We start from the raw sequence: 72,089 nt of genomic DNA, 5'->3' as shown, positions 1-72,089 counted from the left end.
AGCATGTGGGACTACGACTCCCAACATCCCCTGCTGAAGTGGTTGGGATTGATGGGAGTTGTTGTCCAACAGCATCTGAGGACCAAAGTTTGAGAACCCTCAGTATAGATGGAAGTTTGCTTTGATCCATGAAAGCAAATTCTTAGGTTCTTATCATTCAACAGGGGATGTACTCTGGTTTGAAATACATGCAATTCAGTTTTACATCCCCTAATGGGTAACTCCCCACCCCCACTCCTTCACCTTTCAAAAACACCACCCAGCTTTTTTTTTTTTTTTTTGGTAGGTACTGTGTTCAAGACAACATAAAGTAACTTTGCTTTGATTTATATTGCAGCCAGCCTCAGGTTGGGTGTTTAAAATTTGCTGTTAACGTGAAAGCCAAGTGGCCGTATCCAGTGACAGAGAAGCTTGTATGCTGCATGTTTCCTACAAGGGGAAAAGTCAGCTCTTGGGGAGGGGAAGGGGATGAAAAACATGCACCCAACAAGCAGCATATCCAAACCCAGCCTAGCTCTTGGGGTGCAATCTCTCAGCCCCCCATTCCATTTCATTCAGTCCCACTCAGCCGAATTCAGGAATGAGAGTTTTCCTCAGTGCTGGCTTACCTTTATACAGTGTGGGAGCAGGGAGAATTGGACGGAATGGCTGGACACCTGGCCTTTGCCTTGCCACTTGGTTCTCTTCATTTCAAGATACAAAGTCAGGATTTTGCACCAAAGTAAACAATGTTCTGCTGCAAATAGGAGCGGGACGTCACAACCCAGATACACTCTGCAAATTCAGGGGGAAAGTGCAGCATTGCCCTTGCTTTTGCTTAATTCATTTTGCTTTTCTTAAACGGGTGGGCATAATTAAGGGCTGCATGCTCTACATGCAGACGGGTGACCTGTGGCCACCACCCAGGGAAGCACAGGGTGGCCTTCTTCACTTGTCCAGAGGAAATCATATTGATCTGCTCCAAGAGGCTGTGTGAGTTAGTGCAGCCAGAAGTTGCCAAGCACATGAAACGAGTTATGTAAACAGCAAATCCTGTCAACAAGCGCACACATCTCCTTCGTGTGTCTTTTCTGCTCTGTCTCTTCTATTTGAAGCATTCCTGTAAGAGCCTCTCTCACTGATGACACAGTTCCTTTCAAGTGCCCAGTGGGGAAATGCCAGACGACTTCTTGTTTTAAGTTCCCCATCAGCTTGTTTTAGGGAGGTTCATATCTCTGCACCACCTTTATTGGGGGCAAACCCTCCCAGGGCAAGGGGAGTTTTTCGGTTTTGACTAAGAACCTGCCTTGCTGTACTTAACTTCCTGGTCTTGCTATTCAGATGCTATCAAGCATGCATGCATAATACTTAATGCTTCAATGAGGGGGTGTGCAAGTGGGATTCCTCTTTCATTGTGGTTTCCTTTCCTTCCTTTTCAGAGAGAAGACTTGTTTCCCTTCCTTTTTCTAATCTCCCACCCAACAACACAAGAACAGTTCGACGAGGATCGTGTGTGGTTTTTTAAAAGTCTCCTCCCATTCTGGTTATGACCTTTGCTTTCCTTATAAAGTGCACATGCAAATTAGCCCCTGCCCTGGGTGTGGTGTGCGACTGCAGCCTGGAATTCCGGTTCTGTCATTCGGAGTGTGAGTCCTCCCTTTGCTCTTCGGTACAGTCACGGCTCAGATCCTCAAGTGCATCTTGCAGGCGTGTGTATCATTTCGCCAAAAACTCAGGTAACTTGTTTGGTTGCTGTGCTTTTTCTTTCGCTCTCCCTCTTCCTCTCTTTTCAGAAATAAGCTTAGAATCCTGTTGTGGGCGATGCCCGTTAATTTATCAGAGCCTGTACCTTATTTTAACTCTTCTAAAAATACTATGCGCACACCTCGGAGGCACTCAGAGGAGGATTTTTAAATAGCTGCGTTCCTTTTCTGCAATCATTTCTGCTTCTTCCCCCACGGCCCTCCACCCGCCTCACTGCAGGCCCTTGTGAGCCGAATTCCCGTGATGTTTGCTGCGTGAAAAGCTGGAGAAAATTGGTGTCCATGGAGGTCCTTCCAGGCTGGATTGGTGGACTTCGTTTCTCGCAAGCATTAAACCATTCATGGTTTAATCAGTATCGTGGCAGAGATTGTGTGTCTTGGCATTTGGGTCTCACTAGTGCTTTCTGCGTTGGGAGGGAGTACGTGGCTGTACGATGATAAATTTGGTACACTGTGGCCAATTTCTCTGTGGAGGAGAGCCATTTGTGGTAAGTTGGTTGAAGCATACAAAGATTTTAGCTTTCTGTTTTAGCCTGTTGATTTATCTTCTCCTGAAGTACATGAAGGAATTGCTTAAAGATACCTGTGCTCCCCTGATGGGGGAACTGTTTGACCTTGAAACACATCATGACTTTTTGGATAGCTTTGTAATTAAAAAAATGGTTTTCTGGCACCTTCTTGCATTTTTCTGTGCCATATCAGGATTTTATCTGGAAAGACAAAATCTTGCAAATTGGGAAAACAGTTGCCAGGCCTTTGCTTTCAAGTGTTAGCTGCTTTGGTTGTGTACAGAATGGTATCCTGGTTTGCAAATGTTTGCACACTCTGGTTTGGAAGGAAACTTTGAGTCTGGGGGAGCTGGATGGAGAAGCTTTAACGGTGTCTTCGGTGTATGTGTTTTTGTTTATTTAATAGATTTCTACCCCACTTTTTCTGACTGAAGTTTCCCCAGACTGGCTTACAACTTATACAAAAGTATAGCACCTTCCATCCATTTCTGAAAGAGCTGCAAATGTTATAATGGGTGGGAGCAGCTGCTGAGGGCAGGTGGGAGGTTCCGGCAGATTAGAGTGACCCACCGATATGTCAGGTTCACAAAAATCGGAGAAAAACCTATGACAGTGAAAAAACCTCTTAGGCTTCTTAAAAACCTAAGGAAAAAAACTATGTCATTAACTTAACGTGTGGGCAAAGCTAATGGAACTCACTGGCTAGGAGTGGGAAAGGAGGGCTTCAGCAAAAAGAGTAGGAAAAATTTCAACTTGAAAAATACTCCCTTAAGACAGCCACCCCTCTTGCTTCTGAGCGGGGAAGCTGTCTAATCCTGGTGGCCCTCATTATCTGAGGTCCCAGCACCCACAGTTTTGCATATCTGTGATCAGGCAATATAGACCCAACCTCATTATTCGTTGTTTTAAAAATAGGCAAAATTTTCCTATCCATGGTTCCTGGGTGGCCAGAAATGACTTCCAATGTCATTTCCGGTCACCATTTTGCAGTACGGAGCCATTTTGTGGCTCTTTTTAAAAAACAAATTCAAGAAATTTTGAAAAACTCAAAAATTTGGCGGGTTTGGGGGTGGAGGCTTTCTGGAGAGCCAGAGGCCTGGAGAACAAGGCACTGTGCTTCATCCCCTTTATTTCTGCTTTTTTGGACCTATTTTAGGCTCAAGGAACCTAAACTCCGAATTCTCATAGACTCAAAGTCTTGTTATTCGCGGTTTCGTTATCAGTTGTAGGGGTCGTAGGCTGTCACTGAACCTTGCAAATAACGAGGGCCACCTATATACTGAAACTGTTTCTGAAGGGGAAGGAGTTTGATGCAGTTTAATCTCTTGGTGTCATGAAATAGAGTTGCTGGTGGGCAGGTTTTGAGGGAATTTCCTCATAACTTCCCAGCTTTATGGGAACACTCTGGAATTTCAGACAACCACAATATGACTTAGTAGAAGAATCATGCCGTAGCACATTCTGTAGCAGCTACACAAAACTGAAGAGCCCTGGTTATTAACTTTAACTCTTGAAGCTTTAGGGCTGGATGTAAAGGAGGTGGGACTGAGCACCACTGCCCCCTCGGCCTTCTCCGTCCAAGAAAACAGGGGAAAATAAAAGTTGCAGACCCAAGTTAAAGCAGGGACTCCTGTCTTTGTTGCTAACTTTTTTCCCCTCACCATGCTCATCACAGACTCTGGTAACACTTTTTGCACACCGTAGATACCGTGTTCTCTCTAATTTTTTTCATCTGTGTGCAGAATGAATTTTGTTCTGGGCGGCAGTATCAAGACAGTGTGTGCGAATGTATATTCAGAGTGGGACCGTCCTGATTCTGTCTGAGCGGAATCTAAAATTAACTGAGTGGACATCAAAAAAACTTGTGTGCACACATGTGCGCACATGCCTTAGAGGGAACACTGCACAGATATACTGCAGCATTTTGCTGCAGATCCATGTTTGTTTAAGTCATAGAAACAAACCAAAAATCACTGAAAACGCACTATAATCACTAAAACAGCAGCTAGTAGCGCAGCAGATAAAACACATTTAAAAGGCCAAATGGAATAAAAATGTTTTTAGCTTCTATTTGAAAATGGTGAAAGATGGAGCCAGGCAAATCTCTCTGGGCAGACACTTCCAAAGTTGTGCAGCTGTTACTGGAAAGGCCTTGCCTGTAGTACCTATCTAGAAAGTAGATCGGTTGGAACTTGTATGGAATGGTGGTTGAGAGTGTGAACAGAGGAGTTCCTGCTTCATATGTCACTTCTACCACAAACTTGTTGTGTTGCTGCCACTGTTCATACTGCCCCAGCCCACCTGCTGTATATACATCTGAAAGCCATTTCCCAACATCCCATTCCACTCTGATGTGACCACGAAGCAGAATCCAGGGCAGGGCTGCTATGAAGACAGTAATAATAATAGGAAGACAGTTATAAAAATAGGAAAACAAAGGCAATAATAATTGGAGCCAGCTGCATTTTCAGTGGCTTGAGTTCAATAGGGCAAATTAGGTGGGCTGCATTCTGGGACACAGTTGAGAGAGGGGGCAAGGCCAGATCATTGGATTTAGCCCCCAACCCAGTGGTGGTCCTGAATGTATGCCTTACTTTCTTTCATATGTAGATAGCTCTTGTTCACTCCTATGGGGAGAGGTGAGTGCTGTAGTTGGGATCTAGATTCTGAGCCCTTTGGGGACTGGGATCCATCTTATTTATTTATTATTTCTCTGTGTAAACTACCCTGAACCATTCTTGGAAGGGTGGTATAGAAATCAATCAGTCAATCAATCAATCAATCAAATAAATAAATAAAAATTTTGTGTTGGAGGGGGAGAGGAGAGGAGAGTTGGAAAAAGAACTGGAACTTTCCACCTCTCCTGTTACCTGCCCAGCAAACCTGATGATAATATTGAATTACAGGTTCATTGTTAAGGAATATATCATGTAAGAATTACCAAGATATGTGAAGTGCTTTGAAAGCACCATAGAAATGCTGCTTATAGGGCTAGAAGCTACTTGAAAGATCCTCTCGTATTTTGGAAAGTAGTTTGGATGCTCCCACTTCAAAGGGCTCATTCGGATGGTACTTCCACACCATCTCTAGCACACTTGATAAGGATTTGTTCACCATGAATATGCATGTCCTTTCCTCCTTCAAGTGTACCTGGCACCTTTCCTTATTTGCAGGGGGGGCAGGAGCGGGTTGTCTGAATTGCCTCTCTACACATGCTGCAAATACTAGTTTAAATTCTAGTTTTTGTAGTGGCCAGATTTTGGCCAAATTTTGTTTTACTGTATGTAAGCTTCGTAAAGCCTGCATTACTTAATCGAATGTTTTGTAAAATGTAAAGATTAACTGGTCTATGACCGTAATAAACTCTATCTATCTATCTAGTTTTTGTAATGTATGTAGAGGAGCAGTTCAGATGAAGCACTCCCTCACATGACTAGGGAAAGGTGCACTGGGAGTGAGCCGGATGTGCATGTTCCTGGTGTGCACGCAATCTTATAATGTGTGCTCAGACCAGTGAACAATGTACATCCAAACCATCCCCAAGTAGGAGAGATGAACTCCCCAACTACCGCCACTGCTGCTGTGCGGGAGTTTCTGTCACAGGCAATACCAACCTTAAGTTGCAGCTTCATTTCTGCCACCACTGTGTATTGATACCCACAAGCCTCAAGCCAGCTCCATTGTTTATTCTGAGAAGGGATGGGGGAGTGGGGAGGAAGCATCCAGAGTGCATCTCTCCTGTCTCCTTCTCTGCAAGTAGAGCCACTGGGTTGGTTAGGAGCAGTTCTATAGCAGTGCAAGGAATGTTAGAAGGCTAGGTCTAGGGGAGAATTGATCAGGCTAGTCACTTGAGGCAGGGATGTTGTGGGTTGCGTGCTGTAGCTGCCAATAACATGTTTGGGACTGGGAATGATGTGAGTTGGAGGTGCTCATATGAAGGCCAGACCATCGGAGCCTGAGAGAATTTGTAATTGTAAAGAAAGCTGGGAAACAAAGTGTGCACGAACCATTCGATTGCAAACCCATTTGCCTCAAACCAGGGCGATTCGATCACGAACCGGACCAGAGGCATCCTGCTCCCCGATAGAACCGATCAGAGCCTGGTCCGCGGTGGACCAGTTTGGCTCGGTTCAGTGTTTTGAGGGGCTATTCTTGTAAAGGGGAATCCTGTGAGAAGTAGAAGCAATCTTGGTGCTAACGACAACAATGCAAAAATATGTTAGCTTTGTGCCAGTTTAGCTGCCATGGCTTCCTCTAAAAGGATTCCGGGAACTGTATTTTAAAGAGGGTGTTCTCTGTTAGACATCCTTAGCCCCATGACAGAACTTCTCTCTCTAGAGAGACTGAGAGTCTGTAGTGTAGATACCAGAGTTTCTGGTAAACATGTGAGGAATTCCACACCTTTTAATAAACAAAATCCTTCAAGGCCAAAATATTAACATTCCAACATTGTGTCCTGTAGACTGGATTTTGAAAAGCCTCTGTACTTATAGAAGCGTAATTGGCTAAGAAATGGAGAGGTGTTGTCAAACAGGCGATCAAGAATTTTGGGTGTTTGAGTTAGTTTAGTTTAGAATTTGGGGGGTTTAGTCATGGAATTTAAAGGCTTCTTGTTCGTGCCTAGCCACACATGGTTGTGTTTTGTGGGAGTGGGCATCGGGTCCAGCAAGCTACCCACTTGGTAGGAATTGTTGTTCACCCCGGCTAACTGCATAGCTAGACTAAGCAATTAAAATAAACATTACAGTGTATAGTTTAACAGGGACATTTTGAAGAGAACGCAAGGACTGGTTTTTGGTACCAAAGCATCCACTGTGGCGAAAAGACTCTTAAGCATGTTACCTGAATCAGAAATAGCGAATAAATTGTTAGCAACATGGCCCACAAGAAATACATTTCTACAGGAATGTCTGTCATTCAAATCCAATTACAAATCTACTGTTTAAATCAGTGTGTTTATAGATTATTCAGCAGTAGCTGCTGAGTGGCTGCTAGCTACTCACTAGCGTTTTTATGGCTTCCTCTATCTTTTAAGGTTTACAGCATCTTGGACACACAGCTAACCCCAGGGGTCCACAAATTTAGGAGTAGCTCACTAGCCAGTCATCATTTTTGCTAGCCACCAACTTTCTCTCTTCCCCAAAATTCTTTCTGACATGTAGCCAGAGGGCTTAGGAGAGAAGCAGATCTCTTCTCATGTGGACTGGGATATGAACAACTACTACAAATATTTATATACCGCTCTTCAACCAAAGTTCACAAAGTGGTTTACATAGAAAAATAAATAATACGTAAATAAGATGGTCCCCTACCCCCAAAGGGCTGACAGTCTAAAAAGAAACATAAGGCAGATAGCCAGCAACAGCCACTGGAGGGATGCTCTGCTGGGGCTGGATAGGGCCAGCTGCTCTCCCTCTGCTAAATATAAGAGAATCACCACTTTGAAAGGTGTCTCTTTGCTCAGTTAACAAGTTGCTAATATGAAGAAGGTAAGGAAGAGTAGGAGCCCTCTCCTACTGCTCAAAAGGGAATCCTGCTGCTTACCTTCTCAAAAATAGCCCTGGAAATGAGACCTTTGGGTAGGAGATCTGTGTGGTGGTGGGTGTCCTGCTCGCCAGTGGACCAGGAGCACTTGCCACTGGTGAGCTGGCAAGTGAATTTATGGATGCTTGACTATCCCCCTCTATGTCTCCCACCCAGTTTAAAAAAACTTACTTGATTAATTGTATGAGTTCCAATTGATTAATCAGTTGGATCTGCATACATTTGGAGATCGTTTTCATTAATAATTTGGGCGGTCGGGTGGGAAGGCATACTTCCTTTATCCTGATTGATTGATTGGTTGGTTGGTTGATTAAGTGCCGTCCAGTCAGTGTTGACTCTTAGCGACCACCTAGATAGATTCTCTCCAGGATGATCTGTCTTCAGCTTGGCCTTTGAGGTCTCTCTCAGTGGTGCATTCATTGCTGTCATAATCAAGTCCATCCACCTTGCTGCTGGTCGTCCTCTTCTTCTCTTTGAAGCACTAACTTTGATGAAAGATTCCGTCCTGTGCATGAGAGAAGAAAGATTGTAATTTTAAAGCAACGGCATTAAAATTAATTGGCCAGCGTCCAGACTAACGCGGTACTAGTCCACTAACCACGATGCACCCACGCAAGGAGGTCATGTAGCTGAGTGGATGCTCAGAGTTGCCCACTCTCTTGTGCTCTGGGTCCGCATGCACAGTAAGGATAGTGGTTAGCTTTGCATCGTTCCCAGCAACAGATAGGGACGGAGGAAGGGGGTTTCGCAGCAGGCGGTTTTGCAAGCACAGTTTGTCGCACCAGTGCAACGCTAGTCTGGAACGCAAGCTCCCCCCCTTAGCGGAATTAGCTAGTGCAGCACACTTGAGCAACATTCTCACACTAGTGCAGCATTAGTCTGTATGGCAACCATTTAATTTTTAATTTAGAAAAAAAATAAATCTGCTGTAAAACGGGCGCTTTTTTAAATTAGGTAAAGGTTTTTTAATCAATTTGTTGAACTTATTAATTGATTCAACCTTTGGCACTACCCCATCCCTTACAGCCTTCCTCAGGGCCGAGTTGGGTCCTTATGCGTCACACACAGCCAAGCTGGAGTGAGGTGGGACAAAGCAAAGGTGAAGCAATGGTCTGTATCAGGGAACCCATTGGCAGGGTCCCCTTGCTGCTCTGTGAACTGGCTGATTTGGAACCTGTAGAGGAGGGTCAGCCGGTGTCACATGATCTGCCCTGGCCTATGGGTGTCAAGAAAGTTCCTTGGCCAACTTCCCTGCAGTGTGAGGTCATAGCTTTTTTATTAGTACAAGAATGGACTCGCAACAAAATGTTGCCATATATCACCAGAATGCAAGTGTTATCTGAGCCTATGCCTGAGCATGGTGAAAGTTATAAATACCCTTCCTCCTCAGAAGCAGAAAGTAATATGAATGTCTTGAGGGAGTGTTTGTCAAGCTGAGGAATTCCCTGCTGCTTTTGTTCAAGCTCTTCTTCCCCCACTTTGCCACTGAATTCCATTAGCTCTGCCTACTTGGTTGTCTGTTAAGCACCCCTGAGTCCACAAACATTCCACTCCATTGAGTTACACTGGGGCAGTTGGTGGGGGGGTGGGGGTTGTCTCCTTGGGTTTTATCTTCAGATCTTTGTGAAACCAACTTATCTGCTGGTACCTCCCTCTCACCTGCAGTAGCTCCAGTTATGTATCCATGAGGTCCATAACATTTCCGGCTCTTTCAAAATAGATGTAAGATTATTTTGACTCATATTTCTGTTCTGTCCAGCCTCAAAGTCAGCACACAAGGTTTTCCCTGTCCCTTGTTTGCCTCGCAACAGCCCTGAGAGTGACTGGCGCAAGGTTACCCAGTGTGTTTCGTGGCCGGGTAGGATTTGAACTTTGGTCTCCCTAGCCCTTTAGTGACACTTTAACCTTTATAACCCACTGTCCCTCATTTAGGATTCCTGCAGGCTTGATTCCATACACCAAGAGGATAAGGCTTACCCTTGGGATGAGACTTACCCTTCACTCCTGTGAGTCTGTGGTGCCTGCTAAAACTGGAGAAAACATCTGAAACGAGTCGGGGAGATCTGGGCTAGCAGGGGGCAATTGTACAGTATCTGTGACATCTAGAAACCTACATGTTCTCAGCCATGGCTCGGAAATTTCAGAGCCTTTTAATTTAATTTCCTTTCAGGACTGGGGCCTATTCTGTAGTGCTTAAAGCTGCAGAAATGGATGTGTGTCTGAGGCCTAGGGGAATTAGAGCAGGGGTTCTCAAAGCTGATTCCCCAGAGGTTTTTGGACTACAACCCCCATCATCCACAGCCAACCATGTGGTTGTGGATGATGGGGATTGTAGTCCAGCAACCTCTGGGGAACCAACTTTGATAACCTCTGAATTAGTTGCTCTTCTTGCCCAATAAAAATTGAGATTCAAATTTCCCCTTTTCAGTGCAGTGGGGCATAATAAAGATATGCCAGGACACCTGAACCCGTCGTGTACATGCAAAGTCAACCTGTGAAATTATTTTTATTTTATTTTACATTTTTTATATCCCGCTCTTCCTCCAAGGAGCCCAGAGCGGTGTACTACATACTTAAGTTCCTCCTCACAACCACCCTGTGAAGTAGGTTAGGCTGAGAGAGACGTGATTGGCCCAGAGTCACCCAGCAAGTCTCATGGCTGAATGAGGATTTGAACTCAGATCTCCCCAGTCCTAGTCCAGCACTCTAACCACTACACCACGCTGGCTCTCCGGTGCCGTTCCTGGGTAATCATTAACTGCATTCAACGAAGGGAGGGGAGCGGGGAGGGTTTATGCTCCCCATGGGGCTATTCCTATCGGCTCTGGGAAGCCCAGTGCTGGAAAAGAATGCTGGTTGCCCTCTGCAAGAGGAGGCAGTGTGCCTAAGAACAATGACTCAGGGACGGTAAGCAGGGTCAGGTTGTTCCTGCCTGCTTTGGGAAGGGAGGTTTTGTGAGCAATATACTGATTAGGCAATTCTTTTGAAAAAACCAGAAAACAAATAAAGGCTGGAAAGGGTGCCACCTGTGTGAGAAATAGCAGCAAAGGTTGTAAAACCTCATTGGGTGCACCTGAGTGGCTGCCATTGGAGCTGGCAGGCTGCAGGTCATCCCGCCCATCTCCGTATCAGTCGGGACCAAAGTGAGTAGTCCTATTGCAAGCATTGTGCAGCCATAGGCACCAGGCCCATTAAAATTGATTGCCTGGGGTGTGGACATGATCCTTTGACTTTTAGGGGAGGAGCCACAACTCAGTGGCAGAGCACACAGAAAGTCCTAGGGCAGGGGTGGGCAAACGCCACCATGCTGGGGTGATCATGGGAGTTGTAGTTTAGCAACAGCTGGAGGGCCAGGTTTGTCCACCCCTCTTTGGAGAGGAGAGGCCTTGTGGTGGCAAGCATGACTTGTCCCCTTAGCTAAGCAGGGTCCGCCCTGGTTGCATATGGATGGGAGACTAGAAGTGTGAGCACTGCAAGATATTCCCCTCAGGATGGATCCGCTGCTCTGGGAAGAGCATCTAGATTTAAAGTTCCCTCCCTGGCAGCATCTCCAAGATAGGGCTGAGAGAGACTCCTGCCTGCAACCTTGGAGAAGCCGCTGCCAGTCTGTGAAGACAATACTGAGCTAGATAGACCAAGGGTCTGACTCAGTATACGGCAGCTTCCTATGTTCCTAGGGCCAATCATTGGCATCTCTGGCTAAAAGGAGACCCCTGCCTGAGTTCATGGAGTCTGGAGAGCCTTTGCCAATCAGAATGGACAGCCAGGCTAGGTGTGCCGATGTTCTTACTTAGAACAAGGCAGCTATATGTATTCATACGTGATACATAGATAGTTGCCTTATCCTGAGACAAGACTGGTGGTCCATCTAGCTCAGCATTGCCTGCTCTGACTGGCAGCAGCACTCCATGGTTCCAGGCAGGAGGATTTCCCAGCCCTACCTGGAGATGCTGCCCAGACTGAAGCTGGGACCTCCTTCATGCGCGACAGATGCTTTGCCACTGAGCTAGCTGTGTTCCCATCACCAAGTATCCCTGTATGGTCCCATCCCCTTATTCCTATGAATAAGAATCCCGACAGCTTGTTGTGAAACTCTTCTACTGTTCAACTTCTAAGCATTGGATTAAAAATAATTCCGTTTCACTGAAATGACCTGGTTAGGGGTGATGTAGATGGCACTGTGTTGAGGGTGGATATATCAATTTACTAGTCAAAATGGTGGATATCATTATTTTAGTTACTTTAAGATTTGTATCCTGCTAGCTAGTCGGACAATACAAGTTCTTGTAGCTACCAACAATTTAGCCCCACCTGCAGTTCATCAGTCATGTGAAATGGACTGTTGTCTGTCGGGATTTTCTTTCCTTTGAAAAATGACTCAACGGCAACAATGGTAATGAAATGGATGTGGTCCATTGTTAAGAAGCCCTTGACTTGTTATGAACGGAAGGAAATTATTATTATTATTTTATAAAGCACCTAAATTTGCTAGTTTAGTTTGAATCCCCGCTGGTGTGTTTCCCAGAATATGGAAACTCCTATATCGGGCAGCAGCAATATGGGAAGGTGCTGAAAGGCATCATCTCATACCGCATGAGAGAAGGCAAGTTCACTCCCTGGCAGCATCTTCAGGGAGCTCTGGGAGAGACTCCTGCCTGCAGCCTTGGAGAAGCCGCTGCCAGTCAGTGTAGACAAAACTGAGCTAGATGGACCAAGGGTCTGACTCGATATATGGCCACTTATGGCAATATGTATGTTTCTGTAGAATGGAATGACAGGACAAATTAAAAAAGCTGTGCACCTCCCAGAGCCATTTGGATGGGGCGGTATAAATTAATGTATTTGGATGGGGCAGTATAAATTAATTAATGTATTAAAGTCCTTTGGGGGCTACAAAGGAAAATGCATGCTGGTTTTGTTGTCTTATTTATTTTTGCTGGTGTTCTAAAATATTTTCAGTGAATGTACAGTCTGAATCCTGACTAACAATACATGTGTGTAAAGAACAAAGTTGCAGCAGCACAAGAAACATAGGAACATAGCCTTATACTTAGTCAGACAATTGGTCCTTCTAGCTCAGTTTTGTCTACACTGACTGGCAGCAGCTTCTCCAAGGTTACTGGCAGGGGTCTCTCCCAGCCCTCTCTGAAGATGCTGCCAGGGAATGAACTTGGGACCTTCTCCATGCAAGCATAGGAACATAGGAAGCTGCCATATATTGAGTGAGACCATAGGTCCATCTAGCTCTGTATCAGCTACACAGACTGGCAGTGGCTTCTCCAAGGTTGTAGGCAGGAATCTCTCTCAGCCCTACCTTGGAGATGCCAGGGAAGGAACTTGGAACCTAGATGCTCTTCCCAGAGCGGCTCCATCCCCTGAGGGGAATCTTTTCCAGTGCTCACACTTCTAGTCTCCCCTTTATATGTAACTAGGGTGGACCCTGCTTAGCTTAAGGGAACAAGTCATGCTTGCTACCAAAAGACCAGCTCTCCTCTCCTCTGCATGAAGCATGCAGGTGCTCTTCCACTGAGCTAAGCCCCATCACCTAAGGTGAATATCTAATAATGCTCACATGGTTACCCATCCAAATGCAAATCAAGGTGGGCCCTGCTTAGCAAAGTAGATAATTCATGCTCGCTACCACAAGTTCTTCTCCAGACTAAGCTCAAGCAGCTCGCGCAACCACTTTATGCTGGTGCAGTATCCTTCCACAAGAATGTCAGACACTGTTTTTAGTAATGTTTTGATTGCATTTTAAAATCGTGCTGGTTTATTGTTCCTTCTGTTTTTGGACTTTGCAAGTTCCTCCAAAGAGCAGGCTGAGTTGGGATATCGCTCTTTGAAATACATACATAGAAAGCTGACTGTGCAGACTTCATGGGCAATACTGAAACTTGACTGATCTTCCTCTGGCTGTACCTAGACCATTCTTCTTTTTGCGCACAGAGGGCAGGGTGCCTTCTTCATCTTTTGCTTGCAGGAAACAGAGATGCCTTCCTTTGAATTCCCTTCTCTATTGCTGTTTTCCAAGCACTCACTCTGTAATTAGAGATGGTTGGCTAAATCTGATTTTCCCCCTTAGCTGAGAGCTGTACAATGAATAGGATTGGTCTGTGTGTAAGATGGTTGTGTGATGGCCGCAGGCACCTATTGGACAATGCCGGTGACATTATTCAAGACAAGAAACATTTTCGCTTCCTCCCTGCCAATCTCCATTTTATATACTATCCTTGCATCCTAAAATCTGAATGTACTCTGTGTTCTGCTTAGTTTTTGTGTGTGTGTTTGTTTGAGCTCTGGTTGAAATATTAATTCAGTACAGAGATATACTGACAAGTGTATATTCAAGGAAGCAAGTTAGTACATATTGTAATAGCAACTAGCAAGAGGTCACATTGATCCGTAGCAGATTCAGGTGCTACAAAAATCTCTGCTGAGGTCAGTCATGAACTCAAACAACCTCTCCTGCACTTGTTTTTCTGTTAAGGCTGCCAGCACGGAACAACCTCCGGGAGGTTTCAGAGAAACTCATTGTCCAGTTAAAGCCTCTGAGACAGTTTTTTCTTCTTCTCTTGACTCGGAACTGCTCATTATTCTCTCTAAACTCCTCTTTGCTTTAATAGTACTCTTGACCTCTCTGCGAGATTTTTCTTGTCCTTCCTAAATCTTCCATTTTCTTTTATTGTCGGTGCTCAGATGTGCAGTCATGAGTGGTCAGTGCTCAGATGCCATGCGCATGCTGGCCTTGTGCGGGGCAGCTGGGAGATGCGTGCATAGCTGGGTAGGGGGAGCGCCACGGTTATGGAAGTGGCGGTGAGCAGAGGAGGAAAGGTATGGCCCTGCTCTCCTCTGTGTTAAAGGGGATGTGTAATCCCCCCATTTGGAGGGAATGTGTCGCGATTCAGTTTCCAAATCGTGTTTCGTGCACATCCTTAGTATGTTGTGCCTATTTCCAGAACTGTTCTTGTTGCCTTCGTGAATTGGGTAGCCCTGGTCTGTTGGCTCGCAAACCTTTGTGAAAGGAACCTGCCATCAGAGTGTTGTCACTGTTTAGGGCTAGAATTGGTAGTTCTGATCTCTGGATGTCAACATGTACCGTATTTACCCGGATCAAAGATGTGTACCGTATTTACCTGAATTGAAGACTCTGAATTTAAGATGACCCCCTCAAAAAGTAAATACGGGTTATACCTTTATTTACTTGAAAAGCACAGGACTCTGAATTTAAGATGACCTCCTGATATCTAATATCAAAAAACTTGGGGGCGGGAACTAGTCTTGGATTCAGGCAGATACAGTAATGTCTGAGCTGCCACTCCCATGTGAACCTGCCCAAATTTGGAAATAATTCTCCCCCCCCCTTCATCTATTTGTGGAATAAGTTTTGTTCTGGGCAGGACTTTTGTTCAACTTTTGTTCAAGGCATTGTGTGAGCACGTACATTCAGAGTGGGGCCTTCCTGATTCAATCTGAGTGGGATCTAGAATTAACTGAGCGGACATTAAAAAAAAAAATTGTGAGTGCACACACATGTGCATGCCTTAGAGGGAACACTGCCTATGACCCCTTCAAGTGCCCCTGCTGCATTTGGAGGCAAGGTGAGGGGTGATTGGGGGAAGAACCTTTTCAGTGGTGGCCCCATTTGCTCACCAGCATTGCATGTAATCCCTGACATCTTGACTAACGCGGCGCTAGCACAAGGCTGTTTTACGAACTGCTTGTGCAACATCTGGAGCTTGCATTCCAGACTCCTACTGCACTAGCGGAAACATGTTCGCACTTCCGCGACAAGCTGTACAACCTGTGGCACACCTCATCTATTTTTCAGGAAACCTTTGCACCATCACGCAAGGGTGCAGTAGCACCATTGTAAAATCCCTGTGATTCCATGTAGCTACACAGGCTTCTTGGGCTAGCGCAATTTTCTATGTTGCGCAAGTGCAGCATTAGAATGTCCGTCTGTGCCTTCCCACTGCGGGCTCATTTTAGTTCACCTTTTCCAAGTCGTCTTAATAAATCTTTTCGCTATCATTGTCGCTGCTATTGGTTTTAGGCCCTGCCGCCCTTTAGCTGCTATTTTGTAATTAGCTGCAGTTTGGAATTTCTCTATTTGCAGTGGTTTCCATATAGATTGGAAGCTGCCCAGTAAACGTTTGAAACCAAAGGGTGTGATATTAAGTATTTGAAATGAAATGAAATAAATTCATGGGGTGAGGCCTAGAAGCCAAAGAATGCTTCTTGGTGGCCAGGGGGTTGCCACTTTAGGGGACAATGTGGCAGACCCCTTCCTCATTACTAGCAGAAGCACAGGAAATTATGCCAAAATAAGGAAGCATGGACCATTTGGCCCCATTTTCACAGAATTCCATTTTCCCTTGGAATAGACTCCTGATTTTATTTGCATCCTTTAACCCAGAATATACCTTATGGCAGGGGCTCCAAACTTCTGGTATTCCAGATGCTGCTGAACTACAACTCACATCATTCCCAGCTGCAATTGATTGTGGCAGGGGATGATGGGAGTTGTAGTTCAGCAAGGTTGAAGGGAAGGGCAATAATTGGATTTCATATTATTTCTTGTTTACACAGTCAGACAGGTGTTATTGACTGGTTTGTTTTATCCAGACATCAAGTCCTTCCCAAGGACCTGGGATGGCTGAATTTTATCATCAACACTGTTGTTTATTATAGATATCGTAGCAGAATATAGGCTGTTCCCAGTAAAGTTGCTTTTTGTAATTGGCTGCTGGTGATTTCTGTGGCCCCTATGGTGTTGAGGTGCTCTTCAAGTTGTTTTGGAATTGCGTTGTTGTGGTTGTTGTGGTTGTGGTTGTTGTGGTTGTTGTTGTTATTATGAAGGATTTCATATGAAGGGACCTGTGGATTGTGAAATAAACCAACCACTTGGTCAAGACCAGAGAACTGTGCTAGAGGCAGCAATGAAGAAGCAGTGTTGATCATGGCATGCCAAGATTGAGCCAGTGAGAAGAAAACTGAACGGCCGGGAGAATAATTTTCTGAGAGTTGGCGGGAGAGCCAGGAATAGCACCCGCACCTTGTGACTCCAGGTCAGATGCACAGAAGGTCCCACCACGTGTGTCCTTTCAGATGGAAATCTTAATGATGATTCATCTTCTGAAAACCGAGTGCCACAGGGAACAGAGCATGAGACGCTAGTGAAAGAGCAGGAGTTCAATCTTGGGAGTTCCAAAATGAGCTAGTTTTATACGGTCAGCGAGAAAAAGACTAAGATTTAGAAAGATTGGAAAGTGAGAAAAATTCAAATGTAATTCCAGATCATCGCTAGAATGCTTTGTTTTCCACCCTTTAGGTTATCTTAAGTGTAAAGGTAAAGTGTGCCGTCGAGTCGGCGTCGACTCCTTGCGACCACAGAGCCCTGTGGTTGTCTTGGGTAGAATACAGGAGGGGTTGACCATTGCCTCCTCCCGCGCAGTGTGAGATGATGCCTTTCAGCATCTTCCTATATCACTGCTGTCCGATAGAGGTGTTTCCCATAGTCTGGGAAACACGTTGCCTTGCTGTATCAGGCAGATGTTCATCCAGGGTAGTTGGAGGACTATAGACCACCTCCAGCCTCAAAGGCAGGATGCCTCTGAGTACCACTTGCAGGGGAGTAACAGCAGGGAGTAACCACTATGTGAAACAGGATGCTGGACTAGATGGGCCTTCTTGGGCCTGATCCAGCAGCAGGGCTGTTCTTATGTTGACCTTCAGGAAGCACACATGGGGGCGGGGGCATAAAAGCAATGACCCCTCCTTGTTGTTTGTCACCAGTGTCTCGTACTCTGAAATCTGCTCCCACTACACATTTATTTATTTTTCATGGCTGATGGCTTGCTGGGTTCCTCAAAGCTGCGGGATACAGGTCACAAAGCGGGTGTGGTCATCTTGCTGGATGCTCCAGAAAATGAGAATGCAGCATCATGATGATGGCTTTAAAAGGGGCTTGGACAAATTCATGGAAGACAGACCGGTCTCTCCATGGCTGCTAGTTTGGTGGCTATAATGCACCTCCAGCCGCAGAGGCGAGATGCCCCTGAAGACCCGTTGCAGGGGAACCACAGCAAGAGAGGAGGCATGCCCTCACCAATTGCCTGTGGGCGTCTCAGTGGCATCTGGTGGGCCACTGTGAGAAACAGGATGCTGGACTAGATAGGCCTTGGATCTTAACCAGATGATTTAGGAATCGTTTAGTGGAGGAATGCTGGTCTTGTGGTAGCAAGCAGGAATTGCCCCATTTGCTAAGCTGGGTCTGCCTTGGTTTGCATTTGAATGAGAGACTACTTGTGAGCACTGTAAGATATTCCCCTCAGGGGGTGGGGCCATAGAAGAGCCTCTGCTTTGCATGCAGAACGTCCCAGTTTCAATCACTCATAGTATCTTCAAGTAGGACTGGGAGAGACTCCTGCCTGAAATCTTGAGAGTTGCTGCCAATCAGTATTAGACAATACTGAGCTAGATGGACCAATGGTCTGACTCGGTATAAGGCAGCTTCTTCCTATGATGCTATGAATTCAGGGTGTGGTGTTGATGCTAGTTGTTGTTGTTGTTGTTTCTTGTTTACACAGTCAGACAGGTGTTATTGACTGGTTTGTTTTATCCAGACATTGAGTCCTTCCCAAGGACCTGGGATGCCAGAATTTTATTGTCAATACTCCTGGTTATTATAGATATCGTTGCAGAATATAGGCTGTTCCCAGTAAAGCTGCTTTTTGTAATTGGCTGATGGTGATTTCTGTGGCCCCTATGGTGTTGAGATGCTCTTCAAGGCATTTTGGAATTGCACCTAGGGCGCCAATTACCACTGGGATCATTTTGGTCTTTTTCTGCCACAGCCTTACAATTTCAATTTGTAGATCTTTGTATTTTGTGATTTTTTCTATTTCTTTTTCTTCTATTCTGCTATCCCCTGGTATTGATAGGTCAATTATTTTGACTTGTTTTTCTTTCTTCTCGACTACAGTTATATCTGGTGTATTGTGTGGAAGATGTTTATCTGTTTGTAGTCGGAAGTCCCATAATATTTTGGCATCTTCATTTTCTACCACTTTTTCAATGTTATGGTCCCACCAATTTTTGGCTACAGGTAGCTTGTATTTTTTGCAGATGTTCCAGTGTACCATCCCTGCTACCTTGTCATGCCTTTGTTTGTAGTCAGTCTGTGCGATCTTCTTACAACAGCTGATCAGGTGGTCCACGGTTTCATCTGCTTCTTTACAAAGGCGGCACTTGCTGTTTGTGGTGGATTTTTCTACTTTTGCTTCTTATTGCATTTGTTCTTAGTGCCTGTTCTTGTGCAGCCAGTATTAAACCCTCTGTTTCTTTCTTCAAGTTGCCATTCTTAAGCCATTGCCAGGTCTTGGTAATGTCTGGTTTTGCAGTTAATAATAATAATAATAATTATTATTATTATTATTATTATTATTATTATTATTATAACATATTTTTATACTGCCCAAAACTTAAGTCTCTGAGCAGTAAGTTGCTTGAATGGAAGCTCAGGTTGGTGCTTCCCAGTCCTGGATGCCTCCCCCAACAGAGGAGGCTCGTCGTGTCCTGTGGGCTGTTGTCACCAATATCTCTTGAGCACCGTTTGGCTGCATAACTTGGGAAGAAGGGCACTGCTAAGAAACGTAGAGCATGCAAAAGATGTCAGGTTTTGTTCCTAAGATCTCAAGATAAAAAGGGATCTCGGGGATGGGGAAAGCATGTGCTGGAAACCTTGGTGAGAGCTGCTGCCAGTCAGGGAAGACAGTACTGGGTTAACTGGACCAGTGGTCTGACTCAGTATAGAGCATTTTCATATGGATCGGAGTGACTGTTGGGTGCTCTGCTGGTCCACCACACCTGTCTGCACCAACATAACCTGACAATTTCTTGGTCTCCATCCCCAGTGTACTTTACAGCCCAGGGTATGGCATGACTTGAGTGATGGAGATGAGTTTGCAGGTGGGCACAAAAGAAGGTTAATTACTAGTGTGCCTGGATTTTCTATTAGCCTAGCTGAGTGGGTAACCGAACACATGCATTTACTTTTGATAGTTTTGCTAGGGAAGGAACGTCACAGGAATGCATGAGAAGACCTCACAGTCATTGATAATAGGGTCTTCTTTGTTGGCTGCATGTAAACCACTTGTTAGGATGCCAGCTCATTACTGAGACTCAATAAGGTTCGTTGTGCAACAGTCACCCCAGCATATCATCTGTCTTAAGATATACGAGTTGTGTTGTGGGTTGTAACGAAGCCCATCCACACACCGACTTTCTTCAGCCTACCCAGGGCCACTGTTCCCTGTAACAGGGATCTCCAGATGTTGTTGACTACAAATCCCAGCTTCCCCTGCTGCAATGGCCTTTGGCTGGCGATGATGGGAGTTGTAGTTAACATCTGGGAAACCTTGTTACGGAGAATACTGCTTGGGGCCATGTTGCTTATGGAAAACATTCCTCATCAGGATCCCTTTCCAAAAACATTGCAGTTTTATACCAAATGGAGAGGCCCTTTGGTCCTTTTCACCTTTTAGTGAAGCAGCAAGATCACATGGACAGCTATTTTTCCTAGAATTGCAATCATACCTTGGGATATGGAGACTCCCTCTGTCTTGCATTTCCTTTTGATGTTACCGAGCATGCTCACAAAGGCAAACCAATCAACTCTCAAAAACATGTCGACAGGGGATGGGGCCAGAGCTCGTTGATAGAGTCTCTGCTTTCCATGTGGAAGGTTCCAGTTTCAATCTCTAGTAGCATCTCCAAGTAGGACTGGGCAAGATTCCTGCCTGAAGCCCTGGGAAACTGCTGCCTGTCGGAGTAGACAATACTGAGCTAGATGGACCAATGGTTGGACTCAGTAGACAGCAGCAACCTTTTTGAAGTGACGTGCATTCATTCGTGTACTCCCCCTCCTCTTTGCAGACTGAAGTAGTATTTATTTATTGACATTTATATCCCGCTCTTCCTCCAAGGAGCCCAGAGCGGTGTACATAGTTAGGTTTCTCCTCACAACAACCCTGTGAAGTAGGCTAGGCTGAGCGAGGAGTGACTGGCCCAGAGCCACCCAGCAAGTATCATGGCTGAATGGAGATTTGAATTCGGGTCTCCCCGGTCCTAGTCCAGACCAGGCACCAGTTTCACTGAATGAGCTATTTCACTAGAGCGGTAACTCTCAAATTGTGTGCTTGGGTACACTGTGGTGCTTCGCTAGTGTGCCTCAAGAAATTAATCAATTAGTCAAAGCCTCTTAGGAACAGGAAGTTCTCTCCTACAGAGAAGGCGGCCAGGTGCTTCTCTGCATGAGTCAGAGCTCTGACCGTGCCTGCTTCTGGTCAGTCTCTTCTGGGGATGGATAATTCTTCTCTGTCTTTGTGTCTGGGGCACAGGACACAAGCACAGGGATTCCCACATGTTGTTGACTACAACTCCCACAACCCCCAGCCAAAGGCCATTGCAGCTAGGGATGCTGGGAGTTGTAGTCAACAACATCTGGGAATCCCTGTTAGAGGAAACACTGGTCTGGGGTGGTTGGGTCAATATGTTACAGAGACAGCTGAATTACTGCACTCAGAGGAGGCTGCCTGTTGGGTCTCTGCATGAGTAATGGTCCTGAGTTTGCCTCTATCCAATGAAGAGAATGCCCAGATCTGTCTGTCTATCTATCTATCTATCTATCTATCTATCTATCTATCTATCTATCTATGGTCTTCCTAAGAGCAAACAGAGAAGGAGATGCTCTTACTTCTACAGGGAGCATATTCCAGAGCCCCGGGGCAGCCACAGAAAAGACCTGGTCCCGAGTCGCCACCAAACGAGCCGGTGGCAAGCATAACCGGACCTCTCCAGACGATCTTAATAGGTCACAGGGCTCATGACAAAGAAGGTGCTCTCTTAAGTGTCCTCAACCATTGCCTATAAAGCCCTCAGTGGCTTGGGTCCAGGGTACTTAAGAGAGCGCCTTCTCTGTCATGAACCCTATTGTCTATTAAGATCATCTAGAGAGCACTTTGTATTTCGTTCAGAAACATATCGGCAGCCAGTGCAGTTCTTTCAAAACCGGTGTTATATGGTCCCTTTATGAAGGTATAGAGGGAGGGCTTGCAGGCCTCTGAAAGTGGGTCATGTAGACACCCTACAGGCCAAACTAGATTCTACAAGACTGAAAGATCAGAGCCTGCATTTTTTGTTTTCTTAACATGTAAACCTGGGGCCCTACTCAGATCAGAACATGCCCTCACCACAGCCTCGGTCTGGATTGAGCCCCTTGCAGCTCCTGTTTGGTCTAAGAGGCAAGCTTTCAAATTAAATTCAGAAAAATGTGTCTTTCAGTTGTCAGACATTTGGGAAACTCTGGTCTAGGCTAGAGAAACTGAAACGCCTCTCCTAGCAGCACCCCCAGATTTACCATATCCCAGCCTGCTTTGCAGAGAGAAGACTAGCATGGTCTCCCGGGAGCGGTGAGCAATGTTCCCTCTAATTTTTTCATCTGTGTGTGGAATGAGTTTTGTTCTGAGCAGCAGTACCCTGGCAGTGTGTGCACACATGCAGTCAGAATGAGGTGTTCTTGATTCAACCTGAGCGGGTTCTAAAATTAACTGAGCGGACATCAAAAAAACTTGTGTGCATGCGCACATGCGCATGCCTTAGAGGGAGCACTGGCAGTGAGATAGAGATTCAGTTGAAGGCCAGCATTTCCTCTATCCAGTAAAATCTCACAAGGGTCTGCGGTTCATGTAGGATGCTTGAACACTTTGTAGCGGACCCAATCAAGGTGGAACAGATAGCAGATAATAATGAAGGCATGGGCCCAGATAGAGAAATCTGTTTTTAATTGTGCATATATTTGTGTGCAAGTAAAAGTAAGGGAGGAGGAGGAAGAGAAGAAGGTTGACATCCAAAGCAATGAATGTCTAATGGAAGGATGTTGTGCTTGAACAAAACTGTTTTGGCAGCTAGATGCACTAAGCTTGTGCTCCAGATTAGTGTTGTGCTACTGCAAGCCTGCACGCATTTGTGCAACAGTTGCGAAACTGCAGCATGCCTCATTTGTTTTAATTGGGACATTTTATTTATTTTTAATTTATGATTAAATAATCTCAAGGAGGTTTACACAACATTTAAAACAATATAAGAATATAAAACAGTTGAACAGTAAAAATATTAAATTGTAATATAAAAATATAAATCTAATTAAAAGTTTTTAAAACATACACAATCGGACAATAAAATACAGAGCAGCAGCAACAAAAACAACACTCATATAAAAACCTGGGTAAAAAGCCGAGATTTCACTTGCTTTCTAAAAACTGTGATGGCATCTGAGGAGTGGATGCCAACTGGGAGAGCGTTCCAAAGACCTTGGCATGAGAGCGCTATTGCACAGTAGTGAAATTCTGCAAACCCTCAGTTATTAGGGCAACTAAGCCAGCTTCTGGTGCTAGCAGAAATTTGCTTGCTCCATCAGTCTTTTGGATGTCAGCCATCTTTTAAAATACCAGGCTTGCATACAGGTGTAACCTCTTTCTACTTCTCTCAGAGCTCACAGTCAAGAGCCCAATACTGTAACGAATTTATGGGCAATTTTAATCATTAAAAATATTAAAAGTAATCAACTTAAATGCACATATAATAAGCTTATGTATTTAAATTTTTTCAAATTCCAATCTCCTGCTCATAAAAGTCGAAGCAAACAAGACAAAACAAACCACATAGGAGTCTCACAAATTTTTGTGGTCCCCATGGGACAGACGAAGCCGCCACTCCTCAAGTTTCTCTGCAGTGTTTCGGTAGTTCTTTCCCTCCTGGCTCCTGGCACTGACTCTGCAGCTGACAGAATGATGCTGCCGAGTCAGTGCAGAAAGCTCTGCCCTCTTCATCTTCTCAACAGCTCAGTCTCTGCCCTTGCTCTTCTTGTCCTAAGGTCTCCTCCTTAATCTCTCTCCTCATTATCTCGTTCTTTTTCCTCACACCCTCAGAATTCTTCCCTCACAATCATTTCCCTACAATGACAGCTCAACAAGGGCAAAAGTAATTCAGTGTATTCCCCATCAAGTAGAGGGCTACACACACACACACACACACACACACACACACACACACACACACACACGGTTACGCATGCATGTCTCAGGACATGCACCTTTAGAAGAGGCATCCTCTCCTGTGCTGGAATGCTTCTCCTTAAGATGGCACTTACCATAAGGTCTTGCATTACAGATAGAACATATTTTTAGCCTACTTTTCTTAAGGAAGGTAAGCACTCTTTGAGGTCATTCACACAATCAAAAACGGTGTTCTACCCGGTTTTGGGAGCTGTGTGTGATCCCAATTTTCAGTTGTGTGGAAGCAAAGTAGGAGGAAAACCTTCCACACAATCACTTCTCCCTCCGCCTGCCTAGTTGTTTGCACCCACACAGCTGAAAAATGGGAGCACAGCTCGCAAACGTGGGTAGAACACAGTTTTTGCTTGTGTAAATGACCTCCCTCCCTCCCTCCCCCCCTCTCTTTTTCTCTTCCCCCACCCTCAACTTCAATTGGCCTGGACCTATTTGGACCAAAATTTGGTACAGTTGTAGGGACACCTCAATGGTGTGCTTTGTGATGATGTCATCCGCCCCAATTCAAGATGGCGGATGTGTGAACGTTTGAGGGGGAAGTGGGCTAACTTGTCAATATGGTAATTGACACTTAAGATTATAGTGAAAGGAAAGTAAGTAGGTGAGTTCTAACAAGGCCCTATCCACCCCCAGCACAGTACCTCCAGTGACTGTTGCTGGTGTCTATCTTATTTATTTATTTTACTTATTTAGTGCCTTTTTATACCACCCTAACCCAAGGTCTCAGGGCGGTTCACAACAGGTTAAAAACAGTAAAACACTCATTAAAAACAAAAACAGAAAATTTAAAAGCAAAAAATTTAAAACACAGTTTAAAATTTTAAAACAATATTCTAAAAACAACACTAAAACAATCAGAAACAATATCTTGTGTTTCTTTTTAGATTGCGAGCCCTTTGGGGACAGGGATCCATCTTATTTATTTATTTATTATTTCTCTTTGTAAACTGCCCTGAGCCATTTCTGGAAGGGCGGGATAGAAATCAAATAAATAACAACAACAACTACTTGTTAAAAGCACCTGCTCACTGAATAACTGAGGGAATATTTTTCATCAGTCAAAATATTTTTTTAAATCATCAATATTTTAAAAAATCAGTTAATTTGGTTGATGGAACTGACTGAGTTGATTAACTTGGCCGTGCAGTCCGACAAAGGAGACGAATGAGGTGAAATAGCAATGTTCATTCATTAAGACCTAGAGAAGTAGCAAAACCACATGAAGAGGTGGTACTTCTTGTTCCCTGCCACTATAACCATCCACTGCTTTGAATAGAATTTATCTCAGTATTTTGGCATTGGAGTGTTAAATAAATGGCCAGGAGCTAGGATTTTCTTCCTCCAAGCTTTGCATGGGTGCGGCCCCTTCGTCTCTCTTCCGTTTGGCCAGCCGGCTGAAAGAGGCGATGTCAGAATGCCTCTGGTTCTGCCTGAGCAGGTTTGCAGGAATTTGTTTAGAAGACAATACAATTAGCTTGTTTTTCTCCTCCTTAACTTGACTCTTGCTTAAGCTTAATGCCATTGTACACAGAGAAATGCTGCCGGTATAGTACAATTGAAGAAGGTCGCTTTTTATTGGTGTAGGGGAGGCAATGAAGAGGCCATAATCCAGAGAAAGTTGGTTGTGTTTAGGTTCCACTGAAGTTAATGCAGTGCAGTTTAAATGCAACTAACATCTTGTTTCCTTGATTTCAATGGCACTTAAATACAACTTTATTTTCATAGGAGCCAGATTTTTGCTGTTTTATCCATTCAGTCTCCTGAGTTTATGGAGGGTCACAAAGCTAATTTTGAAATGGCAGATCAGGTGAACCAGGACTGTGACTCAAACTCATTTCAGAAATGAAATGAGACCCAAATTGTGCAACATGCGCACAAACACGAGACACCCACAGGTTCACATGTGCTGCAATTCAGTTTCTGGGGGGAAAGATTGCAAAACTTATCTGGAGAAATACTGTCCTCTGATCCATGTACTGGAAACTTCCCTTTTTTCCATGACTTGTGTGACCCTCTGCAGTTTTGAACACATGCAGCTGCCTTGTACCGAGTTGGCGTATTGGTCCATCTAGCTCAGTACTGTCTAGACCAGGCCAACTCAGCTTTGGCCCCCCAGCTGTTTTTGGACTACAGCTCCCATAATCCCCAGCCACAGTGGCCAATAGCCAGGGGTGATGGGAGTTGTAGGCCAAGGAGTTCTGAAGTTGAGCAGACCTGGTCTACACTGACTGGCAGTGGCTCTCCAGTGAATCAGACGGGGTCTTTCCCATCCCTACCTAGAAGGGCTGCCATGGATTGAACCTGGAAACTTTTGCAAACAAAGCAGATATTCTAGAACGGAGCCACAGCCTCCTACCATTACTCAGAGGTGAAGGATATGTACTCTTGCACTTGCTCAAAGGCATTAGGAAGAACAGCCTTTCCTATTTTCAAAGAAAAACCAAGTTAGTGGGTAGAAGGAAAAAGATGTGTACTAAAGAGACAGCAGACAAGGATTTGGAAGGTGACTGCCCACACTGTTTAAGGCCATTCACATGACAAACTGGGGTGGGCTGAGGGGGAGGCAGGATCCTACCTGCCTTCCCCCAGGTGATTGGAGCTCCTCCAGGCTCCATCATTCACATGCTCACACGACTGGCGCAGCGGCAGGCTCCTGAAGTGAGATTGGGAGGAAGAAGTCCTCCTGTATCCCACAATGCCCTGTGCGTGAAACAGAGGAGCAGTCCTTGGCAATGCAGCAGTGCACCTCTTCCTGGCCCCGCTTCCCTCTGGAAACATGGCCACTGGCTCTTGGGAGCTGCAGAAGTAGCTCCAGTCACCCACACGATCAAAAGCTGAAGCAGGACAGTGGGTGTTTCTATCCTACCTCAGTTAAAGCCTGGGTCCAAAAGCTAGGTTGCCCACTTAGGCAGGCACTGGGTAGCAGAGGTTCCCGTGGCTCCAGACGAGCCTCTTTACCCAGCTTAACCTTCTTCTACCCCTCAAAAGGCTGGTTGCGAAAACGACCTTGCTGTTTGTTTGCTTGTTTCCCTCTTTTAAAAAAAATAAACAAAATTGTTCAGAGTGGCATCCAAAAGCAGAAGCAATAAAAACAATAACAAAGGTGCAGTTGGAAACCGAAGGGAGTACTTGAAACCAGTGTTCCTTCTAACACAGATTCCCAGATGTTGTTGACTACAGCTCCCAGCATCCCCAGCTGCAATAACCTTTGCCTGGAGATTATGGGAGTTGTAGTCAACAACATCTGGGAATCCCTGTTAGAGGGAACACTGCTTGAAACACTAACAAAAGTTTGTCAGCAATACCGGCAATAAAACTTAAAAGCGACAGCCGTTAAGAGTCGCAATCATAAAAACCACTCAAAAGCAGCAGTTGCAAAAACTCCTTAAAAACAGCCAATTGATTGACCATGAAAAGTTTGTAGAAATGTCTTCAGTGGATGCCTAAAAGAACGGAGAGTGGGAGAACCTGGCAGTGCTGGTGCCTCTACTAAATACATTCTGTGATTTTGGTGCCGCTACCAAATCGCAGTCGGGGAGGGGGCAGTCGAGGAGGGGGACTGCCTTTCTGGGCTGCTTGTGGGTATCCTGAGAGAGGCAGCTGATTGGCCACTGTGGGGAGCCAGATCTGGACTGTCTGGATCTTTCAGACAGATCTGGAAGAGAGCTGGTCTTGTGGTAGCAAGCATGACTTGTCCCCTTAAGCTAAGCAGGGTCTGCCCTGGTTGCATATGAAAGGGAGACTAGAAGTGTGAGCACTGGAAGATCTTCCCCTCAGGGGATGGAGCCGCTCTGGGAAGAGCAGAAGGTTCCAAGTTCCCTTCCTGGCAGCATCTCCAAGATAGGGCTGAGAGAGATTCCTGCCTGCCACCTTGGAGAAGCTGCTGCCAATCTGTGAAGACAATACTGAGCTAGATGGACCAATGGTCTGACTCAGTATATGGCAGCTTTCTATGTTCCTATGGACTGGATGGACCTTTGCTGTAACCCAGCAGGGACTCTTCCAATGTTCTTTGATCGAGAACGTGCCTTTCAGGTCTAGATGCAGGTGCAGCTGGCTTGGCTCTTACAGTAGACAACAGCCAATCTCGTCTGCTCTTGGAAATTGAGCAGGATCAGGCCGGGTTAGTACTTGGATGGGAGACCACCTGGCAATACTGGGTGCTTCAGGCTTGGAGGTTGGGGCTTTGGCTCAGAGGAAGAGTGTCTGCTTTGCATGCAGAAGGTCCCAGGTTCCATCCCTGGAAGCATTTCCAGGTTGGGCTGGGAAGGACCCCTGCCTGAAACCTTGGATTCTGTTCTCTCCAGGTGGATTTCCACATCTCGTGCCTGCAAGTGTTAACATTTTCCTCTTCCTTCTTGGCAAGAGTTTGCCTCCCTGAAGACTGTGGTGCTGAGGCGGATTGTCCCACCCTAATCCTTGAGAGAGAATTGATCCGATCAGCCATAGCTGGCAGGCAGGACCTGCTCGTGGGAGTTCCAGGACGGGGCAGGGCAAGGGCGAGGCGGGCCACAGGGCACGGGTGGGGCGCAGGGAAGAGGCGCCTGCTTGGTGTCTCCATCCCTGGCCCGCAGAGTCAGGGCTTTGGTCCAAGGACACAAAGCATCCTCCAAGGCATGGTAATTAGGGGCAAGAGCAATGAGAAGAGGAGTGCTGGAGAGATGCAGAGGGCCGTCCACTCAGCCCAGGAAGAAACGCTCCTCATCCACACCCTTGCTTATGGAAAGGGAAACAAGCCCATAAATGGCTTACGTTTCACCCTTTCAACCTCGCAAATTTTTTACGTCCTGTGGGGTAAACGTGGCATTTTCTTCCATCTTCCTTTTTGCCTTTCAGCGATAGGAAAGCAACCGTTCTGTTCAATTCAGGCATCCGTTTTGGGCGGAGCCTTAGCAAACGCAAGTTTCCCGGCTCGTGGTAGTGTGAGGGAGCATGTGCAAAGGAGAACTGGCACGCTGGAAGGTTAGCGCTTGTCCTTTCCCCTGCCCACTGATTCTCATCGGAGCATAGGAAGCTGCCTTCTACCGAATCAGGCCATTGGTCCATCTAGCTCAGCACTGTCTACACAGACTGGCAGCGGCACCTCCAAGGTTCCAGGCAGGAGACTCTTTCTCAACCCTGTCTTGGAGATGCTGCCAGGGAGGGAACTGGGAACCTTCTGCATGCAAGCAGGCAGATGTTCTTCTCAGAGCGGCTCCATCCCCTAAGGGGAATATCTCACAGTGCTCGCACATGGAGTCTCCCATTCAAATGCAAACCAGGGTAGACCCTGCATAGTAAAGGGGACAAGTCATGCTTGCTACCACAAGACCAGCTCTTCTCCCTCTTCCCAGTCTTGGAGCCAGCCAGAGGGGAAAGGCCCAGGAAGGCTGCCAGGGAGAATCGGCAGGTGAGGCAGCAGTGGAGCATCTCCCTCCTTCCTTCCTGCTGACTCTGTTAAACAAGTCAGGGATGGGAATCCTGTATTTGCCTTGTAATGTGCAGAGCTGCCCTTTGATGTGGTGGCAAGTTGCCTTCTCTTTGGCAAGGTGGCTGGCTTTGGGAATGCCGCTGTGTCCCGGTTGCAGTTCCTCATGCCTCCTGAAGGTGGGGCTGAGCCAAGGATTGGAGGGAAGCCAGTTTCTTTGTACGTTGCCCCACTGGGAATGGTGGGGGTGCTGCCAGTTGAGCCTGGTCGAATGCTGCCTTCTGGGCCTGGCACAAGGGGGAGCCAGACTCAGGCTTCCATGTGCCTGCTGTTACATAGGAACATAGGAAGCTGCCCTATACTGAGTCAGACCATTGGTCCATCTAGCTCAGTATTGTCTTCACAGACTGGCAGCAGCTTCTCCAAGGTGGCAGGCAGGAATCAATCTCAGCCCTATCTTGGAGATGCTGCCCAGGAGGGAACTTGGAACTTTCTGCTCTTCGCAGAGCGGCTCCATCCCCTGAGGGGAAGATCTTAGAGTGCTCACACATCTAGTCTCCCTTTCATATGCAACCAGGGCAGACCCTGCTTAGCTAAGGGGACAAACCGTGCTTGCTACCACAAGACCAGCTCTCCTCTCCTCCTGCCACCCATTGTCCGGCAGAAAATAAGAACTGTCCTGGCTGAGTAATTCTGCTTGTACTTTCACCCAGATTGAAAGAAGACGACAGACACAGGAGAAGGTGGGTATGAACGAGTCGGAGACTCGTTAGCATAAGTTGTATTTCTTACTTGGGCCAGTGTCATGGGTAGACTCACCTTAGGAGAGAAGGAAGATACTCCCGTTCCTGCTTCTCTTAGGGCACTGAGAGGTTTTCCTGCACAAGCGCCGCTGAAATTAATGAGCGTGACTTGGGATCTGATTTATTTGAAGCCATTTGTTACCACTTTTCTAAAGATGCATTTAGAAAGTGGTTCTCAACCAAACATAAAATCAAGACAATCAGCAATTAAAGAAACGCTTGTGAACCAGTGTTCCCTCTAAGGCATGCGCATGTGCATGCGCTCACAAGGTTTTTTTGACGTCCGCTCAGCTCATTTTCGATCCCACTCAGGTTGAATCGGGAAGGCCCCGTTCTGAATGCACATGCTCACACCCTGCCTTGATACTGCCCCCCAGAACAAAACCCATTCTGTGCACAGATGAAAACAAATGAGAGGGAACACTGTTGTGAACCCCACCCATAATGTATACTTCCTCCGCCCCGCCCTGGTATTGGTTGTAGATAGTTCTTCTTGGGTACTCAAAACTCAGTGAAGTGAAGACTCACACATTTGATACAGGGGTGGGAAAAACTGGCCCTCCATGAACTACACGCCCATCATCTCCAACCACAATTTATGGAGAGCAGAGCTGGTCTTGTGGTAGCAAGCGTGACTTGTCCCCTTAGCTAAGCAGGGTCCATCCTGGTTGCATATGAATGGGAGACTAGAAGTGTGAGCATCATGAGATATTCCCCTTAGGGGATGGAGCCGCTCTGGAAAGTGCATCTAGGTTCCAGGTTCTCTCCTGGCAGCATCCCCAAGATAGGGCTGAGAGAGATTCCTGCCTGCCACCTTGGAGAAGCCGCTGCCAGTCTGGGAAGAGAGCTGGTCTTGTAGTAGCAGGCATGACTTGTCCCCTTAAGCTAAGCAGGATCCGCCCTGGTTTCATACAAAAGGGAGACTAGAAGTGTGAGCACTGGAAGATATTCCCCTCAGGGGATGGGGCCGCTCTGGGAAGACCATCTAGGTTGCAAGTTCTCTCCCTGGCAGCATCTCCAAGATACAGCTGAGAGAGATTCCTGCCTGCCACCTTGGAGAAGCCGCTGCCAGTCTGTGAAGACAATCCTGAGCTAGATAGACCAATGGTCTGACTCGGTATATGGCAGCTTCCTATGCCCCTATGATGGCAGATGGAGTTCAGGAAGAGCTGGAGTTTGCCCATCCCTGCTCTCATACCTTGATCCATTTCCCCCACATGCATTAGAATGTTTTTTTGTTGGGCCAGCTTCCTCCTTTGCAGGGTGGAGGTGCCCAGATTCCTAGCTCTGTTGAGGGAGGCTTGGCTTGTGTTCAGCTCTTCCAGCTCATCTTGAGAAACATAGGAACTTCTGTTTAGGCAGCGTCGGTTGCTACGAGCACCTAAACAGCAAAGGTCCTGTCCAGGTACATCCTCCTGGCCCTTGTGCTTTCCATTTTTATTCTTCGTTCCTGGCATTGTTCTCAGTGGCAGCTAAACAAAAGCATGCTCGGTATTACTTCGTGTTTGGTTAAGGTTGAGTTCTCCCCCACCCCACCCCACCGCCCGGCATCTGAGAACATGCTCTCCTGCTGCAAGGAGTTGCTAACCAGAAGAAGAGCCCAGCAGGATTGGACCAAAGGCCAGGCCGATTCCTCCAGGGCTTGGAGGCTCTAGCCCTCCCCGGCTCTTGCTCAGCAGTGTAGGAAGGAGGAAACGCCTCATCCTGCTGGAGTTTGGTGCTGAGGTTGCTTTGGTGCAGGGAGGGTTTCAGGGCCTTGAGTCGCTTCCCCTTTCTTGGTGGTGCTCCGAGGCATGTGCTGATGCAAAAGAATTGCAGGTAAGCCCTAGAGCAGGCTTCCCCAACCTGCGGCCCTCCAGATGTTGCTGAACTACAATTGCCATCATTCATCCCAGCTACAATAAGTTGTAGCTGGCGGGGTGATGGGAATTGTAGCTCGACAACATCTGGAGGGCTGCAGGTTGGAGAAGCCTGCTCTAGGGCAGAGGTTCCCCATCTGTAGGCCTCCAGATGTCGGCAAACAACATCTCCCATCACCCCCCTCTGTAGTTTATTGTGGCTGGGGATGATGGGAGTCGTAGTTCAGCAATATCTAGAGTCTCGCAGCAAGTTGGGAACCCTTGCTCTGGTCTGGCATCTAGCCACCCAGGTAGGGGCATCCCAAGCTGGGAGTGGGCCCAGGGACAAAAGCTGGAGGTGGTCCCCTGCCCCCTCTGTTCCCATTTTCATCTTTGGAGAGGTGGGAAGTGGAGAGCAAAGTCCAAGCTGTTGCTCAGCTGAAGAGCCTCCTGTCTCTCAGCGAGCTAGAGACACTTTCCCCCCCCCACTTTTTTTTGTTCAGTTGTAGCTATGCCCCTGAAACTAGGGGCTTCATTTGACCCTCAGGAATTCTGTCCCACACATGGCACACAGGAAGCTGCCATATACCGAGTCAGACCACTGGTCCATCCAGCTCAGTATTGTCTGCACTGACTGACAGCAGCTTCTCCAAGGTTGCAGGCGGGAGTCCCTCTCAGCCTTACCTGGACCTTCTGCATGCAAGCAGATGCTCTACCATTGAGCCACGACCCCATTCCCTATGGGGAATATCTCACAGCAGACAATGCTAACACATGTCGTCTCCCATCCAAATGCAAACTGGGGCAGACCCTGCTTAGAAAAGGGGACCCTTCATGCTTGCTCCCACGAGACCAACTCTCCCCACCCACCCCAGTCAATAAACTAGGCCTTGGGGGCATCAGGGGGCCTGCAACCCAGGCCCCCGTCCGGCCGTTCTGCCTGGACCCTGTTCTTCCTTCCAGCTGAAATCCGTGTGTTGTTTGCTTTGCCATTGTGGTGTGCCAGTCCCACCAAGTGCCAGGGCGAGAGCAGAGTATTCAGCGCTCTGAATGGAAACCGCAGGTGTGGGCTGGGCGCCACGCCACAGCAAATACGACGTACCTCTGCCCTTGATCGTTGCAAGTGGGTGTTGAGCCGGATTGCATTCCTTTTCTTTGCTGCTGCTCTCTCTCTCTCTTTCTCTCTCTGTTTTAAAGCAAGCTTCCCAAATGCATTGGCTGCCTGAGATGTACTTCAAGCTGCCAAATTAAGGAATGAAGAGAAGGAGGAGGGTGGGAGGGAGGGAATGAAATGCAGAGGAATTGGCTCTGGGGACCCTGGTGTCAGAACAACCTGGCATCCCTCTGTGGGGCTCCTGTGGGGCACAGCAACCACAAAAGGGAAGCTGCCCAAGTGCCCCCCCCCCCGCCCCGGCCGCCAGCAGACAGAGAGTGTCGCCTTTTGCTGCTGACGGAAGGGAAGCACGTGGTGCTCTTGCAGAAAGGGAGGACGTGGTGCTGCTTTCCGTTTTCCCACAAATGGAGAAAGCTGGCTTCAGTGGGGAAGCCATGGAAGACCTTTCTGTGTAATGAATGTGTGGACGTCGTAGACAAAGGAAGCGGCCTTATACTGAGTCAGGCCCATGAGGCCCTCTGCCCAGTGCCGTCTGCTCTGACTGGCAGCAGCTCTTCGAGCCGAAATCTCTTCTTGGCTGGGGAAGGCGAAATCTTTTCCTTTCTCGAAACCTGGGGGTGCCAGGGATTGAACCTGGGCTGTCCTTGGCGTGCACAGCGTGTGCTCTTTCCACTGAGCTCCTGCGTGGTGGCGCCTTGCAAGGATCGCTCTGCGGGCCCCACACCACCGCTGTGAGTCTCTGATACAAAGGTCTCAGCATCTCCCCTTCCTGAGATACTCCACCACGTGGAGGGAGCACGTGCAGCAGCCTGCCCCTAATGACGGAGTGGGTGAGCAGATGCCAGCTGCCTTTGCCCCGCCTTTCTGTTCTTGCCTGCCTTCTTTCAGTCCCTGGGGATTTTTGCCCTGCCTCATCCACCCTGGCCGCTGCTGCCTCCTCCTCCTCCTCAACAGTAGCCCATCCCTGTCGCCTTCTTAGCGAGATGCCCAGCAAAGCTTCCAGACCTCTGGAGAATGTGTCCCTCTGTTCCCCAAGCCCTGCAGAGTCTCTCAGTTGTGCCGCAGTCGTGCTGGTGGTGGTTTATTTCGGGGTACCCGTGTGCATTCTTCACCCAGGGTATCCAGACAGCCTGTGCCCCTTCCCTTAGCGTGAGGTGTTGGTTGGTTGCTAGGCAAGCAGATAGGTCTGAGATGAGGGTATGGACTGGGGTTGCACAAAACAACATGAAAGCATGGATGGCTTCCTAGAGCAAGAAAGAGTATCGCTGTTCTCCGCTAATAGTTTGTAGGGGGAAGTTGCATTTGGGGTGTGTGTGTGTCTGTCTGTCTCTCTGTCTGCTCTTCCCCGGTGAAAGACTACAGGTTTTCCAAACACTGTGTGTTCCTTTCCCTCCCTTTCAGCTTTCCAGCAGTGCCCCTCCTGCCTGCCATGGCACAGGGGATGGGAGATGGGACCAGAGCTCAGTGGCAGTGCATCTCCTTTGCATGCAGAAGGTCCCAGGTCCGCTGCCAGGCTGTGTAGTCAATACTGAGCTAGATGGACCAATGGCCTGCCTCTGCAGAAAGCAGCTTCCTACATTCCTAAAGGGTTTCAGGTGGGCTTCTGAGAGAGGCTTTTCTGTGGTGGCTCCCAGGATGCAGAACTGTCCTGGGAAATTGTTCTGTCTCCGTCTTTGTGTTCTGCCATCAGTTTTAGACTTTTCTTTTCTAGTAACCTTTTGATTAATTTGACTGATGTACTGTGACTTGACTAGCAAGCAAGAGGTTGTTGGTTCGAATCCCCGCTGGTATGTTTCCCAGACTATGGGAAGCTCCTATATCGGGCAGCAGCGATATAGGAAGAAGCTGAAAGGCATCATCTCATACTGCACGGGAGATGGCAATGGTGAACCCCTCCCGTATTCTACCAAGAAAACCACAGGACTGTGTGGTCGCCAGGAGTCAACGCCAATTTGACGGCACACTTTGCCTTTTACCTTTCCTGCTCAATGCAACTTGCAACTTTGTTCTTTACTGTTTCTTTTTATCTGCTTTCTGTTTTTTATGGGCACTTATTTTTATTGTTCTTAAATATTTCTTTCCTTACTTAAAGCTGAAGATGCAGGATATAAATCAACTCATAAATAAAATCAATGATACGTTTTGTGAGCTTCCTCGAGTAGTTCCATTTTGAAAGTGAAAGGGCAGGATATACGTTCACAAACATATAGATGACTAAAATGTTCAATTAAACTTGAGTTCAATTAATCAATGCCTTTAGTGCAGATTGCGGTGGTAGGGGGTGATTTCAGCTTGGTCGGACTGCGCGGCAGGAATCCCAGCAAGGTGCAAACGACTCGTTCTTGGATGTATTCAAGAACAAATGGGTAGGGAATGTTTGGGATTTTTAAAAGAGTGTTTGGTGGTGCTCAATATTTTTGTATAGCTCTAGAATTTGTTTACAATATTTATGTTATGCCTTCCTAACTGTAACAGCTGTAGCTAGGTTATCAACACAGGCCAGACAGTCACTTTTGATTGGAAGCAAAGTGATCTTTAGCTTTGGCATGCACACTTGGTTCATAGACCCATTTCACTGTTTGTTAAAACGGTCCCCAGCATATCTAGACTACCAGTTCCCAACCCTGGGTTCCCAAACGTTGATGGATTTCAACTCCTGCCATCCCCAGCTGCAATGGCTGATGGTCATGCTGGCATAAAGCAGGAGTTCTCAATCTTGAGTCCCCAGATGCTGATGGAGTACAACTCCCATCACCCTCAGCCCCGATGGTTGAAATTGTAGCCCAACAACATCTGGGATCTCAAGGTTTGGAACTTCGGGTCTAGGAAGCCAACCTAGAAAGTGATATGGGTGCACTTGAACATTCATCCTGGTTCTGAAAGTGTGTGTCTGTGTGTGTCTGTGTGTGTGTGTGAGAGAGAGAGAGAGAGAGAGATGCCCCCAGCCTCATTAAATCACTTCCCTCTTTTAATGAACCATTTATTTATTTATTTATTTATTTATTTTGCATTTATTTATTTATTTTGCATTTAACGGAATGAGTTTGAATCCTTCTGCTCTTCTTCAGAAATGGGGCTTCCAGGGCCAGAAGCTCTTTCACCTCTCAGATTCATGCAATAAATGTAGCCCCGAGAACCAGGAAGGTGTTTCTGGATACGTGCGCAGTCACTTCCATTCATGATGAAGCATAACTAGTCACTGTGCGACGTCAGTTCTGTAAGGACAGCTCTCCCTGTCACCGGGCCGATGACCTGTAAGAAGAAGCAGAGCGATTTGGATGGGAAATGTTAATCTCGGGAAAGTCGTGGCTCCTTCCAGCAGCAGCTCCAGATCAGGCAATGCAAAAGGTGCCATACAATTTTTTAAAGCAAGAGGCATGTCTTTTGCAGGGATATATACCTAGTGTTGTGTTGAGGCAGAGGTGCACTTAGGTCATTCTGGAGCCTGGACATAAAGGCCTTTGGAGTCCCGTCCCCCCCGCTGGAGGGCCCCCTCCCTCTGGAAGTTAAGCATCACCCCCCTACACACACACACACACACACACACACACACACACACACACACACACCGTGACAAAGACAGTATTTTTAACACATGGGGTATATTTAGCAAATGTGCAGTAGCAGAAACCTTTCAATATGCAACTTAACATATTCCCACCCTACATATGTCTTTCCTCACTCGCCCCTCTGTCTCTAAATCACCCGGCCCAGGTCACAATCACACTCGACAGCCCAGCACAGTGCAGGCCAGCAGCGACCACACCACACGGGACAGACGGAAGAGGATTTGGGGGCCCCCGGGGGCTGTGGAGGCCCTGCACTTCAGCCCCAGGGTCCAAGGGGGAAGAGCCCGACGGGGCTGAGGCATCCCTCTGGCCTGGCACCGGTTGCCTTGAGAGCTGACCTTTCCAGCATGTGGAATGCAGACGATTCTGATCTGTGAGTTGCAGGCTAATCTGCAGTTTGGATCACAGGTTGAGAGCATGTGACGTGCTCAAGACTTCTGGATTGGGCCAGTTGAATCAAGAAAGGTGTGACAGGTGAACGTTTGCTTCGTTCTCATATCCTTCCCCTCCCAGCCATACTAGGAGCTAAAGCAGGAGGAAATCTCTAGAGATCCCACGTGGAAGCCAACCAGTCCTGGAGATTGAGCTTGCAGCCATTTTCATCCCCGCTCCCCCAACCCTCACCCCCAATTTTAATGGAGTCACGTCACAAGACTTAAGCAGAGGTCTTATTTCTCCGCATTATCCTTAGGAAGAGGTGAAGTCTGGCCTTCTACTGAGCCAGACGGTTCTACCCAGTTTTACCCGCTCTGGTTGGCAGCAGTTTCTTCGTCTCCAGCCCTGTTACCCTGTCCCCTTTCAACTGGAGATGCCCAGGATTGAACCCGGGACCTTCTGCATGTACAGTTCGTGTTGTGCCACTGAACTACGGCTGCTTTCTTTTTGGAGATGCCTTGTGTTCTGTGACAAAGGAGCCTTGTCCTGCACTGACCTGTTTGTTCTTTCAGATTATAGTTTTATGACGGGAAGCTCTCTCCCAATTGTGCTTGGCAACGTGGGCGGCTAGGAGGTGGGGGCGGGACCTCTTGCGTGCAATGCAGGATGCTTTATTATTATTTATTTTGTGCGGAGCTCTATAAATGTGTAACAGCCAAGATCGCATGGCACCCTGCGGAATGTCGGCACTTCTTGCAAAATCAGCCTGCTTGCTCTCTTGCAAAATAAGTCTGCCTGGTGGCTGCTGACAAACTTTAAAAGACTCAGTGTACTTTTAAAAAAAAATTAACACACTGAGCTTGTACACTGAATTTGTACACTGCCCCAAACTTTCATCTCTGGGCGGTTAACAGTAGCATAAAACAAGTCAAAAGCATATACAAAAACTTAAAACAATTTAGAAATTTAAAAATAAACCAGAGATTAAAACTTAAAAAATTTAAAAAGCTGAGAGCTTGGGCGAAAAGATGGGTTTTCAGGTGTTTTTAAAAAATTGCCAGAGATGGGGAGGATCGTATCTCAACAGGGAACGCATTGCACAATCTCGGGGCAGCAGCCGAGAAGGCCCGTCTCTGTGTAGCCACCAAACGAGTTGGCGGCAACTGGAGACGGACCTCCTCAGATGACCTCAATGGGCGGTGGGGCTCGTAGTGAAGACACTCTCTTAAATACCCAGAGCCTAAACTGTTTAGGGCTTTATAGGTTATAACTAGCACTTTGTATTTTGTCCGGAAACCTGTTGGCAGCCTGTGTAGCTCCATCAGTAAAGGAGTAACTTGGTCTCTCCGAGGTGACCCAGAGACCAACCTGGCTGCCGCATTCTGAACCAACTGAAGTTTCCGGACTACATACAAAGGCAGCCCCACATAGAGCGCATTACAGAAGTCCAGTCTGGAGGTTACCAACAGATGTACCACTATTTTGAGGTCATTGATCTCGAGAAACGGGCACAGCTGGCGTATCAGCCAGAGGTGATAGAAAGCACCCCGGCCACCGCCTCAACCTGAGAAACCAGGGAGAGGTATGAATCCAGAAGTACTCCCAGACTGCGAACCTGTTCCTTTTGGGGAAGTGTGACCCCATCCAGAACAGGTAGATCAAAATTGTCTCTGGAGTTCTGACCCTGCACAGTAAGTACCTCCATCCTGGGAACAGTGGTCCACAAATTTAGGATTAGCTGACTAAAGGTAAAGTGTGCCGTCAAGTCAATTTCGACTCCTGGCACCCACAGAGCCCTGTGGTTTTCTTTGGTAGAATACAAGAGGGGTTCACCATGGCCGCCTCCTGATTAGCCAGCCATTATTTGTGCTCGCCACCAAACCCCTGTCTTCCCCAAATCCTTTCTGGCACACAGGCAGGGGGCTTAGGAGAAAAGTGGGTCTTCTCTCATTTTCACTAAGGGCTGAAGAGGGCAAGAAACCATGGGAGCCCTCTTCAGAGGGATTACTGCTGCTTCTTACCTCCTCAAAAATGGCGGTGGGAATTGAGATCTGTGTGGTGCTGGAGATCTGTGTGGTGCTGTGTTTGCGTTTTGCTGTGTGGTGCTGGGTGTCCTGCTCACCAGAGAGTCAGGGACACTTGCCATTGGCAAGTGGATTTGTAGGTGCCTGCCTGGAAATATGTTCATTTCAGGGAGCATGCTAGCAACACTCCTGTTCTCTTACCAAGGATCTCTTGATGGTAACTTCCCCTTCTCTCCACTCGCTGGTATCCTGACTGTTGCTACATTTGCATAAGTGCAGGTGAGTTCTGCTAAGTCTCTGGAGCTTGTGTTCCAGAAGAGCGTTGGACTAGATAGAACAAGCATGCTTGCATTTGTGCAAGAACACCGGAGTCCAATTCTGTAAATCTTAATTTCTGTACATAAAATAAAAATGAAATAATAACTTTGAGCAATTTTGCCACAGATTTAGAGCAGAAGAACATTTTCTGTGCATGCCAGATAGTGCACTAGAAGTGGAGAGGAAAGCATGCCAGCTCAGACATGCCCTGGGGGAAATCCTTGCTCTTAGAAAGTAATACTAAGGTGCTTAAAAGATTTATAACACCGAAAAACACTGCAGTGGTCTCCTGTTTCTCATCCATACAATCAACATCCTCTTCCTTAATTCAATATCAGTGACTGGTCCAAATAAGGACTGACCCTTCTAGCAGTCCTAAGTGAAAGGACTGGTTATGGCACCACTCAGTGCTTTAGTCATGGAGGCTGGCATACATTTCATCTGAGTAATAAAGAACTGAATGACTGGCCCCCACTGTATCCACATTCCATCGGTATGGTTCTTCAGCTGAAGACAGACAATAGGCATTTCCCCAGAAATCCAGAAGTGTCAAAATAGAACTCTTGATGTGTACACTCATCCCACTGTCATCTTGGTTCACAGCTTTTGTAGTGTAATAGAATCATGGATTTTGGAAAGGGCCTTGGAGGTCTCCTCCTAGTCCACGCCCTGCTCAGTGGAGGAAATGGCTGCAGCATCCCTAACAGATGGCTGCCCAGGTCCCACTTGGGAACCTCCAGCAAACGAGAGCCCACCACGTCATGAGGCAGACTGTTCCACAGTTGAACAGCTCTTACAGAGAGGACATTCTGCCTAATGCCCAACCTAAATCTGCTTCCTTGTAATTCCAACCCATTGCTTCTAGTGCTGCCTTCAGGAGCAACACAAGTCCACTCCTCCTTTTATGTGACAACCCTTCAGATGTTTGAAGATGGCTCTCATTCCTCCCTCTGGTCTTCTCTTCTCCAAGCTAAACATCCCCAGCTCCTTCGACCATTCCTCATGGCACTTGGTTTCCAGATCCCTCACCATCTTGTGTTGCCCTCCTCTGCACCCATTCCCGTTTATCCACATCCTTCTTCAAATCTGGGGACCAAATTGGACATAGAATTCCAAGTGATCTGTCTGTAAGAGAGAAGAACAGTTACTTTCCGTGGTCTGGACACTGTGCTTCTGTTAATGCAGCCTAAGATCGCATTAGCTTTTTTAGCGGCTGCATCACACTGCTGGCTCGTGCTCAGATTGTGGTCCTCGAAGACAACGGGTCCCTTTCACACTCTAATGCTTCAAAGACCTGCCGACCCTTCTTGAGATGAGACGAGAGCAGGATAAATGAAATGGGAGTGGACCTCACGGGGCTTGGTAGGCTTGCTAGTCCCCCTACGGTTCCTGGGACTTTTAATCTTATAGATTTGTCATTTCCAAATGGCCATCCTGTTTATTTCTTAAGGCCTGAGCCAAAATAGGCAGGAGTGCATTTTGCAGCCATTTTTCCTACCTCCAAAATCTTTTGGGTGACCTTTCTGGACGACGGGCAATGCAGGCAAAAGGTTGCCTACTGTGGTGTTGCATCCCCTTGCACCTTCCGGGGTCTTCTCCCTGCAGTGCCCCCTCACAACCTGACATGAAGGCTATTCACACGACACGGGCTGCCTCGGATGACACGGGCGGCTCGTGTTGCCTGGAGTGCCGGGAGCCCTCCACTCCCAGCTGCTCCAGAAGAGGTAGCCCTGTTTGTTTGTTTTTAACACAGGGTTTTACCAGGTGCACAACTTCCCCCAGGTAAATAGGCTCCCCCCCCAGTCTGCCGCCATTTCCTGCAGCGAGTCGGGGAGAAGGAGCCGCTGCACTCGTGGCGCGGGGCACTCTGCGATACGGGAGAAGGAAGCCAGCTTTTGCCTTCACCGCCCTGCTGCTCGTGTGGGCGTGTGGCACGGCAAACGCAAAGACAACGATGCTCGTCTCCTGGGGGAGGCCAGCGGCGGCGTGAGGTCATGCGAACCACCTCATTCCGTTGGTGCTCCAGTGTCAGCTGCTTCCGTGCCGGTTTTTTAATTGGAAGATAATGCTGCTGCTTCTTTGTAACAGTGATATCATCACCCTGCCCGTCAAATCTGGCGAAATAACAATGTCACTGAGGACGAACAAAGCTGAGTCAGGGAGGGCATTGCAGGCATTCAGGACTCAGAACAGCAGTAAACCGTATGGGAGGGGGAAAAGTCTGCTTGGGAAGAACATTTCGGGAAACATTCCAGTCCCTCTGAAAGCCTCCTCCCCATGCTGATAGTGGCCGAAATCCTGACTAATGCAGCATCTGCCTAACAAGCAAAGCTGCACTAGTGCAAAAAGATCACATCGTTGTGCTAGAACGTTGTGCTGGGGACCAGCGTAATTGCGCTCGTGTGCTCTTGTGCACACGTTCCCTTCAGAACAGATGAGGCATGCCACAGGATGTGCAGCTGTTGTGCAAGCACAAGCATGCATGTGGTTGTGCAACACTGGTGCATGTGGCTAGCACAACAGATTTGCACTAGCACAAGAGCTTTCTGCTAGTGTGACATCCTTCCACAAGCGTATTGTTAGAATGTTAACCACTGTTCACAGCAAACCCAATATTTAGTAAGGTGTAAGGTAAGGTGTGCTGTCGAGTTGATTCCGACTCCTGGAGCCCACAGAGCCCTGTGGTTTTCTTTGGTAGAATTCAGGAGGGGTTTACCCTTGCCTCATCCCACACTGTATGAGATGATGCCATACAACCCATTTTTCCCCAAGCGCTGAAAGAGCTGCACATCTGAACATATAATGAAAGCATGCATAATGTCATGAAATCATCCAAAAACACTCAATTCCACAAGCCAAAGAGATGCAGAAAGCCCAACCGTATTGCCAACTATTTCCCAAATGCTGGCAGCACCAATATGTTTTTGCAGTCTCCTAAAATGCAGGAATGAAATGGCATAGGGAGCCTCCCTGGGGAAAGGAATTCAAAACTGCGGGGCCACCACCTAGAAAGGCCCCGCAGAAGAAACCTCTTTCATAGTGGATGCCTAGGGGAGAGCCTCTTCTGACAATCTCCGCTGCCAGGGAGGAGGCTGGGGGGGACTTCACCCCACCGAGGGTGAATCTTGACGTGTCCCGCTTCTTCCTTCATAAATCTGCAGTGCAGCAAGACCTGCACAATCTCCCTTCCATGCAACTGTTAGAGGCTAGGGTGGTTCACACACGCAAACTAGCTGCATTATTTATCTTCTCAATTCCTCCCAACCATCCCCCCCCCATGTACATAGAAAGCTGCCTTCTGCTGAGCCAGATCCGTGGTCCATTTAGCTCAGCGTGGTCTACACCGACTGGCAGCAGCTCTCCAAGGCTCTCCCAGTCCTGCCTGGAGGTGCCACCGGGGATTGAACCTAAGACCTTCTCCATGCAAGCAGGCAGGTGCTCTTCTACTGAGCCACAGCCTATTCTCACGTCTACAGGAGCATATGGAGGAATATTGGTGCAGAACCATCCTGCAAACAATGGCTGCCTTTAAGCCGGAGGCTGCACTCCGTCGTGGGCACCCGTGTCTGGGCATGCCCTGAAGCTGTACCTGCAGTCCTGGGAGCTGCAGAGCGGAGGCAGCAGGAAGTGGGAGGAAAAGTCAAAGCACACACTGTGGCCACAATCCAACAAGCCTCCCTGCACAATCTGGATGCTGTTCATGTGTAGAGCCAGATAATTTCACTGCAGAACCGCTCCATCCCCAACACACACACACACACACACACACACGCGCGCGCGCACGCGCGCGTGCACCTACCTACCTGAATAGCACATTCCTTCCCTGAGCATCCTTGCTCTGGTAAAAGCGATGTATTGTGATCTGTGTGCTTTTGAAAAAGATGAAGCACATACTTGCTTATTTTCCCTCCTGCTAGTTATGAGGAGCGAGGCAAAGAGCTGGGCTTTTGGCACAGCCCCCAAGCATAAGCTACACACTTAGCCATCTCTACTAATTGGGCAGTAAATTCCGTATTTCATCAGGGTTGTTTAAAGACCAGTGTAGAATTACTTGGCTTGCCTGGGACATGATTCAATAGAAGCCTTAGTTGAGCGAGCGATAGGAAGCCGGGACTGCAACTTGGAGCCCTAAGAAAATAAGAATAGCCCTGCTGGATCAGGCCCAAGAAGACCATCTAGTCCAGCATCCTGTTTCACACAGTGGCCCACCGGATGCCTCTGGGATGCCCACAGGCATAGGAACATAGGAAGCTGCCGTATACTGAGTCAGACCATTGGTCCATCTAGCTCCGTGTTGTCTTCACAGACTCGCAGCGGCTTCTCCAAGGTTGCAGGCAGGAATCTCTCTCAGCCCATCTCTTGGAGAAGCCAGGGAGGGAACTTGGAACCTTCTGCTCTTCCCAGAGCAGCTCCATCCCCTGAGGGGAATCTCTTACAGTGCTCACACATCAAGTCTCCCATTCATATGCAACCAGGTTGGACCCTGCTTAGCTAAGGGGACGAGTCATGCTTGCTACCACAAGACCATGCTTCCCTGCAACTGGTATTTGGACGTACTGTGCCTCTGAACATGGAGGTGGCCTGTGGCCATCAAGACTAGATGCCATTGATAGACCTGTCCTCTATTGAAGCCTTAATGCCTTGGGAGGATATGAAAAACCTGATTTGTTTAATATTATGGAAATGTTGTGCACCTGTTGCAACTGTGTGGATTCATTAATAGTGCTTGGTCTGGAGCTCATTACGCATGCAAAAGGAGACCATTGGCCCTTTAAGTCAGTGATATGCCATTCATCAAATCCAAGGTGTGATGTGTTGCCATTCCAAAAGAGGGTTTGTGCTGTTCAAAAATTCAAATTATGCAAAAATTATATTATGCTTGCTGATATAAAAAGTGGCGGATAATGTGAAAGGTACAGCCAGCGGTCCCGGCTCCAGTAGAACCCCAGATCCTAATAGTAAAAGCAAGCAGATTACCGTGAGGGAATATTGGAAGCTAAACTGCAGTTAGATCATGGTTAGGGATGCTTTTGCAGACGTTTCCTGTATAGGAACATAGAAAGCTGCCATATACTGAGTCAGACCATTGGTCCATCTAGCTCAGTATTGTCTACACAGACTGGCAGCAGCTTCTCCAAGGTTTCAGGCAGGTGTCTCTCTCGGCCCTATCTGGAGATGCTAGAGAGGGGATCATGGAACCTTCTGCATGCAAGCATGCAGATGCTCTTCCCAGAGTGGCCCCATCCCCTAAGGGGAATATCTTACAGTGCTCACATGTAGTCTCCCATTCAAATGCAAATCAAGGCAGACCATATTTATTTAGCAGTGAGGAAGTAACTTGCCAAAGGAGCAAGAGGTTGCTGGTTTGAATCCCCGCTGGTATATTTCCCAGACTGTGTGAAACACCTATACCGGGCAGCAGCGATACAGGAAGATGCTGAAAGGCATCATCTCATAATGCGCGGGCGATCACAATCATAAACCCTTTCCGTATTCTACCAAAGAAGACCACATGGCTCTGTGGTCACCCGGAGTCGACACCGACTCGAAGGCACAACTTTACCACAATACCAGCTCTCCTCCCATTCACAGATGCTTCCTTTGGTTCCTCCTCCCTCCTACGCTTCCAGTCCAGAATCCTGCACCCAAGTCTCCATTGGAAGCTGTGTTATCCTGAGTGAATCCCCTGTTCCCTCCAGCCCAGCACCCACTTTGACTGGCAGGATTACACCAAAGCCCCAGCTGGAGTTCATGCCTGTCCTGAGATCCTTTTCAGCAGGAAATGTCATGAGAGGAGAGCTGGTCTTGTGGTAGCAAGCATGACTTGTCCCCTTAGCTAAGCAGGGTCTGCCCTGGTTGCATATGGATGGGAGACTAGAAGTGTGAGCTCTGTAAGATATTCCCCTCAGGGGATGGAGCCGCTCTGGGAAGAGCAGAAGGTTTCAAGTTCCCTCCCTGGCAGCATCTCCAAGATAGGGCTGAGAGAGATTCCTGCCTTCAACCTTGGAGAAGCCACTGCCAGTCTGTGAAGACAATACTGAGCTAGATAGACCAAGGGTCTGACTCAGTATAGGGCAGCTTCCTATGTTCTATGACATAATCTGGGTCCTTCTGAGTGGGTGTTCTGCTACTGATCGATGGCCAACACAGGAACATAGCCCTGGTCCATCTAGTTCAGTGTTGGCTACACCAGGGCAGTTTTAGGCCTTCCAGCCAGGGCCGGATTATGACATGCTGAGGCCCTAAACTATGCCAGGCTTAAAAGGCCCTTTAGCACTGCATACAAATTTATTATTGTAACAAAAAGAGCAATGAAAATAGAAAATAATAAAGCTTTACTGGTGGTCCTCATTATCCGCAGTGGTTCTCTTCCCGCCAGTTTCCCCAAATAAGGAAACTGCAAATAAAGAGATCTTAATCCTATGGGGATTGGGGTTCCTTGAGTTTAAAAAGCCACCAAAAAAGCAGGGGGGGGGCAGAAATAAGGATAGAAGAGCATAGTAACTTGACCTCTGGGTCTCCAAGAATGCCCCCGCCAAATCCTCTTATTTTTGTTTCAATTCTTTAAAAAGAAAAAGAGCCACCAAAATGCTCTGTGTTTCAAAATGGCAGCCGGAAATGATATCAGAAGTCATTTCTGGCCACTCGGGAACTGCGGATCGGTGAAAATTGCCTGTATTTCAAGCTGCAGATCAAGAAACCGGGTCTCTAAGACTGATCCGCAGATATGAAACCGCGATCCCCGAAGCCGCGGATAACGAGAGTCTCCCGTATTTTTACGTATATATTTGGCAGAGCTCAAAACTGACCTCAGGGTCATTTATTTATTTATTTATCTATTTATTACATTTTCTATCCCGCTCTCCCTCCAAGGAGCCCAGCGCGGTGCACTACATACTTGAGTTTCTCCTCACAACAACCCTGTGAAGTCGGTGAGGCTGAGAGATCGTGGGAGCTCAGCGTCAGCAAACTGGCTGTATCATAAGCAGGCAGGCAATTCTGATGATGCCTGCCTTGTGGTCCCAAAGGGCTGCTGTGAGGGTGGCAGGGGATATCCAGCCACCCCACTGGCCCCCCCCAGGAATCTGCTGCCTGCGGAGACTGCCCTAACCTCACAAAAGGGCCACCCCCCGCTGTAGCAAAGAAATCCTTTCTCGGTCCATCATTATCATGCCTGTTCTGTTCTGTGAGGGAATCCTCTCTGGAGTCAGTTTTTCCGCGCCGTGCGGGATTTCTGCTCCTGTTCCTTGATCCCTTGGGATGGGCTTTCCTGTTCCTTTCCCAGTTCTACAATACCCTTTTCGGACTGGGCAGGAGTGGAGATGTGACTCTTTCTCTCTCTTTGCCAACCCGGAGGCCATGCTTTTGCTTTCCGGGATCACCGCGAACTCCGGTAGGGGCTCGTCCCAACAAGCCGGGGGGACCCCAAAGGAGGCTCAGCTGCCTCTGCTTCTCGGCAGCAGCTTGGGTTGGTCCTCCCCTTCCCACCCCACCTGAGAGCCGCACTGCCTGCAGACTGGCCATTTTTCAGGTAACTGCGGAGCTCTACCTGATGAATGGCTGGCCCGTAGGCATCGCAGCTCTCGGCAGGGGTGGGAGAGAGAGGAGCAACCTGATCTCCCTCCTTTGGCGCGCACACACACGCACTCTAATTTTGGAACCCGTGCCATCGGTTATCCACCAGCATCTTCAGTAATCGGATCAGTTTTACTGTCACAGGAGACAAAGACAATTTAACATAAGCTTTTCCTTCTTTTTCCTGATTTTCATCTGATCCTGCAAAGAGTTAATTTGTCTTCCCACCCCCCTAAACCCATCCCAGCCTAGCCACCAGTTTCATTCTCACAGTTCTTTTAATTATTCTTCTCATCACGCACAGCAGAGGTTTGGGGCTTTTTTTGTGAAAATGTGATCCTCCCATGCAGGAGGGAAAAAACCCAACAACTTTAAAATGGTTCCTGGCATAATACTTTTAAAGATCACCCACTTTGCTCTTCTCTCTTCTCCCTCCCCCCCCCCCCCAATTTTCTTTTTCTTTTTTGGTCTATGGAATTTTACTGTGCTTTGGGCGTTGCCAGGATCTTGCATTTCTCAGAAGCAGCATTGCATGAGAGCCTGAACTGCTAGTCACTCTGAAACATGTGCTGCTTCTCTTGACTAATTTCCTTCTGGGTATAGTTGAGGGGTGACTCAAAGCAAGGACTGGCAGATGGCTGAATCGTTAGGATGCCGAGTGGACTCGGGTTGGAATTTCCATCCCAGCCGGGAGAGAGTTCAGGATACCCCAGTGGTGCTCCAGCACACAGCAGGAGCTTGCAGGGAGAGGAAATCATTCACAGCGAGTCATCTTGTGGTCTGGATGATTCAGGGGGCCTTCTGTTGGTGGTCAGGGAGGCACGTGGCCGGCTCCACTGTCTTTGTATGCTAATCTGAGCCCAAGCCCCGTCCCTGGCGACATACAGTTCCCACCATCCTGATTCTGGTCCAGTGCATAATTTCCAGATTCAAAGAGCGGCTGTTGCTGCTTGGGATGAGTATTGTGCGATTCGATTCACATACTGCAGGCAGGCTGTTGAGGTGGTTTTTTTTGCTTCGAATCAGACCGAAACTTTCCGAAGTAAAAAGGAAAAATGAAAGTGAACGTATTGGTCAGTGCTCTGAACGTGCGCTTTCTCTCTCTGTATTACCTGCTGCTTTATTAAAGGCAGCTGGTTTGGAGGTACAAGCAAGATCAAGCCTCTGCCTCCCAGAAGTTGTGCAGGGACTTGGTAGGCTCCGGGAAGCCAAAAGATGGATAATGTAGCACTCCTGTTTGCGAAGTAAGAAGACCATGGCAGTGTGCATCTTCTCCTGCTGTGTGCACAGGTTGAGTTTCTGAATTAACTGATAAGAGCACTAATAGAGAAGCAAAATGTAAGTTTGAAACCGTTTAACAATTTTATACTAAGTTTAGGATTCCAAGCGGTGGGGGGCAGTTGGTTGTGTTTCCTTTATTACCGTCATCGATCGGCTAAATAATTCTGTGGTTGTTTTGTGCTGTGTGTTGCTCTAATTTTTACTACTACTACTACTAGTCATTTTATGTTCCAGTTCTTGTAATCAGTTGATATATGTATATTTTGTTTATCGGTTGCTGGGTTGCTGTATCTCTTTTCAAGTCTCCACAATGAGAAGGAGGTAGGCATCCTACCACACACACCATGCTTTTTGTTTTGAGATCTAGTTTGATTTAGTGGCTAGTGAGCTGAATCAGGGAGGTGTGGATACAAGCCCAAGTTCTGTTTTGCATGCATGGCATGGCACGTTAATGATCTCTCAGCCACAGTTTCCCATCGGTGACCTCCCTTACAGGACTGTTGTGTGGGCAAACCAAATAAAACACATACAGCACATGGTAAATGAAAAGTGATGTCTGAACAATAATGGTGTTGAGGAACTGATAAGTTGCCTTGTTGTACCAAATCTTGTCGCATTTCCAGCAATGGTCAGCTGGATGCCCCTGGGCACTCACAAGTTGAATGCAAAAGTGATGATCTTACCTTGTTCTTTGTCCTTAACATCTGGTATTTGGAGTATACTGTTTCTGTACATGTAGGTTGCATTTTCTCACCACCACCACCCCCATAGCTGGTATTTAGCGATATACTCTTTCTGAATATGGAGGTTCCATTCCTCCATGGATTTTTCTAAACTTTTAATTGAATTGCTATAAAATGTTCTGGGGGTTCATCAGGGACAGAGAAGGCTGAATTTCCCAGTGGAGGAGGACTCAGTAGCCAAAAGAGGTGTTGGAGTTTGGATGTGTGGCTTTCTTGGCAACAGAGGATAGTTCCCTGTGAGCGTTCAGTGCAGCCCATGCTGCGATGTGTGTGAGTAGGTGGCTAGTTAAGGAACTGTTATGAAACCAGATTCAAGTCAGCTTCTTGACTCATGGAGTGGGGAGGAAGGATAGGGACTCCAGAGCAGCCTCGTTGTGTACGCAGCCAGGAACGTCTTCTACACCCTGTGACTGTGTGGAGTACAAACAGTGTGTCGTGGATCTAATATTCTCTTCCGCACTCAGCTTTTTGGAATGCAACTGGAGAAAGGGGGCTCGGGAAACCGGCAACAGCACGTCCGATGAACGTGGTGGCATGGTTGGCTGAAGGCGCTGTGCTTTTGTTCAAGAAAGAACATGGCTCTCTCGTGCCCCTCTTGGCTTGGGTCCCCAAACTGACTTATCCCAGGTCAACAGCCACGCCATGCCGCGGGAGCACATGGGTTCTCCGACAGCAGCTGCCATCCGTAGCAGGAAGTAGCCGGCCCTTCCAGTGGAGAGGAAGGAGGGAGAAATTAATCTTTTCAGAGAATTGCTCTGGTTACATTGTTGACCTACTGACTCAGATAAGAGGAGGAATCAGGAACAAAAGCCTCACTAGCGTTTTCCCCCCCTCTACCTTTTGCTTGTAGCGGATCCAGGAGCCATTACTGAACATCACCAGTGGAGAGGGAAAGGCATTCACTGCAGACAGCAGATAGATTTGGTGCCTGAGACAAGATTAACTCCCAGCCTCCTGGGGTCCACGACTTTGCCGGGGTGGTAAGTTAAATGCCATTTAATTCTTATGTCCTTTTATTGACTGGCTTCAGTGTTTTACGTGTTGTAGCACTTCGAATATGCTCTGTGATGCTTGAAACAGCTCGGTGAGAAAGGGGACCCACAGCAGCAGGAGAGAGGGCCTGCCCTCACCTTTTGCCTGTGGGCTTCCCAGAGGCATCTGGTGGGCCACTGTGGGAAACAGGATGCTGGACTAGAGAGGTCTGGGGCCCGATCCAGCAGGGCTGTTCTTATGAACTCTGTTCCCATTTTAGTGATGATGCACTGAGGGCGGAGTAAGGCGGTGCCCAGATATGGAGCCTTTCTCTAGGGTGGCCATATCATGAGGCGAGGTGGTGCCGGCCGCTTCAGGAGGTAGACTGTGGGCCAGTTCTCAGGGGTGGCACGCTAGCCCTGCAAACGTGGCTTGAAGAGGAAGGCAGGCAAAGTGATTCTATGCTCCTTTCCCCCTTCTGGACCCAATAGAACAGGAGAGGAAGGGAGAGAGCTGAGAGAAGAAGGAACTGGGGTGTGTGATCTTAATTGGAGACAACAAAAGAAGGAGGAATTGGCGCCATTTTCGTATTCTGCTGGAGTCAGCAAAATGTTATGGCTAGCACTGCGCCCCCCCCCCCCCCAACACATTCAAATGGCTGGTTGGGCTTGAGCTGAGTGGGGAGGTTCCTTAACAAAGCACGTGTTGAATTGGGGAGAGGTTGCTGCAGACACAAAGGAGGGGCTTTGTGCAGAAACACAAAGCCAAGTGGCCCCTCTTTCCTGATATTGCTTTCCCCATGCTTCCTGTTTAGCGTGGCACTAGGCGTAATGGTCTTGTCTAAACTGGGAAGGGGATTCATAACAGTGGCACTTAGAATTTACAGAGGGCAGGGAATCCCAGCCTTGGGATCCCAGATGTTGCCGGACTACAATCTCCACCATCCCCTGCCCCAGCGGTGTTGGCCATTGTGGCAGGGGATGATGTGAATTGTCGTCCAACAACATCTGGGGACCCAAGATTTGAGTACCCCGATACGGGCATTTGTTGTTGGCTTTTGGAGGGTTCAGATAGCTTTGCATTCATAATCATCAAGCACTTTGCACTCTATTATGGTCCTCTTATTTTAAGGGAGGGGATGCTGGTGCTGAGAGATAAGGGCTTGCTTAAGTGAAATCGTGGCAAACGTATGAGTTGAAGCCCAGTAACAAAACTTGGAGGCAGGAGCTGTGTGTGTTTCTTCTTTTGGTTGTGGCACACGTTGCTTGCCTGAATTACCTGGGTGGTGCTTATGAAACACAGCATATTTCCTGCCCTGAGGGTACCTTCTGGCATGGAGCCCCTTTGGTCCCTGCTCATCCCTGCATGTGGCACATCCTGACCTGGATAACAGAGGCTCGTCTCTTCGTTCTTTTGCATATAACAGTCTCCGTTCCAGAACAGAGTGAGCCTATGAAGCTGCCGAGTATGGAGTCAGGCTAGTGGTCCTTTTCGGTCAGTATTGTCTGAGTGAGGGTGAGTGGCTTAAGACAGGGTTCCTTCCCAGCCCTGTCTGGAAAGGCCAGGGACTGAACCCAGGGCTTCTGGCATCAGAAGCAGCTGCACTGCTGCTGACCAGCAGCCAGCTACCCGAGTTGCCTTTGTTTCCGGTCCGTCCCTCCTTCTGTGGCTTTTGTGTTTCTATGGATATTCTCATATCTTGTGAAGCATTTTGATTTGCATGTTGGGTTCTTGATTCTTGGTGTCCATTGGAGCTGAAATAAATTTCTCCTGAACATTCTCCTTTGCTGCTTTGATCTCAAATGTTCGCCTTGAATTGTCTGACCATTCTAATCTTTGCTCGTCTTGGCCAAATCTTTTAAATTTGATATCCTATGATATTTGCTTTCAGTATTTGATACTTGACTCTGCGTGCGTGCGTGCATTTGATCGTTGACATATAATGGTATTGGACATCTGACAGCATTTAAAAGATGCTGTCATGCAATGGTATCTAGAATATTTATTTGATAATTGACATGCAGTGGTACTTAGTTTCTGACAGTATTTGATAATTGGCATGCAATAGAATTTAGTATTTGGTTATATTTGACATCTTATGAGATGTCACATTTGATGCATAAGAAGAGTTTGATGTATCAGATTAAGGATCCAGCTAGCCCAGCATTCTTTTTCCAGCAATGGCCCACCAGATGCTTCTGGGAAACTGTCAAACAGGGACTGAAAGCAATGTCACTCCCCTGCTGATAGCCACCACCCACCCACCCATCCCGGCAACTGGTACTGAGAGGTGTTTTGCTTCTGAACGTGAAGGTTGAATTTGCCTATCCATAGGTTCCATTTCTCTGCCCAGAGAGCTTTTGATGACTTCCTCCCTTCTTGCTTTTAGGCACTAGGTCCCTACACTATTGTTTAGATGTGCATTTGACCTGAGTGGTGGTCTTTGTGCATCTTGTGTGTTCATATTTGCTCTCTCCTAATCACCGCTGCTCTTTTTCTAGAAAGTGTTTCATAACGCTTTATTGGCTTGTTGATTGTTATTAATTTTCTTGTATCTTTAATATGATCAATAGCCATCTTGAGGCATTTGGGGACATGAAGGCAAGGATATAAATTTGTAATGCATGCATGCATTCATACATACATAGCATGTCTAATAGCAGTTGATAGAAAAACATACAGAGCATTGATTTAACCCCGAAAGAAACCTCCTAACTCATGCCTGCCAAAACAAGAAAGAGATGTAATGAACAAGCCCATGTGTAAGACACTAAAAGGCATATTGGCACCTTTCATTTCTGCCCATTCAATGCAGCAAGGTGCAAATGGAAGGACTACTAGTTGGAGGGCTACAGGCCACCTCCAGCCTCAAAGGCAGGATGCCACTGAGTGCCAGTTGTGGGGGCGGGGGTTAACGGCAGGAGAAAGGGCATGCCCTCAGCTCCCGCCTGTGGGGTTCCAGCGACATCTGGTGGGCCACTGTGTGAAGCGGGATGCTGGACTAGGTGGACGTTGGGCCTGATCCAGCAGGGCTGTTCTTATGTTCTGATGCCAACATATCCAGAACAGCCAAGCTGCCAGGGCCCAGCAAAGCTCAGATCAGCCAATCCCAATCTTGCTAAGGTGCCCCAGTGGCATGCTGGTGGAAGATGTGGTCTGCTGAGAAGCCTGCTGAGCAATACTGGCTCTAGGCAGTTACTACAGCTCTCAACTACAAGCTGTAGCAACCTCTCCCTTCCGGGAACTTTAGCACAATGTCCGTCACATTGAAGAGCCCCGAGCAGAAATCCAGAAATCTTGGCCTGGCTTGGCTTGATAAAGGTAAAGTGTGCCATCAAGTTGATTTCGACTCCCACCGCCCACAGAGCCCTGTGGTTTTCTGTGGTAGAATACAGGAGGGGTTTACCATTGCCTCCTCCCGCGCAGTATGAGATGATGCCTTTCAGCATCTTCCTATATCGTTGTTGCCCGATATAGTTCCAGTGGGGATTCGAACTGGCAACCTTCTGCTTGCTAGTCAAGCACTTCCCCGCTGCGCCACTTAAGGCGTTGCCATCCATTATTTTAAGTACCATTATTCTGAGAGCCAGTGTGGTGCAGTGGTTAGAGTGCTGGACTAGGACCGAGGAGACCCGAGTTCAAATCCCCATTCAGCCATGAGACTTGCTGGGTGACGCTGGGCCAATCACTTCTCTCTCAGCCTAACCTACTTCACAGGGTTGTTGTGAGGAGAAACGTAAGTGTGCAATACACCACTCTGGGTTCCTTGGAGGAAGAGCGGGATGTAAAATAGATAGATAGATAGATAGATAGATAGATAGATAGATAATCCTTCCATCCCCACATCCTGTGGCATAGACAGAGTATTTGTGCTGGCCTTCAGAGGGTCACCTTGCAACAGGTCACGGGGAAGACGGGCATACAGAGAGAGACTTTTTAAAAAATTCTTAGTGGTGCATATAGTAATCACAGGGGCGGGGAGGAGTTCTTCCACCTGGGAAAGGACAGCCAGTGGATTCCTATGAACTTAAGGAGCTGCCTTGTACCGAGTCAGACCGTTGGCCCATCTGGCACAGGATTGCCAGCACTGCCTGCCGCCGCTGCCCGAGATTTCAGGCAGGAGGCTCAGATTCAGGGATCGGATCCGGAGACCTTCTGCCTGCAAAGCCCGTGCCCGACCCCTGAGGGGAGCATCATATAGCAGACGGCGTCCTCACGTCATCACCCGTCCAGATGCAAACCCAAGCAAACCCTGCTGAGCAAAGGGGGCGATCCATGCTTGCTGCCGCAAGAACAGCTCTCCTCCAGGGTGCGGGGAGCGGTGCATTCAGACCCTTAGGAGTAGGCTTCTCGGGAGCCCTGCTCTCCCGCCTGCCCCGACGAGGAGCCTGGGCCTCAGTTGTGGAGGGAAGGGGATTCAGAACACTCAGCGGCTTCCTCTCCCTCCCAAAGCTCTGCTTCGACTGCCGTGGGCCAGACAGAGGACCTTTCCTCCTTGGCTTATCCCACCCTCCTCTCATGCACGCCCCCTGTGGAGCCTGGGTGCCTCTTGGGCGGGAGGCACGTCCACGACCTGGGAGAGGAGCTGTGTCGGCCCTCTCGCCACAGATGCCCACAGCCACGTTTCCCCCTCAGTCTCCCAGTCACAGTTGCTCTCGGCAGCCATGTTGCCATGGTTGCAGCTGTCTTTTTTTGATGGCGGGGGGAGTCTGTTATTCCTTCCCAAGAAGCAGATGGCGGGGAGGGGCACCCACATGGGGTCAGCCGAGCTGCTCCTGAGGCACGGCCTCTGAAGAGAGCTGGTCTGGTGGTAGCTAGCATGACTTGTCCCCTTAGCTAAGCAGGGTCTGCCCTGGTTGCATATGAAAGGGAGGCTTGATGCGTGAGCACTGTGAGTTATTCCCCTCAAGGGATGGAGCCACTGCTCTGGGAAGAGCAGAAGGTTGCAGGTTTCTTCCCTGGCAGCATCTCCAAGATAGGGCTGAGAGAGAGAGACTCCTGCCTGCAACCTTGGAGAAGCCGCTGCCAGTCTGTGAAGACAATACTGAGCTAGGTAGACCAAGGGTCTGACTCAGTATAGGGCAGCTTCCTATGTTCCTACATCCAAGCGACTTGGATACTTCTCTGTTAAGAGCCCCACTGCCTATTGAGATCATCTGGGGAGGCCCAACTGCAGCTGCTCTCTGTTTGTCTACTCAGGGACGGGCCTTCTCCATTGCTGCCCCGAGGCTTTGGAATACGCTCCCTGCTGAAATAAGAGCCTCCCCATCTCTGGCAGCTTTTTAGAAGTCCTTAAAGATGCATTTATTCAACCAAGCTTTTGATTAGATTCATAGAATCTATTGTTTTAATGTTTTCAACATTGGTTTTTAATCTGTGTTGTATTGCCCAGAGAGGTGAGTGTTGGGTGGTGTACCAATATGCTAAATGCATGTATGCAAACAAACAAGCATACAGAGGGCATCAGGCTTAAATTAATAGTTGAATTGCCACTGGCTAAGATGGCAGCCGTCTTTCTGGGCCCCCTGAGCCCCAAGCCATCACCTCCTCAGTAGGAAATCTATTGTGTGCCAGACAGAATGAGGAACTGTTTATAAGATGGGGGCGATGTTTGGAGACCTGAGGAAACAGAGCAGCCTGCTACGTTTCTGTTCGCATTCGCTCGGTTCCTCCAGGTCTTCGGGATGAAAACGCGAAGCACCAAAGCAACTTTTGAGTGAGTGGACCCACCAAAGGGGAGTAGGCGTCAAGGTCATGGAGTAAGTCATACTGCTGTGGTTGCTGCGTGGGCGAGCAGAGCCCAAGAAAAGGAAAGGGTGGAGGAAAACATCTTGCTCAAATTCAACAAATAGAGGAGTGTGGTTAGGCACAAGATCAGACTCTTCTTTTTAATTCTCCATTCCCCCGCCCCCCGCGTATCCTTCTGGAGTAACTGCACGGCTCCTGAAAGAACCTAGCTTAACGGTGAGCTTGTGGAAATGTTCCTGGCAAAGCCCGCTCCTGCAGAAGCACACCTTCCCCTTATCGCAGGGAGGACGCTCTGGATGTTTATAGCTTTTGCGATTTGTAACTGTCAGGCACAAATTAGAGTTGCAGATCAGATTTCCCCAGGCTGATGCCAGCCCGAACGTTAATTGCTGAGAAAACCAAAGCAGACCACATGAGAAAGAGAGACATCTCCATCTTCGGTTTAATTGTTGCTGATCCTCCTGCATTTTGCAGGGAGAGATAGCGTGTCGGATTGTTTTACGGTCGGGTTTTTGAAAAGTATTGCTTATCCTGGGTCAATTAGTGCCTGAAGCTAGATGAGTTATTGACTTTGACACACCAAATTGAGTTAAGAAGAAGGAGTGTTTTCCATGCAGGTAGTCTTTGTGCTCACAGGAAAAGGACAGGTGTGGATTAAATCTCATAGGAACGTAGGAAGCTGCCATATACCGAGTCAGACCATTGGTCCATCTAGCTCAGTATCGTCCACACAGACTGGCAACGGTTTCTCCAAGGTTGCAGGCAGGAAACTCTCTCAGCCCTGTCTTGGAGATGCTGCCAGGGAAGGAACTTGAAACCTTCTGCTCTTCCCAGAGCGGCTCCATCCCCTGAGGGCAATATCTTCCAGTGCTCACACTTCTAGTCTCCCATCCATATGCAACCAGGGCAGACCCTGCTTAGCTAAGGGGACCAGTCATGCTATCATTTATGTATATAAGAGATGACTATTCCACCTTCCCATCTATTTGCTAAACATTTATCCTGCCCTTTTACTGAGGGTCGCCTGCTTGGTGCTTCTCCTCTCTATTTTAAGCACAAAACCCCATGAGATCGGTGAGGGCTAGAGACACTGCTAACGCCAGACTAATACTGCACATTCACAAACGTGTCACACTTTTGCAAGGATGTTGCGCTGCATCGGGAGTTTGCATTCCAGACTAGCGTTGCGTTAGCACAGACATGCTGGTACTTGCACAGCAAGTGACAGGCTTCCGGCTGTGAAACCTCTTCCGTGTATGTTTTATGGGGAACTCTTGCACAAGTGCGCAAGAATGCAACTTTGAACATCCTCGCAACACTGCACAGCTATCCAGTCTTTTTGCAGTAGAGGAACTTTGTTCCTTGAGCAAATGCAGCATTAGTCTGGATGTTGGCCGGTGACTGACCACATATAGTGGACACAGTAGCCTGGTTCACACTGCCATCAATATCAGGGTAGGAGGTGGGCTACCCAGATTTGCAGGATCATCAGGATCTGCCCTTTCCCTTCCAGCCCAGGTTGCTCACAGCAGCTTCTTAGCAGGGGTGGAGGAGAGCAGAGCCCTCCTCCCTCCATCATCCTAAACTGCGGATATCTGCCAGGAGTGGATTCCATAGGCCAGGAGTAGCTACAGAAAAGGCCTGGTTCCGAGTCGCCACCAGACGTGCTGGTGGTAACTGGAGGTGGACCTCTCCAGATGACCTCAATGTGCGATGGGGAACATGCAGAAGAAGGACCAGTGAAGAAGAAGGCTCTCTGGACCAGTGTTCCCTCTAACAGGGATTCCCAGATGTTGTTGACTACAACTCCCAGACTCCCCAGCCAAAGGCCATTGTAGCTGGGAATGCTGGGAGTTACAGTGAACAATATCTGGGATTCCCTGTTAGAGGGAACACTGCTCTGGACCCAAGCCGTTCAGGGCTTTAAATTTAACTAGCTGGGCTGGGTGCAGAGCATCTACGCCTCTAACCACCTGCCCTGCCACCGCTTCCCCCCCGCCGCTGCCGTTTCCCCCGTCACCATTGTTTTCTCTCCCACCCACCGCCTGCCTGGCTTCTTCCTTCCCCTACCTGCTGGCCCACCCACTGGCTGGCCACCATCACGTCCTTCTTTCCTGGCCGCCGTCACTGCTGTTTTGCCCGCCCGTCCTCCTGCCCGTCCCCCGCCATTTTGCCCGCCCGCGCAGCGCACGGCCCGCCGCCATTTTGTCCTCCCGCTTGTCCTGCCACTGGCCGGCCGCCTGCTACAGTTTTCTGTGGCCGCCGTTGCCACCACCATTTTCTCCTCTTCCACCCGCCCCATGGCTAGATAACCAGCACAAGGTTGAGGACCCCTGCACCACAAAATTGTCACGAAATCCACAAAGGTTGACTCAGCCTCCCATCCTTCCGAGGTCGGTAAAATGAGTACCCAGAATGTTGGGGGCAATATGCTAAATCATTGTAAACCGCTTAGAGAGCTCCGGCTATAAAGCGGTATATAAATGTAAGTGCTATTGCTATTGTAAGTGCTAAAAGAGGATTGCATCAAGATGATGCACATCAGCACTTTGCACACTCAGAAAGCCTTACACAAATGCAGAGTGTCCCTGCAGATGGTGAGGCCGAGAGAATGAATCGCTGGAAGCTGCCTGCTGGCTCAAGATGGGGCTGAAGAGAGATTGGGAGCAGGCCCTGGCTTGCTTGTGACATCGGCTCTCTGGTCCCTCTCTTCCTCTTCCCACACGGGCCAACCCTTTTGTGCAAGGTGTTCTCAAGGTGTTCTCAAGGATTTCGTTTCCAGTAGATCTTTAGAGATGCAAGGAGCCCGCTGCCTTTCTTGTGGTTATGAGCGTAATAGCCAGCAACTCTCAGCAAAGGCAAGGCAGGCTTGTGGTCCTTACATCAGCGGGGAAATGTCTCCCCCCTGTCAAGCCTCTCCGTCTCTGGCAGCTTTTAAAAAGGCCCTGAAGGCACATTTATTTACCCAGGCTTTTAATTAGATTTATAGTTTTTCTATTTTTAATACTGGGTTTTGAATGTTTTAAATGATTTTAATCGTTAATTGATTTGATGTTTTAAATTATTTTAATTGTAAACCTCCCAGAGATGCAAGTTTGGGGCAGCACAGAAATATTTTTAAATGAATAAATAAGGAATTTGTAATGGTAACTCAAAACAAGAAATGGATAACTTGACCGATTCGTAGCAACCCATTTGTAAAATTTGGATTTGCACATCCCTGCAGGTTTCTTGCTCCTGCCTCCTTGACTTAAGGGTCTTAGCCTTACAGCCCCCAAAGCTTCCTGCCTGTCATATTCACACTGGACCTTCTTTGAAGAGCTCCGCATTATACATTTTAAGGCTGAGCTGAATTTTCATGAGTTTCTGTTTTCGTGTTGAAATTTGCATGTTCAGCGAGAGAGAGAGTCTTTTGTTGAACCACTAAGGAAACAGCATGAAAATCTAAAGTGTTCTGCTGCTTTCATAAGAACAGCCTTGCTGGATCAGGCCCAAGGCCCATGTAGTCCAGCATCCTGTTTCACACAGTGGTCCACCAGATGCTGCTGGAAGCCTAAAGGCAGGAGTTGAGGGCATGCCCTCCCTCCTGCTGTTCCTCCCCTGCAACTGGTACTCAGAGGCATCCTGCCTTGGAGGCTGGAGGTGGCCTATAGCCCTCCAACTAGTAGCCATTGATAAACCTCTCCTCCATGAAGTGATCCAAACCCCTCTTAAAGCCATCCAGGTTGTTGGCTGTCACCACATCTTGTGGCAGAGAATTCCACAAGCTGATTATGCGTTGTGTGAAAAAGTACTTGTATTTATTGGTCCTAGATTTCCTGGCAGTCAATTTCATGGGATGACCCCTGGTTCTAGAGTTATGGGAGAGGGAGAAGAATTTCTCTCTCTCCACTTTCTCCACTCCATGCATGATTTCATAGACCTCTATCATGTCTCCCCGCAGTCATCTTTTTTTCTAAACTAAAAAGCCCCAGGTGTTGTAGCCTTGCCTCATAAGAAAGGTGCTCTAGGCCCCTTTCATCCAAGCCCTAGACCCTCATTGCAGTTGTCGGAATAAATAAATAATCTCAGGGAATTTATTTCAAGGGTTCAGAGAGCCATGTGTGCAGTCCATGAGCTAACCAACAGACCACAGCGTAGGGAAGCTTCCGTGTCTTGGGAGCAATGGATCTGCAGGGCCCCCAGAAGCGTCTCTGTGCCATGCTGTGTAGTCTAGTCTAGAACTGTGCCACTCCCTGAAGTCTAAACAAAAGTCTCTTTGGACTTTTTCTGGCCTCTGGGACTTGGACAAGAAATCGAGGACTTTCTGATGAAGTGCTCGGAATTCCATCGGAATACTCGGAATTGCACTGAAAAACAAAAGGGTTTCTTGATAACAAAACCACATCCGAGGAAGTTGTTTTGGCTCAGAAAAGTACGTGCACATATAATGTGATTGAGCATGAATGCAGCATATTAGAGTCTGTGGCTCATTTGGTTAGGATCCCTGCGTACCTGGTCATTAAAATAGGCTCGGCTATGTAACGGGCTGCCCATTCATAGGTGGGCTCTTCGCTGAAGGTTTCCAAACAGAGGCTGGACAGGCATCTGCCAGGGGTGCTGTAGCTGTTTCCTGCCCTGAGCAGGGTTGGATTAGACGGCCTCCAAAACCCCTCCAGCTCTAAAATTGTGTTACTCTAACCCCCACATTTTTGGGGAGGTTATGCTTCTTTTCCAGGGTCTGTAGAACTTAAATCTCGGAGTAGAGAATGGATACATCTTATGTCCAGTGCGCATGCCTTAAATGCATGCGCATGAATATCAAGTCACCATACACTGTACAGTTTGCCAATATGAAAAATTGTGGCCTCTGAGATGAACAGTTGTTAGTGGGGCATGTCTCAGTGGTGGAGTGTATGCTTTGTACTCAGAAGGTGGGTACTCTGACTGAAGCTACGCCAGGAGATGGGAGGGGATCTGGTCTTGTGGTAGCAAGCATGACTTGTCCCCTAAGCTAAGCAGAGTTTGCCCTGGATGCATATGAATGGGAGACTATATGTATGAGCACTGTAAGGTATTCCCTTTAGGGGATGGGGCCGCTCTTGGAAGAGCATCTGCATGGTTGCATGCAGAAGGTTCCAAGTTCCCTCCCTAACACCTCCAAGAAAGGGCTGAGAAAGATTCCTGCCTGCAACCTTGGAGAAGACAATACTGAGCAAGATGGACCAATGGTCTGACTCAGTATAAGGCAGCTTCCTATATTCCTAGTTTCCCCTCCCAATTTTTTCCACAGTATCAAGCCATTAAAATCTCCAGGGTTGCTTTCAGTAGCCTCCAGGAGATTGGTGCTGAGACTCTAGACCAATTCTGTAGGGATGGCAACCCTAGCAGAAGCTTAGCAGAAGGTCCCAAGTTCAATCCCTGGCAGCATCTCCAGCTGGGAGAGACTCCTATCTGAAACCTTACCTGGTTTAGAAATCGATGGGAGATTGCATGAGTACAATAAATGATTGCAAAGTAATTGAACGTTGCATGGAGCAGGTGAAGCAGCATTTTTAACACCGTAAAGGGGGGGGGGTTGTGGGGAGAGGCTAGGGCAGTAATCCTTGAATTGGGGTGGTACAGCTATATCCCCATCTTCATCCTTGAAATGCTGGAGGATGTGAGTTTTACACTTCCTTCAGGCAGCTGAGCAGAAAGAGCGTGTAGATGTTCTTGTTGGCAGATCTGGCCTTTGACAGCCAAAATAGCTACCAACGTTCTCTCTGCAAACTTGCTGCCACAGGCTTTTCTCTGAGCATATGACCATCTTTGTTGCCAAAACACTGTCCTGGGAGAGGGTGCGTCGCACGCTGGAAAATATCTTTGGTTTATGTGGATTCACCAAAACACAAAGCAGGGGGGCGAATTCCAGTACAGGCATGTGTTCCTTGTTCCCTCCTGTTAGGGCAGCATTCTTGGCAGCGAGGGGTGTTTGATCCATGCAGAATTTATTTTCAGGCTGTTCATTTGGCTCAAGGAAGAAGGTTGTGGTGGTATCATTGTGTACCCTTATCCGGGACCCGGGACAGCCCTGGGGTCTGTTGTTTCTCCCAGGGCCCTGACCAGGACGGTCTCCTTGCTCTTGGTTGGGAAATTTGGAAAGTGGGGTGGCAGACGCTTGCTTCCACTTTCATACCAAACAGTGGGGTGAATGCTCCTCACTTGGCAGGGAGTGATGGGAGTTGTCTGGCATGCCTGCGTGGGTTGGCCTTTCAGGCTCTCCCCACTGTTTGGTATGCCTAGAGTTCCCGCCGAGATTTCACCCAAAGCCAAAGTTGTAACGAACGTTGGGCTTTTTCCTCTGGGGAAATCTGTGAGGATTTTCCAAGGGAAATCCAGAGCTTAAGAACATAGGGAGCTGCCTTATACTGAGTCAGGTCATTGGTCCATCTAGTTCAGTATTGCCTACACTGACTGGCGGCAGCATTCCAAGGTTCCAGGCAGGGAGTCTTTCTCAGCCCGATCCAGGGTTGCCAGGGAGTGAGAACCTGGGATCTTCTGTATGCAAAGCAGATTCTCTTCCATGGAGTGAAAGCCATGGAGATGAGCAAGTGGCGCAGCAGGGAAATGCTTGACTAACAAGCAGAAGGTTGCTGGTTCGAATCCCCGCTGGTATGTTTCCCAGACTATGGGGAACAGTAACAGCTGTATCGGGCAGCAGTGATATAGGAAAATGCTGAAAGGCATCATCTCATACTGCGTGGGAGGGGGCAATGGTGAACCTCTCCTGTATTCCACGAAAAGAAAACCGCAGGGCTCTGTGGGCACCAGGAGTCAAAATCAACTTGATGTCACACTTTACCTTTACCTTTAGTAAAAATTCTCAGTGTGTGTCTATGGGGGGGGGCAAGGTCGTCCACACATTCCTTTGTGTTCCCTATTGAATGCTGGTCATTTTAAAGAGGGGGGGGGATATGAATTGCCTTGTTTGATCAGGATATGTGAAGCCACCTTTATTTTTAATGAATAGTTTGTTACACAGTTTTTGTCTTTTGCATTTTACAAAGAAGCCAGTGAGCAATGGGGTGTGTTTGTGTGGTGGGAGGAGATCAAGGGGGAAGGAAGATGGAGGGAGGAGAATATATGAAGAGTTTTCTACCGAGTTAAAGCCTTTGTCCACCTAGCCCAGTTTTATCCGCTCTAACTGGCAACAGCTCTCCAAGGCCCCTGGCAGAGGTAGGTGTGTGTGTGTGTGAGCGCGCATGCATGTGCACACCTGGAAAAGAATCTGGGACCTTAAGGAGGTCCTGGTCTGAAGGACATTATGCAACAACCTTGTGGCAGCTAAGCAGGGCAGGACCTGGCCAGGGCCTGCATTGCTGCCTGGGAACGTCTTGCACACTGCCTACACACACACACACACGCACACGGTATGAAGGACAGAGTCTACTTATAGCATTAAGCAAGCACACAGACTGTTTGCTCCAACGCTCTGCTATGGACTTTTTCCCAGGTCCTTCTCATCCCACATTTGGTTACCAGCTGCAGCCATAAAGAAAAAGCACTAGCCCAAAGGTGAAATAAGCATGCATGTAATGAATTGTCAGAGGGCTGGGATGGGGCCTTGGCTCAGTGGTGGCTGCTTTGCATGCAGGAGAGACCAGTCCCGATCCCCGGTCAGTCTCTCCAGGTAGGGGGCTCGGAGAGGCTCCTACCCGAAACCTTGGAGAGTCGCTGCCAGTCAGCGTAGAAAAATACCGAGCTAAATGGACCCCTGGTCTGACTTGGTATATAAGGCAGCTTTCTAGGTCCCTGTGGAATGCCGTTGATCAGTGGAGAACTGGCTTATTACATCATTGGGCGGATCCATTGTGCTTTCTTCAGAAAATGGCACGGGGACCTTTCTGATCTTTCCGACCGCAGCCAGCCAGAAGGTATATGGTGAGGAGAGCTGGTCTTGTGGTAGCAAGCATGACTTGTCCCCATAGCTAAGCAGGGTCTGCCCTGGTTGCATATGAATGGGAGACTTGATGTGTGAGCACTGCAAGATATTCCTCTTAGGGGATGGAGCCGCTCTGGGAAGAGCATCTAGGCTCCAAGTTCCCTCCCTGGCAGCATCTCCAAGATAGGGCTGAGAGAGATTCCTGCCTGCAACCTTGGAGAAGCCTCTGCCAGTCTGTGTAGACAATACTGAGCTAGATAGACCAATGGTCTGACTCAGTATATGGCAGCTTCCTATGTTCCTATTGCCCAGCCACTAAGGGTCTCCAGCACCCTTAGAGATACTTAGGGATATTCTGCCTCTGTATATGGAGATATTTCTTTCCATGCTGTTCATAAGCTGATACTCCCCTTCTTATGTATTTCCCCCCACCAAACTTTTTTTTAAAAAAGCCCCGGAGAATATAGCCTTCCTTATAGAAAAGGTTCTTCAGTTCTTTGAACATTTTGGTTGCCTTCTTTGTTAATATTTTTCCGATTGTAGGATGCCCTCTTTTAAAGGGGGTGATCAGCAAGCGCAGAGAATGAAGATCAGGAGTTACAATGCAGTTTTCTTTCCTGGCGGCAGGCTTTTCTCTTCCCTGCCTCCCAATCAGGGGCGTAACTAAAACAGGGCAAGGGGAGGCAGTTGTCTGGGGGGCCCCTGCCTTGGGGGGGGCCCTCAGAGGCAAGTCACATGACTGACTCCCCCAGCCGCGCACCCGCCCGGGCTTCCTTCAGTTGTATTCATCCTCCGAAATTGATGTGGGTGTTAAGACCTGGAGCTATCAGAACAGCAGGTCTTTCTCTAGGACCATTCAATGACTTGCATCGTCCACAACTTACAAAACCTTTTTAAAAAATAATTTAGGACGGGGTGTGTGTGTGTGTGTGTGTGTGTGTGTGTGTGTGTGTGTGTGTGTGTAAATTTTACTGTGCTTTTTGTTATCACTATTCAGCCTCTTTTAAGATTTATTTACTTCATGAGCTGAGCTTCAGTGAGGGTGGGGCCCATTTTAAAATCTTGTCTCTGGGCCCAGTACAACCTTGCTACGCCTCTGATCCCAATAAAGAAGGTTTTATGTCACATGTTCCCTCTTGCTGCCGTCTTCCTGCATTTTCAGTTAACACAGTGCTTTGAAACAAAACACAGGGTCCTGGGAGCTGTGATGTGAATATACACCGTTTCAATAAGAAACATTCTGAAGTGCTCTCGGCACATATGGTGCTGTGCACAGGCACGGTGATTCGCATGTTATGTCAAAACACGGGTCCAGCAGTACACTTTTCATTCATGTCCTGCATTTGAGGGAGCCTGTACCCAGGTTATTTAGAAGATAAGAACATATTTATTTCTTGTTTACACAGTCAGACAGGTATTATTGACTGGTTTGTTTTATCCAGACATCGAGTCCTTCCCAAGGACCTGGGATGGCTGAATTTTATTATCAATATTGTTGTTGTTATTATAGATATCATTGCAAAATATAGGCTGTTCCCAGTAAAGTTGCTTTTTGTAATTGGCTAGTGATGATGATGATGATGATGATGATGATGATGATGATGATGAATTCAATTTCTATACCGCCCTTCCAAAAATGGCTCAGGGTGGTTTACACAGAGAAATAATTAATAAATAAGCTGGATCCCTGTCCCCAAAGGGCTCACATTCTAAAAAGAAACATAAGACACACACCAGCAACAGTCACTGGAAGTACTGTGCTGGGGGTGGAGAGGGCCAGTTACTCTCCCCCTGCTAAATAAAGAGAATCACCATGTTAAAAGGTGCCTCTTTGCCAAGTTAGTAGGGGTTCATAGCCTGCTGGATAAGGCCCAAGGCCCATCTAGTCCAGCATCCTGTTTCACACAGTGGCCCACCAGATGCCACTGGAAGCCTACAGGCAGGAGTTGAGGGCATGCCCTCTCTCCTGCTGTTACTCCCCTGCAACTGGTACTCAGAGGCATCCTGCCTTGGAGGCTGGAGGTGGCCTATAGCCCTCCGACTAGTAGCCGTTGATAGACCTCTCCTCCATGAAGTTATTCAAACCCCTCTTAGAGCCATCCAGGTTGTTGGCTGTCACCACACCAAGATGAATGCAGGTGCAGTCATTCACATGATAACAAATTGGTGTGTACAGAAACCTGAAAGTACATAAAACTTATCAGGGCTGTTCAAACGATCAATATTTGGGTGCCCTAATTTGTGCGCCCCTGATTTTCAGTCACGTGTTAGATAAAAGTAGGGTTGGAAGCAAAGAGGTTGGAACATAGGAAAAGGTCTTATACTGAGTCAGACCATTGGTCTATCTAGCTCATTATTGTCTACACAGTCTGGCAGTGGCTTCTTCATGGTTGCAGGCAGGAGTCCCTCTCTGCCCTATCTTGGAGATGCCAGGGATGGAATCTGGACCAGAGCGGACCCATCCCCTAAGGGGAATACCCTGCAGTGTTCACATGTAGCCTCCTGTTCTAATGCAAACCAGGGCAGACCCTACTTAGCAAAGGGGACAATTCATGCTTGCTACCACAAGACCATCTCTCCCCGCCTGGCTCACATTTTCATAGGCACTGTCTGGTTCTACCACTGCAAAAATGGCATCCAGCACTGAACACGTTTCTCAGAAGATTGAATGTTCCCTTCTCAGAGACAGCCGATGGGTGTATGTATTCACATTATGCTCCGCCAGCAGGGTTCAGCTGCTGAAGGTGCTTTCCTGTGTCCAGCTGCATGCTCCGAGACAGTGCAAAGCTGCTGTTCTGTCATACTGGGCATGCCGCTGTCCTGGCTGAGCCCCTGAGCAAGTTGCTTCCTGGCTTTCCATCTGCCTCCCGGAGAATGGCATTTCTAATCTGAAAAGAAAACATAACACACAGGTTTAACCTTCTTTTAACCCCTCTCAATATATTGCATGGCCTTTGCACATTTCATGCAGGTGGCACCTGAGGGCAACTCACTCTGCCTTACTTGATAGGGTTGGGGAAGAGCCATGGTTAGGGAAAGGACTGTATCTCAGTGGTAGAGCATCTGCTTTGCACGCAGAAAGTCCCAGGTTCAATCCCTGGCAGCATCGCCTGATAAGGCTGGGAAAGACTCCTGCCTAAAACCTTGGAGATCTGCCTTGCTGGACCAGGCCAAAGGACCATCTAGTCCAGCTTTCTGATTCACACACTGACCAGCCCACTACATCAGGACTAATCAAGGTATAGTAGACAGTAGTGAACTAGACGGGCCAAAGGTCCGACTTGCTATAAGAAGAGCTGGTACAAGGCAACTTCCCGCATCGCCTATTCCGTCCTTTCTCAGCGGGCTTCTGCCTGCCAGTTGGAAGGACGTCTTCCTTTCTCGAAAGCAGAGCAGTGGAGAACTCTGTGGTTTCTGTCAGTGGGTTTCTGTGTACGCATTTTCTCGCGTGGTAAAAAGCGGGGATGGTACCATACTCCTGTGCATAAATGTGGCACCAGCCGCCATATATTTGTGGCACACCTGAACAAGAGAGGGAGGTCTACTGGTGCCTGGTGATGACATCAAGACAGATTTCACTCCTGTCTGTCCTTCAGCATCACTTGACTTGCCGACTCCAAGGATCGGAAATGCTTTTCCACAGATTTCCAAGCAGTTTACATGGAAATGTAATAAAGTTGCTTCCCTGTCCCCAAGGGGCTCACCATCTAAAAAGAAACACAAAGTAAATACCACCAGTAACCACTAATGCTGTGCTGGGGTTGGATAGGGACAGTTGCTTCACCCCCCTGCTAAATACAAGAGAATTGCCGCTTTAAAAGTTGCCACTTTGCTCAGTTAGCAAGGATTCTTCCAGCAAAGTTAGGGCAGTGTCCATGGCTCTGCCTTCTGCCACCGCAGCCCAGTTTGTCCCCACAGCAATCCTGTGAGCTGTATTAGCTGTGCTAGATTAGGTCACCCTGTCCCAAGTCTTTGTCTGAAACTCTGAGGTCATTCACACAATCAAAAACTGTCTTCTACCCAAATTTAGGAGCTGTGTGTGCTCCCAATTTTCAGTTGTGTGTAAGCAAGACAGGAGGGAAACTTGGGTAGAAGTGATTGTGTGGAAGCAAGATAGGAGGAGAAGCTACCCAGGTTTTCCTCCTACCTTCTGGAACCCAGTGGGACTCTGGATTACTAAATGCTGGTAGAGGCGCTTTGCACACGGTGAGGATGTTGACTGTAGTTTTCACACATGCAAATCATTACTTGATTTGGTTAAACGTCGGCATGGATAGTAGAACTCACACTAAGCCATTTTAGGAAGTAACCAGAAGACCCACAAAAACTGTGAGGCTAGAAGGATGGAGCGGGTGGCCTCCTTTTAGCAGCAGCAGCTGGTTGCAGAAGCAGGAAATGGACTGGAAATGTTGAAGAATTACATTGTACAGAAAGCTGAATAGGAAAGTGGACAGAAGGAATGTGTGACTTGGGTGCGTGAGCGAGTGATTATGTGAGTGGGTGGTTAATTAGGTTGGCAAGTGCAAGAGAAGCACACACTTGGGTGAACAGTTGGGTGAACATGAATTCAGAGTTGGGCCAACTTCATTAGCAACCATCGTGGTGTGTCCACGTAATGATATGAGGGACTTGGGAGACACCAGGAAGAAGGTGAAAGTGTGTTGCCTGCACAACCAGGGAGCAGGGCCCTTCTCTCCCCCTCTTAAGGAATCCCAGATGGGGTTGTAGCCCTGATTTCTGTGAACTGAAAATGCAAATATCAGGAGGGGAGGCATGGAGAATGATCGTGTGGAAGGCAGGATCTAGAGAGGACGGCTCTTACTCCACCCTCGGTAAAATGCTGAGGAGGGGAAGTGCCCACTCATGCTATCCAGATCCCAGTTCCCACACAATCACTCTCTTCCTCTCCTACCTTGATCCTGTGCATTCACAAAACTGCCGATCAGGAGCACACACAGCTCGGCTACCCTGGTTGGGTACTCCGCCCCATAGCTGAACGAACCCTGCTGTCTGCGTGTTAAATGGAAATTTCCTGAGTATGGAGGAGCATTCTCAAGCGGAGGGATGGTCAGCTTCCGTGTTCTTGGGGGCCTGTCCATATATGGACCTATCAAGCTGCCTCTGTTGGGTCAGACCCACCTAGTGCGGTCCTGTCTGTACACAAAGCATTTGCTCTCCCATGGAGCTACATGGGGTTGTTTTCCTGCTGTGGGGGCCAGATGTGTATTTTAACCAGACAACCCAACTCCCAAACATCTAAGACAATTGGAACATCTCGCAAGGGTTCCCAACCTTGGGCCCCCAGATATTGGAGTTGGGTTGGTGGAGCACAACATCTGGTGGCCCAAGGTTGGGAACCCCTGATCTAGCAGTAAGGGCTTTGTGTGCTTTTCACAAGCACTCCTACATTACTGAGATATTGAGGTCGTTCACATGGCCAGGTGGCAGGAGGAGGCTGGATGATGGCTGCAAAGTTGCTGGGAGCATGAACCGCATCCCCAGACGATCCACACTGCATGCCTGCAGCACAGAGCTCCGGAGCCCGGGATGACGTATCCTGGCCTCTGGAGATCCCACAATCCACCGTGCAACACTCACAATACATTGGGTGATTCCTCCAGGAGAAAGGCACTCTAGGTGCCCATCTCTGTGTCCACTAGGGCTAAACATAGCCCCTGCGAACACACAATCCTGGAGCCCGGGTTAAGGGCTTCCTCAAGCCCTTAATCCTGGCTAAGAGCCGGGTTTCAAAGCAGGCCTAGGCAGCGCTGCCCCACTGGGATTGGGTCCGATCCCAGCGGTTCTCACATGCAGTCGAACCCAGGCTGGGCTTCCCTAGCCTGAGTTAGGCTGCAGGTGAGGACAGCCTCATTACCTACAAAACCGAAAGAGAGATGTTTCCAGTTACAAGGCAACGATAGCTCACACTTGACCATCGTTTCTTTTCCTTATGAGTAGAACTGTGAGCAAACTTTTTCTTCTTCTTTTTACCATGCCTTCATTCAAACAAGGAATGACCAGAAGGATCTTTACAAAATTAGCTCCAGAGGCCAGATTCGGCCTGTGGGTTGCCACTTGGCCATCTCTGTTCAAGAGGATTGTGGGAGAATCTCTGTCTCCCCTAGTAATTACCAGCACCTCTTCAGGAACACACACACACACACACACACACACACCACCAATATTGGTTACCATGGTGATATATACATTGTTCAGGCCCTCAAGATGAAGACAAGATAAATACATTTTTGTGCGGAGGAAAGAGCTTACAGTGAAAATTCTTGAAGCCCGTTACACTTGCCAAGGACAAATAAATCCTCACAAAACTGTTCAGTAAACGAGGTTTTTTAAAACCATAATGGCATTCATCTGTAAACACAACCCTCAAAATACAGGCTAGAGATTTGGATTTAGATCCACTCCCTGCAAGTCTCCGTGGACCATAATGATAAAGGAGCTGTTTGAATGAGTGCAGACTAGGATAGTCATCCTGTAAACCACCAAGAAATTTTGGTAGTGGGCAGTATACAAATATGCTTAAATGAATGAATGAATGGATGGATAAATAAATAAATGATTTATTTGGGGAGGAGAGCTGGCCATGAATTGCCCCCTTTGCTCAGCAGGGTCTGCCCTCGTTGCATTTGAATGGGAGACTTGATGTGTGAGCACTGTAAGAAATTCTCCTTAGGGGGCTGGGCTGCCCTGGGAAGAGCACCGGCCTGCTTGCATGCAGAAGGTCCCAAGTTCCCTCCCTGGCAGCATCTCCAAGAGAGGGCTGAGAGAGGCTCCTGCCCTGCAACCTGGGAGAAGCTGCTGCCAGTCTGGGTAGACAATATTGAGCTAGATGGACCAAGGGTCTGACTCAGTAGAAGGCAGCTTCCTATGTTCTACAAAAGTGTTCATGGCTCAGTGGGGAGGCACAAGCTTTGAACGCAGAAGCTGACTCCCTGGCACTTCCAGGCAGAGCTGGGACAGGAAATCTGGGTCTGGGAAGCTGGAGAGCTGTTGCCGCTGGTCAATGTTGATTGAGCTAGAAGGGCAGATTTTCCTTCCTAAAATCTGAGGGATAGGCAGTTATACGTGTTCATAGATTGAAAAGGGCAAGAGTGACCACATGCCTTAAGGCCCAGGTTCTCAAAACGGAGTCTCCAGTGGTTGTTGGACTACAGCTCCCATCATCCCCAGCTGCAGTGGACAGTTGTAGTCCAACAATATGTGGGGAGCCCAGTTTGAGAACTCCTGCCTTAAGGGCTTGCTTTCCTAAGAGCGAGTCCTGAAGATGGTGTCTCAAGGTCATCAGCCTGGAATTTCAGGGTCACGGGGAGGAGAACTGGTCTCGTGGCAGCAAGCATGAATTGTTATTGTTATTTTTACATTTATATCCCGCTCTTCCTCCAAGGAGCCCAGAGCGGTGTACTACATACTTAAGTTTCTCTTTCACAACAGCCCTGTGAAGTAGGTTAGGCTGAGAGAGAAGTGACTGGCCCAGAGTCACCCAGCAAGTCTCATGGCTGAACGGAGATTTGAACTGGGGTCTCCCCGGTCCTAGTCCAGCACTCTAACCACTACACCACGCTGGCTCTCAGTTGTCCCCTTTGCTAAGCAGGGCCCACTCTGGTTTGCATTTGAATGGGAGATTACACATGTGAGCACTGTCGGATATTCCTCTTAAGAGATAGGGGCAGCTCTGAGGAAAACATCTGCATGTTTGCATGCAGAAGGTTCCCTGCTCCCTCCCTGGCAGCATCTCCAAGAGAGGGCTGAGAGAGACTCTTGCCTGCAACCTTGGAGAAGCCACTGCCAGTCTGAGTAGACAATACTGAGCTAGATGGACCAAGGGTCTGACTCAGTAGATGGCAGCTCCCTATGTTCCTATTTCCTCATGACTTAACTAGGGCTGGGCAAACTGTCCCCACTAAAAAACTGGAGATATTTCCTGTCAACAGTTTAGTTTGCTTCCTCCCCCGTGTTGGTCAAACACAGGGCAAGCTTTGAATACCTTTTTTAATAGGTAAAGAATTCTTTCAGAAGTTTTCAGATCTTCCGGCAGTGGATGCGATTAATCCGTAGTTGTTGTTTGTTGTTTAACTTGCAGTGTCAAGGTTACAGCCCTGCTACTGTGACTTTCCCTTTATAGCCTACAATTGGCCTATTGTTTTAGTTATTGCTATAACATCCTGTTGGGTTGTAATATTAAGTTATATGCAGTACATTGCCCTCCCCCCCCCCTTTTTTGTTTCGGTGATACAATAGAGACCTTTTGAGCCTTGAGTCGTGCGTGTGGCGGTTTGTTGGGAGTTGTTGGAGGCAAAAAGGTTTTGTAGTGGAGCTTGTTAACAAATAGCAAACGGAATCACTTACTTTAAAAAAGAATTGGATTGAGGTGCTTGAGAAGACCGGTCATCTTTTTTTCTTTATACCCAGCAACTAGTATTCAGAAATACACTGCCTTGCTCCTGGAAGTTCTATTTAGCTATAAAAAGTAGCAACC

Source organism: Hemicordylus capensis, chromosome 5 (assembly GCF_027244095.1).
Source record: "Hemicordylus capensis ecotype Gifberg chromosome 5, rHemCap1.1.pri, whole genome shotgun sequence".
Taxonomy (NCBI): domain Eukaryota; kingdom Metazoa; phylum Chordata; class Lepidosauria; order Squamata; family Cordylidae; genus Hemicordylus; species Hemicordylus capensis.
This window is presented reverse-complemented; position numbering follows the sequence as displayed.